The sequence below is a fragment of the Carya illinoinensis genome, chromosome 7 (assembly GCF_018687715.1).
Source record: "Carya illinoinensis cultivar Pawnee chromosome 7, C.illinoinensisPawnee_v1, whole genome shotgun sequence".
Lineage (NCBI taxonomy): Eukaryota > Viridiplantae > Streptophyta > Magnoliopsida > Fagales > Juglandaceae > Carya > Carya illinoinensis.
This window is the reverse complement of record NC_056758.1, coordinates 29,690,358-29,762,446: the sequence shown is the minus strand read 5'-3', so window position 1 is coordinate 29,762,446 and position 72,089 is coordinate 29,690,358. Positions and strand designations below refer to the sequence as shown.

Sequence of the window (72,089 nt, the reverse complement as noted above, 5' to 3'; positions counted from 1 at the left end):
ACACAACCTCAAATAAATTAAATTAAATTAAAAACCAATTTTAAAACGCAAATAAATTAAAATAAATAACTGATATATTAATTAAAATAAAAATAATTATTTCAGTAAAAATACACTTAAAAGCGGGTCATCACAATTATTCTTTTGAAACATGTATTAAATAGCTTGACAAATCATTTGCTCTCTGTGATGAATATTCCGAAAGGAATAGTTAAGGAGCCAAAGGGGATTTTTGCTAATTTCCTATGAGGTTCGAGTGTGGAGGTAAAAAAGAGAAAATGGGTTTCAAGGAAAAGGATTTGTTTGCCGGTGAAGGAAGGGGGTTTGGGAATTCAAGATATTTCGGATATACAAACTTCCTTGTTCATGAAGTTTGTTTGGAAGTTATAAAAGGGGGGGTTCTTTGTGGGCTGATTTATTTAAGGAAAAATATGTTGGCAACTCACATCTAATGTCGGTGATATCGTCGATGAGGGGATCCAGATTTTGGAAAGGATTTAAAGGTCTTTCCTATTGCGTTGAGTAATTCGAAATGTCTCATCCAAGGGGGGGGGGGGGGGATTCTAGTTTTTGGTTTGATAATTGGTTGGGGGATGTTGTAATGGCTGAATCAGAGGTGGTGGTGGGTGATCTGAGCTTGAGGGTCTGGGATTTACTAGAAGGAAATAGCTGGGATGTGCTTCATGTACAACAGATCATTAGTGCAAAAATGGCTGATAAAATTGTTAATATGCAAGTGAGGCTGCGCGTGGGGCAAGATATCTACATATAAGTAGGCGGATGATGGGGAGCTAACATCTAAACTAGCCTAGGAGTTAGTGAGGCAAAGGGGCCCGATTTGTTTGTGGAGGAAGTGGTTACGGCATAATGAAATTCCAAAAAAAATGTCTCTTATGATATGTCAAGCTTGTCTTTATGCTTTACCAGTGGATGAAAGAATTAGAGGGCTGGGTATTCCAATGGCATCGAAGTGCAACTATTGTGAAGCTGCTCAAATGGAAATATTAGATCATGTTCTATGTGATGGGGAAGGAGTTAGAATGCTGCAGCTGAGAAGATGGCAAGGAGTTATGAATGTTTGGTGATTACAGGCATCCACTTGCTCTCAAGTGGGATGGTTTTGTAGGGTTGCGCCGATAATTATTACATGGTCTATATGGGGCGAGGTGTACAGGGTGTATGGAGGGGGGGGGGATTTTTGATTGGAGACAAATTGTATGATGTGTTAAAGGCTTTATTGTGGAGCTTTCAACCTCTTTAAGAAAACTGAAAAAACTTAATGGCAGGGATGTTTTTATTTTGCAGGAACTGAATTGCCAAGTGATGCCGATAATTAAAAAGGAGGTGAAGAAGATTGCTTGGACTAGGTCGAGGGTGGGACTAGTTAAGTTGAACGTTGATGGAGGGTCCTGTGGAAATCCGAGCTTATCTGGAGGGGGTGGTGTCATTAGAGATCATCATGGGAAGGTTATTACTAGCTTCGCTCATTACTATGGGTATGCTACTAATAATATTGCTGAATGTCATGCTTTCGTTGATGGTCTGAAGTTGTGTAATCAACTTGGATTGAGAGATTTTATGGTAGAGTCAGATTTGATGGTGATTGTGGGGTGGTTTCAGTTGGGTATATGTAAGTTTTGGTATTTATGGGATTTTTTAGAAGAGGCAATTCACTTATTTCATGTGATGAATGTCAGTGTACAACATGTTTATCGTGAAGCAAACATGGTTGCTAATTTTCTTGCGAAGGAGGGGGTGAAGGGTCGAATTTTTTATTTTTTGGGAGAGGAATTTAGAGAGAGGCGTTTTCTTGGACTTGTACATACTGATAAATGGGGTCTCATACATATTAGGAGCCAAAAATGTGGGATTGTTAGTTGGGATGATCTTGGGACCTGATTTGTATTTTTTGGGTTTTGGTTTTTTTGGTGTCCTTGCTTTAATTGTATTCGGTATTCCTCCGCCATAAGTGAGGACTTTTAATAAAATTATGGAGGAGGTCACTCTTAGACATGTGACCTTCGACTATTTTGAAATATATATATTAGTTATAGTGATTAGAATAACTATATATTAGTATTAGTTATAGTGATTAGAATAATTATATATTAGTATTTGTTATAGTGATTTTAATTTATTACAACCATATCATTTATAGTGATAGTATTAGTATTACTATATTATTATTTCATATATAATTATTTAGTATAGTGATTTATATAGTAATTTATATATAAACTTAAAATATATTACTAATAGTAATATAGTATTAGATTATTAGTATTAGGCCATAAAATGTAAATTCTAATTAATATACATTATATCCTAATATATTTTAGTATTACTAATTTACTAATGTACTTATCAAAAAGAATATATTGAGAATTTATTAGGCATAAAATGTTATTAATATATATTATGATTAAAGTATATGATCAAATAAATTTTTATGTTTAAAATTAAAATTGTATTTTATAAATTATAATAACATTATCTTATATATAATTATAATTTATATTATTATATATAATATAAAAAATATTTATATAATATTAAAAAAATTAATTTAAAATATCTAATATAGCGAACCGATCTAGTCTAGTCCTATCCTAAAAAGCACAGAGCCGGAATTGGACCCGTACAGGCCAATTTTGGAACTAAGAGAACTAGTCCCAGACAGGTTCTAACTGTTCAGTGTAGTCCGGTCTGGTTTCCCGAGTAATTTTTACACCCCTACCTACACCACACCCCAACATGTAATTTATCAATTTTTTTCTTCTATTTAAACACACACATATTGATCTGTAAATATGTGTGTTTCAATAGAACGAAAACAAAATGACAAATCACATGTTGGTGTGTGGTATGGAAATGAAGAAGTATTTCTTTCTTTCTATGATCCACCTTTTTACAAAATATTTGTATAAGATTTATACATTTAGAACTTGAATGTCCCAGCATTACTCTTAAAATTTATCAAGTATTGCCTTCAACAACTCAATTCACGTCATTTCTTTCTAAGTTAGGTAATACTTCATAAAAGTACAAGAAGTTGCATTTCATTAGCCTTGACGTGGTGATCTATGCTTTTTTAAATGAGAAATTATATTTGCAATCGTTGAATGTGCAAACGCCGCACAATCCCTTTAGAAACAGTGAGCAAATCTAAAATCCACATAAATAATAATAATTTTTTAATAGTAGACCTCACTCTTTTTCTAAACGATTGTACAACTCTTGCACACTTTATGATTATATGTAGCATTACTCTCAAATAGGGCATTTGCTAGTGCATAACGGTGGCATAGTAGTCTTGAGGCAAGATGTATTACTCAACATCACGAATTTGAAATTTTACATTTACATTTTCGGAGTTCTCAAATTGTATGAATTTTTCTTTAAATTCTTCAAATGTACTTGAAATTTTTTTTTTGATGGGGCATGTACAATTCTGACTTTGTCCTCAATACTAATGTCAATAAAAAAGAGATACGGCACTTGGTCCATGATTTGCGTAGAAATTCCTTGATTTTATTTCTTTTTTGATAATTACATAGAAAGTGATTCCACGTAAGAATTATTAATAGTAAACGCCAGTGTCACATGATTTTCTTTTATTGAGTACTCTTATTAATTGTATACACCATAGTGTATATACCATGTCACACCAAAAGGCGTAACTCTAGTAAAGGGAAGGACTAGATCTTGAAAAGATTCTATGGTCATCTTGAGGCTGCTAGAAGGACTGAAAGTTGGCTCTTGCTCAAAGCTATTAAACCTAGGGTAGAGGTTGATTGGTTGTACGTGGGGGACTTCAATGAGATTTTGAACTATAGTGAGAAGGTTGGGGAAGTGTTAAGACCCTATAAGCAGATGGAAGAGTTCAGATGGGCAGTGGAGGAGTGTGGTTTAAGTGATTTGGGATTTATGGGCAACAAGTTTACTTGGTGCAATAATAGGCATGGTAAAGCATTCACCAAAAAAAGACTAGACAGGGCTTATGGAAACTCTCAATGGCATGATACTTACTCAAACACGTTGTCTCTATCCTTCCAGCTGAAAGCTCAAATCATAGCCCACTTCTCATCTCGATGGATAACAATTAGAGTGTACACAGTAGAAGAGATAAACCTTTCCGATATGAAGTATGCTCAGCACAAAGAGAAGATTGCCATTAAATAATTGAGAGTGAATCAAACAAACCCAGGTTGGCAGACAATAAAATCAGGTGCATGTCAAAAGTGCTGAAGATATGTCAAGGAAAGCTGATGTTATGGAGCAAACAAATTTATGGCAGTACGAAGAAAGCAATCAGCTCCAAACTTAGCCAGATTGCAAGAATTCAACAGCAGAAGAAATGAGACTTCAATGACAAAATAAAAGCTCTGCAGAAGGTGGATAAATTACTAGATGAGGAGAACCTTAAATCGAAAAAGAGCAAAACAAAGGTGGTTGAAGGAAGGAGACAAAAATACTAAATATCTTTCCCAATGTGCTAGCCATAGAAGGAAGGTAAACACCATCAAAAGCATTACAGATGATGATGGGAGTGAGGCAGTCACACCTGAAGATATCAATAACCAGCTCCAAGAAATTTTTCTAGAGCTTTTCACCTCATCTGGACCAGAAGGGGTGGAAGAGTGCTTGGCTGCTGTGGAACCCAAAGTCGATGTAGAGATGAATAGAGAAATTCTCAATCCTTTCACTCCACAGGAAGTGGATGAAGCAATATTTCCGATGAATACTCTTAGCTCTCCTGGCCCAGATGGCTTCCTAACAGCATTTTATCAGCACCATTGGAGCACAGTAGGCAAAGAGGTTAGTGATGCTGTTTTATATGTTTTAAACTCAACTAGCTTGGTGAATCAAGTTAATAATACCTATATTTCTCTTGTTCCAGAAAAGAAGTTTCCTATCAAAGTCTCTGACTTTAGACCAATCTCTCTTTGTAATGCAATTATAAACTAATTTCAAAGACTTGGCAAATAGATTGAAGAAAGTGTTGCCCAGTATTATTTTCCAAACTCAGTCAACTTTTGTACCAAGCAGACTTATATCAAATAACATCATTGTAGCCTTTGAAGCTATGCATACTATGAAGTGTAAAATTTCAGGTAAAGCTAGTTATATGGTCTTGAAACTAGACATGAGTAAGGCCTATGATCGAATTGAATGGAGTTTTCTCAGAGCTATGATGTAGAAACTGGGCTTTAAGCAAAGATGGATTGACCTGTTTATAAAGTGTGTAGAACCTGTCTCTTATGCTATCCAAATAAATGGTATTCCACAATGCCCTTTCAAGCCATCTAGGGGTATTAGGCAAGGTGATCCTCAATCACCTTACCTCTTTATCATATGTGCTGAAGTTTTGAGCTCATTACTCAGGAAGACAGAAAAAGATGGAATCATTACTGGAGTGTATATTGCTAGAGGCAAGATTCTCATTAATCACCTCTTTTTTGTTGATGACAGCCTAATGTTTTGCAAAGCTAAATCGATTGAATGGAGCAAATTGATAAGTATCCTTAGCATCTATGAAAATACTTATGGGCAAAGATTGAATATGGAAAAAACTCCAATGTAGTTCAGTAAGAATACTACCCGAGAAGTGCAAGAAAATATATTGAGCACAGCTGGAATCAGATCACACTACCTTATGAAACATAACTTGTTTTTCCTGCTTTGGTTGACAAATCTCGAGCAAAATCTTTCAAGAGTATACAAGACAAAGTCAGGCTAAGGCTTAGCAATAACAAAGTAAAAACTTTCTCCCAAGCTAGAAAGGAAATATATCTCAAGGCTATTGTGCAAGCTCTCCTTACTTACAACATGAGTGTATTCAAGCTCCTAAGTAGTCTTCTTAGCAGTATCAACAAATTTATGTAAAAATTTTAGTGGGGACAACAAGATAATGAAAAGAAGATACACTGGGTTGCATGGAAAAAAATGGGAAAAGCCAAATCAGTAGGAGGTATGGGATTCAAAGACTTGGAGAGCTTCAACCTTGATATGCTTACTAAACAAGGTTGGAGATTAATTCACAACCCTTCCTCTTTAGCAACTCAAGTACTTTAAGGAGGTCTCTTTCTTTCAAGCGAAATTTGGAAGTAAACCTTCATTTATTTAGAGAAGTATTATTGCAACTAGGCCTTTAATAGAAGAAGGTGCTATATGGAGGATAGGAACAGGAGACCAAGCAAGCATCTGGCACAATAAATGGAGTCCCAAGTCAACAACCTCTAAAATCCAAACCCCTATTCAAATACTTGAGAGTAGTGCCAAGGTTGAAGAGCTTATTGATTCTGACACTAGAACTTAGAAAATTGGCTTGATTAAAGGCATTTTAATCAAGCCAATTTTCGAAGAAGAAAGCTGACTTGATAATGCAAATCCCTCTAAGTCTTTCTCACAGTTTTGATAAGGTTATTTGTAAAGCCTCCTCAAATGGTCAGTTTATAATCAAGATTGATTACCACTTGCAAAAGGATTTACATATGCCTAGTTATAGAAACCAGAAAGCATGACAACAGATTTGGAAGTTGCAAGTCCTAGCAGCAGATAAAGTATTTCTATGGAGAGCTTGTCTTGAAACTCTTCCTACTCATGCTAACCTATTCAAGAAGAAAGTAGTGGAGCAATCCAAATGTCCTATCTGAATGGAGGAACCTGAAACAGTGACTCATGCAATATGGAATTGTGTAGCAGCAATAGATATTTGGGGACAATGGTCAAAGAAGATTTAGAAGAGTCACTTCCTTGTTGGCATGTTTGTAGAGATAATGGAGGAAATGTTTTCAGTATTTGGGTGTGAAGAGATTAAGGAAGTGGTAGTTGTAGCAAGAAAAATCTAGCAGAGGAGGAATGTGTTTATTTTTAATGCAAAGTTTTCTCATTCCAACTCTGTGGTGAAGTCATCTCAGGACATGTTGCAGAGCTTAAACGAGTTAAAAGACAAGCTTCCTAGAGGCAATGTCTCAGTTAGTAGCACAATGAATAGCCGGATCCTCCCCCTATGAATGTTTATAAAATAAACTGGGATGCTGCAATGAATAAGGCTCAATGCAAGATTGGTATAGGCATCATTGCTTGAGACTAGGAAAGCAAGTTGATTGCTACTTTGAGGATGAACAAGCAATTTTTCCCATACCCTTTACTAACTGAATCTTTTGGAGCTCTTCAAGCAACAGTTTTTGGTCTTGAGTTGGGATTAAGAGATGTGGTACTAAAGGGTGACTCTCTTCAAGTTGTAAAGGCTCTAACTACTACTGAGGATTCTTAGAACAATGCTGGGATGTTTGTGAATGGAGCCAAGGAGAAACTCAAGTGCTATCACGAATGGAAAGTATACCATGTTAGCAGAGATACATTGTAGTGGCCCATGTTTGGGCGAAGAATTCGTTAAGTGTTTCGTATGTGATTATTGTTATGGAGACATTTCCATCATGTATTTCTTCCTTGCTTTAAAGGAATGGTCAATAAAATTACATTTCCTTTCCAAATAAAAAAAAAAAAATACGTGCATCTACACGCTTTAACTTTATTTTTGACATTATCTTATTTAAATTTGATTTTTTTTATTTTTACTTTATTTGAGCTTTTTATAATTTCTTTTAACTAATATTTGTTAGTTTTTTCTCCCTCTCTCTGATCTTAACAAGGGTATGTATGTCGCACATAGATTTACACATACGATACACATGAGTGTCCATTACTATTTCGAACATGATTTCCTTCTAAAAAACCGAAAACTTAAGGAATAAAATGTAATTTTCTTTTAAAATGCAGTGACAAGTTTTAAGAAGGTAAAAGTCCATGATTTGGGTTTTCAATTTCTCTTAATTGCGTTTGATCTATGTGAGATGAACTAAACTTAGGCTTAGGATTTGGGTCTAAAACTGGGTTTCCGACTGGTTAGTGGTTCGGGTTAAGGTTGACATGGTGCGGGTTAGATTTGCTCCAAATTGACGCTACAACTAAAATCAAAGTTCCGTTCCAGTCTGGCCAAAAGTTCCTATATGCTAAAACATTAATCGGCACGGTTTAATTAAATATTCTATTTCGCAAATTTTTGTCATTCCAGAATGTTTTGATCAATTTGGGCCGAATTTCAATTTTTTGGCTGGAATATGGGTTTGATTTGGAATTAACATGAACGGCAATTTGGTAAGTTTTTTGAAATGGTTGGACAAAACTGTAATTTTGAGTTTCTTTTTTCCTACCCCCACGCTACGACATTTTTTCTCTATTTTCACTCCTATCCAATGCCAAACGCTTTCCAATCTCCAGCCTTCCACCTCAACCAGTAGCTCATTGACTATTAAGATTCATTTCTTCTACATACAGCCGCGGTGGGGACCTGTTGTGTAATCGGTTAATACCACGAGGATATGTTAAAAAGAATAATCCTATATATAATCGTAAAATTATAAACGTTACATAATTATTTTGAAAAAGAGTGAAATTCACGATTAAAAAGTTAATTTTTTTTCATGTGAGTCTTATATTAATTTATTTTTTTTTAAATAACTACACATCGCTTGCACAACCACGACTATAAATATCATTTCTCTATTAAAAAAATGTAAAAGAAAAAAAAGAACGAAAGGATATAAATGATAAAAGAGAAACCAACGGATGTCCAAACTTTGTTAGGAGAAAAAGAAGAGTAGCGGGGTCATCTTCCACAACTCTGATATGTGGTTGTCTTCGTGGGTAGGAGGATTCGGTCTCAGATCTGTGCTTCTTCGCGGGTAAGAGAAAAAGCTGAGATTGCTTGTTCATCTTCAGTCTCAGATCTGCCAGATCAAAAAATAAAGAGTGATGCTTCCAAATCAAAGTGGACTAACAAAATAAAGAGATTTCGTCCTGTCTACCTCTTGGCTGTGCTTTAGTACCTCATTGTTGAAGTTTGTTTCCTTGCATTTTGGTCTTTGCTTTTGTCTCCACCTATGCCCATACCTATGCCTCAAGTAAATAAATAAGCTTTCGAAATGATGGGTCAATTGTGGATTTGGGTAAAGTCTGGTTTGATTTTGAATGATGGACTTGTTTGATTGTGTCTTCATGTGTAAGAGAAAAAGCAAATAGAGTCGTCGTCGGCGTGGGTAGGATAAAAGAAGCAGAGAGAGGTCTGTGCGAGTCATCATGGGTAGGAGAAATTTGGGCAGCTGCATATTTGCTTTCCGGGATGCATCCTATCTAGATTTGTGAAATAAATGCCTCATTCAGTTTTTTGGGTTGGTGATGTCTTTGATATTTTTATAGAGGAAGTCGTTAATGGGTTCGATTCATCCTTTCCAACAATTTTCTACAAATTTAAGGTTCACCAAAAAGGGGTCGATCTGATCACATCAGTTTGCAAGGAATTTGGCAGAAGGGTTTGTTAATTCAGTTTGGAGTATGTTGTCGACAAGATTGCACCATGTTGTACCATGAAATCCCATGAATTTTTTAACTATTTTTCAGGATCAGTTGATTTTTGTAGGATTTTAGAATACAGATTTGTAAGTTGATGGCCTTTTTTAATGGTTGTCTGACAAAGAAAATATGCTCATGCTCTTCGAGGTTTTTATCTTTCCTAAATAATGACTTGCTATGGTGGGCTTTCCATGCTTTTCCACCTTTCCTTTCATTAAGGGAAACTTGGGTGATGTTACTACAAAGAAGAATAGGATGGAGAAGGAGAAATGAGGTAATGGGAAGACGAAGATGAAACGAGACGAGACGTTTTGACAAATTGAAGAAAACGATGCCGCTTCATTAATGCCACGATGCAACTCCCCTGCACGTCTCCCAACTGATTACATCCAGCATTTTTCATTAAGAATCCACATAGATTAACAAGAAGGAAGATGAACTGATAAACTGGGTATAAATCTGTAATTCAAATTTCATTAAAATGAAAGATAGAGGTTGTTTAAGACAATTCGACCTCCAAGTACGTTCCAAAAATTTTAGCTACTCAAAGATAAATGTTGTTTCTTCTTTCTGTCCTTTTTCCCTCGTATATGCAGACCCCCCTAACATAATCTCTCCCCCTATTCACATAACAAAATACAGAAATACTAAGGCATGGTTTGGATAGAAATATGCACCCAACTCATCTCATCTCTTCTCATCTTATCTCATCACATTATATCTAATCTCAACATCCAAACACTACAAATACAAATACTTTTCAATTTCAAATTTTTAACTTTTTTGTTTAATCATTATCTAATTATTACAATTTTTCCAAACTTCCAAACAAAATAAAAATAAAAAAATTAATTTTTTCAAATCTAAAAAAAAAGTAATATTAAAAAATTATTCTAACAATATTTTAACTTTATAATATTCTTATTTAACATTTTTTCTCTCATTTTTCAAAATTTTATAAAATATTTTAACTCAAACAATTTTACTACTATTTACCAAATATCTTACTATTATTTACAGACCATATCAACTCATCTCATCTTAACTCACTATCCAAACCAGACCTTAGTTGAAAGATAAAACTAAAAGAAAGCTCACAGTAAATAAAACACGTCATTTTGTTTGACCCAAAACCCAGCGTATTAGCACAACCATAATAAAACTCCAAACACTACAAAAATGCAGCATTCCTTTAATCAAAATGTAGTACTTCATCCTCTAGAAAGAAATAGCACCGATTCGAGTTCTTCTTCAACTTAACTTCTTCGCAGACTTCCCTTCTCAGTTCTTCACTTCACTTCATGTCTATTTCTCTTCTAGGGTTTCTAACATTGACTCGGTCCACTCTGTCGCAGCTCCTTTTGCTCCACCACAGTTGGTGTTCGATCATCCATTCCACCACTTCTTCTTCTTCTTCTTCTTCTTCTTCTTCTTCTCTCTCTCTCTCTCTCTCTCTCTCTCTCATAGCTTCATAAATTATTGGTTCATAATTGCATACTTCATTTCTTTTGGATTTGTACAAATGTATGAAGTGAACTATATGAGTGGCAAATCATGTCAATGGATCGTATTCATGTCGTATCAAAGCATATATATTATACTTAATGGATCAATACGAACATGACCCATTAGTAAATACAAATTAAATTGACATGATATGACACGACGGGACAGGATACAACCCGAGCCGACCCATTTCAACCTGTTTACGTTAATGGGTTGAACAGACCCGTTAGTGACCCATTTGACGTAATTGATAAAGAAACTACAAATTTAAGATTGCAATCCAAATAATAAAAATACCAACATTAAAATCTCAACAGTAGCACAGTACTAAATATGATAAACACACAAATATGATACACATACATTATAATAATATTAAAATTACATCCCAAATATAATAAACAAAACACACATTGTAAACATATTAATGTTACAATCCCATATATTATAAAAACACAAATTTAGAACTTGAAGAAAGAAGTGGAGTGTCCTCTTTGCCATTGTTGATCTCCAACTCCATTACATCTTCGGTAAACTCATCCAATTTAATTTCTTGTGTTTCTATTAAAAAAAAAAAAAGACATTAGTAAATTTTTATATCTAATAATATTATTGTATTGAAAAATTACAGTCATTTATTCAATAAAATAAAAATAATATTATCTTGCTCATCGCCATATAACCAATCTCTTGTGCAGACTAATGCTTCAACAATATCTGCTTCAGCATATTCCTCATTTTGAAAACCTTCTGAGTCAAACAAGTCTAAATCAACAAAATCGTCATTTTCACCTGCTGCCTCACTCATCTGACAACAAACAACAAGAACAAATATTGTAGAATCTGTCATGAAAATGATGCTTTTATTTAAAATGCATGCAATAGCTAGCAAGTATTATCTCGTTGTTGTCACCTTTTTGTATATATGTGGATGTAGCAACAACAAGTTGGGAGGCCAAACTACTAAAAGAAAAGAAAAACTACGATATTGTTCATTTACAGTTAGAATCTTTTCAGTATCAATTTTTCTAGTTAAATTGAATTCTATAATCCTAAATTAACCTCTCGGATCAAACTATATTATACAATATATACTAACTGTTGTTATGATTATTAGATTGCACAATATATGCTATATATATTGTCTATATATACCAAGGTGTACTTAGGCCAATATAATTAAGGCTGTGAAAGCTATGCAAGCAACAACATTCATATTTCTTACCCAGCAGCAAAACCTGGTCCTTCAACCTCTTACAAACAGATATAACTGCAAGTCTGCAGTTGTTAGAAATACTAGATTAAAGTATACAACGGAAGCGATATTACCTCATCAGAAATATTTTGGATCTAGTGCGGTTGTTCCACGGATTCTCTAGTGTCGATCATTCATTCGAAACTTTTATGTATCAATGGTGGAGTGTGCTACGTGATAATACCAAGAGCAACAATCACATATTCCACAACCTCGATACCAGGACTAGATAGAACCATTTTCTAAGAGAGAGACTCATACTATTGTGTCACACGTTCAACATGGAGATAAGGTGTTTATTATAAAGCCACCTTCATGTAACATACGGCTGGACTTAAATATTTAAGTCCAGTCAAGTGGCCCTTATGCCACTTTATTGGCCAAGGCATAACTCCTTACATTATGTCAGGGTTGTCCACAACCTAAATACCAGGACTAGATAGAACCATTTTCTAAGAGAGAGACTCATACTATTGTGTCACACGTTCAACATGGAGATGAGGTGTTTATTATAAAGCCACCTTCATGTAACATACGGCTGGACTTAAATGTCTAGTCAAGTGGCCCTTATGCCACTTTATTGGCCAAGGCATAACTCTTTACATTATGTCAGGCGTTACATGCCTTGGCATGTAAAGGGGAAAGGGTTGCCCACTTTGCGCCCCCCCCCCCCCCCCCTCTTTATTACATCTCCCACTCAAACATAGTGGGCAAGACCCCAGGTCTACATCTCTTAATATGTTCTCAATCTTGTTCATATTGGCAATAGACTGTGTGACCATCAAGCACAGCTGTAAAAGGAAACAGGAGCACTATGCCAAATCTCTCCAAGAGAAATCTCTCCAAGAGAAGACCAGCATAGCAACATCTCTAAAAGTGTCTTGTTATGCACTGACTCATTTAGTCACATCAGACTAAGCATCTGTAATCCCTCTCGATTCAAAATGACTCAAAGCAATGCTCAATCTTCATAAAACATAATGTACTCACAGCTATGCCATAACTCCCAAGAAGCAACATAACTTGTCAGCAATGAGTACACACCATTATCGATGTGTTATCAAATAGTTTTCGCTTTGTCCTCATGTCATTTAGTTTTAGTCCAATCACTTTCCCAGCAATGTCTCTTCAAACCGCATCATTCATGGTTATAAATAACATGCCAAAGTAGCAGATACTAAAACATCAATCTCGTGACATAGTCAAAGGTCTTCTAAGGGCATAAATAAATTAAGGCATCAATTATGACCTACAGGACTCACACAGTGAGGAAGCAGGGATTCATTCACTCACCTTTACTGTTGGTCGTAAAAATACATATAGTATGAAATACATGTTACGATGGAGTTCTTTTTCAAAAAATAAAGAGCGTATATCAAATCTCAATACACCGTATAGATCTTAGTCTAGTCTCTATCTCAGTGCCTAACCCGAGTCCCTTCATTTGCTCTCCATCCAAAGCGCTAAATAAAATCTCGTAAATGGCTAAACCCCAAGCTACATGGATTGTGGGTAACAATGCACAGTCCTTTTAAATATAATGGACCTCATCTTAGTTCCCACTAAGGCGACATATATTTTGTGTCTTACAACTTATCCTTGTCTAGATAAGTACCGAGTGAGGTATTGTCTTATCTTTGCTCACCACCCTTGTGTAGCGCCAAATGTGATTGCTTGTGTAAGTGAGCCAATCTAAGCCTATTGACATACATTTTTCACCATAACTACCAAATCTATGGTGAATGTGTGTGCTAACCAAGAAATGCTTCTAGCCACGCCACATGATCATAAAACACATTAGTGTCATGTGCACGACAAGCAATACCATGACTGAGAGAAATCATACGATCAACTAAAAAATAAAATCACAGCACTCAAGTGAAGTTTTAGGACCATTTCCCTCTGTGTGCATTCTCATGTATAGTAACTTTCCAAAATATGCGCCTTCCAAGAGACTCTACCTTTATATACAAAAGTCCTTTGCACAACCATGAAGTCAACAAAGACTTATCGCGAATCTCAATGAGGCCAAACTCACAATTTTAAACCTTAGATTCTAGTCAGCAAGTCCTAGATATAACTTTTAAGAATCTAAAAGGTGACCTCAAATGTCATTCAGCACACTAAATTTGCTACTTTAGGGTTTTATATGAATCTCTTCTACTCAACAAAAGCATGTGAGATAACCATCATTTATTTTCTTTATAAAACTATTAGGACCTTTACCCACAAAGACAATAACAATAGTCTATTCATTACTATTAATGACAATCGTATCAACTCACTTAATCAAGTAAGCCATATTTAACAAGATCTCTACCTCTAACTCTCATGAATAAACTATAATGAAAACACCAAATTATATAGAAGACAAAACTAGATTCTCTTACTATTTTCCATCTCATTAATTGTTTATGGATTTTGAACAATAGCTCCTAGAAACTATTTTTCTCATACTGTCTCACAAGACGTAAAGTCTAAGCTATTTTTCACAAACCCATGTCAATCACCTTGTAGTATAGAAAACCTCTCATTAGGCAAAACAATATTTGTAATCGCATTTATATGATGAAACAATATTCTTCCATGTCCTTATTGTGCATCTTTAGGAACTTCCATACATAAAATACTCATATTTGTCTTTTCTCTTTGATTTTTCTAAATAAAGGAGAGGGACCTCATTAGCGAGAAAATCTTCAATTTCTTAAGCTTCACACCCATCATCTTATGCCTCCACAAAATATTTTAGCATATCATTTCTCCACCCAAGAAATAATATAACCGAGTCAATGATTGACCATCCAACATCTAAACCTCTAGGGATTCTCACTAAAAGCACTATTTTCAATAAGTCTAAAATCAAAATAGGTCTAGACTTCTCCAATATTGCATTAAAAATGCTAATAAACATTGTTTTGTGCAACAAATGCAAGATGTGATGTTTTAGCCACTAACTAGCGATATATCATCATTTCTTGCTTACTCAATATTTTCATATTCTCCAATCCACTATAGGAGAGAAAATAAAACTTTGCAAGAAATTATCTTTGCCTAAAACCTATCTTGCATAAGTGCAATCACGGGCAAGATTTTTAGGTTTAATTAAGTCATACCTAATTATTCAGACTTTTGCCAAAGTTACCATGCAAACATCTAAGGTGCTTGGTATTACTCTCAAGGGGTGCTCCTAAGTTCATATTTCTGCAAGAACCTATTAGTTCTCACTAGACAGAAATAAAACTTGAGCATGATTACTAGTGCTATTACCACAGAGAAGTGTATTGATAAAACCTTTAAAATGAATGTGCCAATCAAGAATGTCCTCAACACTCTTACACACTCATATTTTAATGTCCTTACTCGCTAGCAAGTTTTAGAGAGTATATACTTATTTGTGAGTTAATCTAAGTTGATTCAAGATTATATTGTTCAACCTCAAATATAGGAGCAATTAATATTGGCGTTATATAAATAACACATAACTTCTATTATTACCTACAAGTCTTCAAAAAATCGAGAAAAATCGATCAGTGGCTCTGATACCAATGTCAGAAATACTAGTTCAAAGTATACAGCGGAAGTAATATTACCTCATCAAAAATATCTTGTATCTAGTGTGGTTGTTCTACAGATTCTCCGATGTCGTTAGTCATCCATTTAAAATCTTCACATATCAATGGTGGAGTGTGCTACGTAGTAATACCAAGAGCAACAACCACATATTCCACAGCCTAGATACCGGGATTAGAGAGAACCATTTTCTAAGAGAGAGAGTCATACTTTTGTGTCACATGTTCAACACGGAGATGAGGTGTTTATTATAAAGCCACCTCCATGTAACATACGGCTAGACTTAAATGTCCAATCAAGTGGCCCTTATGCCACTTTATTGGCCAAGACCTAACTCCTGACATTATGTCAAGCGTTACATGTCTTGGCATGTTAAGGGGCAAGGGTTTCCCACTTTGGGCGCCCCCCTTTTTATTACAGCAACCCCAACAATTAACTACATCAATGGGTATAAACAGGTTATCTAATTACAGTCATGCCCATCAAACAGTTAAATCTACCAAGAGTATATATATATATATAACATGATCTTTTTCTCACCTAATTAAATCACACCAAAAGATGGAAAGGTTTTGGGGGTTGTGACTACAACAATATCATATTTGCGTAAAGGCAAGCATTACTGTCAAATGAAAGTAATTAAAATCAGAAGAACACTCTTAAAGATTGAGAATCTGAACCTCAAAGTTTTATCTAAGACAAAGATAGATATGGGTGAAGTCAAGATTCTGAGAAAGATCGGAGTGAGATTTTGAGAATTCCAGCCGACAGTCGAGACGTGGGCCGTGAGTTTTGAGCATGGTGCCGCAAGCGTGGCTGAGTGGAACTAGGTCTGGCAACTCTGGCCTCTGGGTTACAACTTACAGACTTGTGAGTCCGTGACTCTATACTGTGGTCCATGGGCCACGAGCACCGTGGTGTTATGGTGTCGTGGCCCTATGAGCGTGGCAACACCGTGGCTGAAGGGTTAAAGACTTCAACTCAGAAAGGGCAGCATGAACACAAAAGTGAGAAGTTGAGAACTGAGAAAGAAAGTGAGAAGTGAGGAAAAAAATTGAAAGGGGGCGGCGTGGTTAGGAAATAGGAACTTAGGATTATAAATTTTAGGGTTTTTTTTTTTAATTTTAGGTCAAGGGTATAAAGGTCAATTTCATTTTCTTAATGGGTCATAACGGGTTGACATGTTAGTGACCTGTTAAGCAATCGTGTCTTAACAGGTCAACCCATTTTGACCCGAATTCATTAAGGCTAAACCATAACCCGCTTTTATCATATCGTATTCATATTGGGTTAATAGGTTATGTCACATATTGCCACCAATGATATGTTGTATTGAAGTCTTAGTTACAATATATTGAACTATTGTACAAGGCTACCTTCTCGACTAAGAAGCGGAATACTATATTGAAGTCTTAGTTACAAATTTACAATGCTTCTAGAATTTTTTTTTTTTATAAGTAATAAGATATTTTATTGATATAAAGATATGCATAGCTTAGGTACACTGGAAGTATACATGTGAATACACCTATTTAAGAACTAGAAACATACAATGCTTCTAGAAATAATATTCAGTACTACAACACCATTGCAGAGTCACAAAGTCAACTACTTATTATTTAAAAAAAAAAATCCCATGATATATATGGAGCCTAGTTGTATGGAAAATCTCTCACACAGATCATCATCATCCAAAAAATAAAAAGAACGTAGTCTACAAACATGAGTAGGAAAAATAGTAACTTCAAACATTAGAAATCTGAACTTTTTAAAATTACTACAGGTAAAAACTCCCAACGATTAACTAGTTGAACAAGACTTGAATTTATATTATTGTTATGATATGATTAGCTGTAACATACCCACGAATCGAATTAGTCATTAAAACTATCCTATTCGGTTTATCAATTCAGTCTAAAGAAAGATTTTCCTTTTTGATTTAATAGCCAGTACAACCATCAAGCTGATCATCTTAATGAACAATTGTTTTTCTATATATAATTGTTTATATAGTTTTTCTTCTAATTTTAGAATATAGTTTTCCTATATAGAATTGTTTATATATATATATACACATATGTATGTATGTATATATATCTTATATATATATATATATATATATATGTGTGACTATCCTAAAACGATACATTGACACATCCTCAACTATCTCTCTCGGTACTTTTATTGAACGGCCAGCAAGTTAGAGTGTTACTTTAGTGGGTTTAAATTCACCTAGACCCATTTACTCATATACCGAGTAGGGTATGAGGTTAACACTAGCACCAAGGTCGAGTAATGCTTTCTCAATTTTAAAATTCTCAATCACACAAGATATTGTTGGACAACCTAGATCTTTATACTTTGGAGGAGAATTATTTTGAAGGATCGCGCTTACTTGTTCTGTGAGAAGAGCTTTCTTTTGCACTTTCATCATACGCTTCACTGTACACAGATCTTTCAAAAATTTAGCGTAAGATGGAATCTATTTAATTGCATCCAACAAAGGAATGTTGATTTTCACTTATTTGAAAATCTCAAGAATATCAGCATTTTGAACCAATTTGTGAGAAGGTTGCAACCTTTGAGGAAAACGGATAGGTATTGGAGCTTTCACAAGCATATCTAGCTCGACATTGTCAAGTTCACCATCACTCTTGGAATTTAAAGAATTGTTAGTCTCATCAACTTTCATTGATATAATCTTATCAATTGTTTTTCCATTGCGTAGAGTGGTGATGGACTTAGCATGTTCAAATTTTGAATCAGAAGAATTTGAATTTCTTACCTCAAATTTCCCTTTAGGATTCGGCTGAGGTTGAGCAGGAAACTTGCCATTTTCTTGAGCGTGCAATGCGGAGGTCAAGTTGCTAATGGAACTTCTCATCTCATTAATGGTTTGCATTATCTGACTATTAATATTAGTTTACCCCTGCATAAAAGTTTGTAATGTCTCCTCAAGGATTTTCTTATGTAGAGGCACATAAGGAGTAGAAGAAGAAGACCCTTAAAGATTTTGATTTGAATTGGACTCGTTCAACCAACTAAAGTTGGGTGATTTCACCATTCAGGATTGTATGTTTCCAAATAAGGGAAAGAAAATGGTCTCATATAAGAATTCATGGCATTTGCTTGTTCGTGCAACACCTCTTTAAAAGAATGGATTGTTGGACAATCTTGAGTTAGGTGTCCACTAGTCTCACATATGCCACAATTCTCTTCTTTTTTTTCAATGGCCTTAGCCGAATTTATTTTCCTAAGTTCCATGGCTTCGACTTTTCTTGTCAAACTTGTTATCTTAGCATTTACATCATCATTTCTTTTAAGGATATACATACCCTCTTGAGGCATGGCATTGAGTTTGGGCTTATTTGACCGATCAGAACAATCTGTGTTGTCCAAGATTGGGCATTTTCAGCCAATTGGTCAAAATAGTCCCAAACATCATCAGGATCTTTATTTAAAAATTCACCATTACATATCATTTCTACAAACTGACGCATTTGAAATGTTAAACCTTCGTAAAAAAAACTAATGGTGCGTCAAATCTCATAGCCATGATTTGGACAAATTAGTTAGTAATAATTTTTTAAAACGCTCTCAATACTGAAAAAATGTTTCATTTTTTTGAGAAAAATTCATAATATTTCTACGAAGTGTGTTGATCCTATGAGTAGGAAAAAACTTTTTCAAAAATTCTCTTTACATTTCTTGTCATGTGTCAATAGATCTTGGTATCAAGGAATTCAACCAATTTTTCGATTTTTCTTTCAAAAAGAATGGAAACAACTTTAATCTAACAACATCATCATTGACAGTTTGGTTTTGTAAAGTTGCACAAACCTTTTCAAATTCTTTTAAATGCAAATAAGGACTTTCAGACTCTAAGCCATGAAATTTGGGAAGTAATTGAATTAATCCCGGTTTTAAATCAAAATTTCCTATATTCTTAGGAAAAATTATGCAAGATGGAGTACTTCTCCTTGTTAGCTGCAAATACTCACACAAAGTTATCATTGGTAGATTATTTTGTGCCTCCTCATTTTCGATTTCGTCATGAACACTATGATTGTCAGCCATGGTATTAGAATGAAAATTTTTAGAATCACTAGATAACCTATCAACTAATTCCTCTAAAACAATTTCCTCTTTTCTCAATCTACCAATTTGATCACGTTGTCACGAGATCATTCATCATAAAGGCTCAAGCACATTCAAGAACTAAATGGTATGGACAGGTCTCGAGATTAATTAATGCATACACCACATAAAGTCTTCTATTCTAAAAACTAAATGCAAAACAAGCAAGAAAGTAAAATAAAAATAAAAATAAAGTGGAATGAGATTACCAAATGATATGAATATGAAGGCAATGTTACTTAATCCATTTCCCTTCAAAATAACAAAAAATGTACCTGCAAAAAAATACGAGAAAGTTAGCAAAAGATTACTAAAAAAAAAATTCTTAAAAAAATATCATCACACGTTGTAATCCCCGGCAAAGGCGCCAAAAACTTGTTGTGCCTAAACTTTGACTCAAACTAGTGAATCAAAAATTTAGTCCAATTTTACCTACAAGTATACAGGTGTTGTAGTATCTAGTAAGGTTGAATCCACAGGGATTGACTTATGTGATAAAGAAAATAACTCAAACAATAAAAATAAATTACTAAAATGAATGTGCAATCGAATAGAAGAGAAAATTACTAAAATGGCTATTTTTAAATTACAGAATAAAACTAAAATGATAAAATAAATTAATATGGAGAAAGACTAAGATTTTGAGGATCCGTCCAATAATTTAGAATGTTGTTTCCGATCGATTTACTTCAATTAAACTAGAATAATGATTCTATTTAATTGAAAGATTTAGCATTTAAGGTTAAGAAAAATAGTCACTAATGATTAAGCATGAACAATTGATGATTATAACCTTCACAAACTCATTTGACTATCACAGGAATTTTTTCAAGCATTCACTGTATTCGAAAATCACAATGAATCAAGATAAATATATAGACAATCAAAATATCCAATAATAAAATCTTTCAATCAATCAAGCTCACAAAATAAACTCCAATGTTATCCGAAAATAATATTTAAATCATTAAACTTCACCCCTAACCTTAGTACGATAGTTTAGCCAACCATGTTCAACACAAGAGTTATGAAAATTAAATAAACATTCTCCATGATAATACTAAAATAAAATACAAGAAAACAACCACAAGAACATAAAAGTGAAGAGAAGCTAGAGTTAAAAACTCCCTCTTCGTTTCGTAAAAACCAGAGCTCCAATCGACGTCCTCAGCTGAAGTCCAAAATGCTCCAAAATGAAGAACTCTGGTCTCAGAAGCAAGCCTCCCTCACCACTCTCCGTTTCTTTTTTTCGTAAAAACAAGCGCCCTGTATCTCCTCCTTTGCTCCCTTACGCCCCAGACCCAACTAGAACCGAGTCCCTCTCTCTCTACACTTTTTCGTCTACTCCCAGAAGTCTACCCAGCTCCAAATGAAAAATTCTCTCCATGCCCCTGGTCCTTCCAAAAACTCACTTCTCTGTTTTTCTCTCTAAAAACAAAGAACCCTTAGAGTACTCCCTTCCTCCGGATGGTTTGCTGATCTGTAAAGAAATAAAGGGGCCGAAAAATGGGAGTCTATTCCCACTAGAAGAGTTGGTAGGTTCTAAGAATGCCCCTCCGTTCAGCAATTGCATTCCAGCGTCTCTCACCAGTTCTGTCCTTCTTTTCTCTCACCAAAGCTCTCTTTTTGTTTTTCATTTCCTGTGATGCCCTCTCCGTGAATCACTCATCTAATCTCTCCAAAACCTGCTACGTGACACGCCGTAAGTCCATCTTTAGCACATGAAAAGGTTAGCCTTTTCTTTTCTTGTTGCAAAGTCCACTGCATGATGCTTGAAATGTAGTTGTCGTGTGTGCTTGTGCTTCCAAAACAACTTTTCTTTTCTTTATTCCATGCATGGGTCCCGCATAAGATTTACCTTTCAATTTCCTGCATGAAAACATATAGAAACAAAAAAGAAAAAGTAAGTGCTATCCATGTGCAAAAAGTATTGCTTTTCTTCTTTGTCTACGTGTGTCCCATTGAAAAGTCAAAGATCAAAAAGTTTAAAAACAACACTTGTCCTCTTTAGCTGAGAGAGTATAATTGATCACAAATCTTGCTAGCTAGCTAATAAGCTAGCGCATGCATAAGTAACCAGGTGCCCCATGCTGTCAAAACATCTGCATAGAAGTCACAGTTAGAAGTATTATTTAAAAGTAATAAAAACAAGAAAGAGAAATAATATAGATATAAAATTAAAAATAAATAAATAGAAAGTAAAAATAAAATATCAAAAATATATTGTACATGTAAGAAAATATTACCCAATTAAATCAAAGGTTATAACTTTAAGTATAAACCATAATATTAACCAATTTAAATTACAACTCAAATTTATACCTATTAACCATTTTTCCATCTAAAACCAATATTAATGTCACAAAGCAATTAAAATACATTAGTTTTAAATATATAAATATGCAATATTTCAACTCAATCACTGAGGACCTAGAAACAGTCACTTGTTTATTTGATTTCCAGCTTACTAATGAGTCCCCAATAAATATACAAAAACCTGTAACTGACCTCCTAGTCTTGGGACAAGCAGCCCAATCAAAATCATTGTAGGCCTTCAAATGTAGAGATGACCTTATTGACAGGAAGATACCCTAACCTATAGATCCTTTGAGATACCTAAGGATTCTATAAGCTGAGTGTAGGTGAGCTTGTGAAGGCTTGTCCATAAACTAGCTCAGAACATTTACAACATAGGTAATGTCTGGCCTGGTTATGGTCAGGTAAATGAGCCTTCCAATGAGTCTTTTATAGGCTATGGGGTCTTGTAGGATCTCATTTGTGGTATGACTCAATTTATGATTCAGCTCAATAGGTGTGGAAGCAGGTTTAGTGCCAAGCATCCCTGAATCTTCCAAGATCACGAGGGTATATTTCCTTTGACAGATGCTTATTCTAACTGATGACCTTGCAACCTCTAGTTCTAGGAAATATTTGAGGAGTCCAAGTTCCTTGATTTTAAAATTGTTATGAAGATAAGCTTTGAGTAGATCAATTTCTTCTTGAGAATTGCCTCCTATGATGATATCATCCACATATACTCGGAGTGCTGTGAAGACTCCTTTTTGACTTTCTTTAGTGAATAAAGAGTAGTCAGACTTGGATTGTTAAAAACCAATGGCAGTGATTGAATTAGAGAATTTTGAAAACCATTGCCTTGATGCTTATTTAAGTCTATAAATGGATTTATTCAACTTGCATAAAAATTTGTCCCCCTCAAGCTACTCTCTGTGAATGTTGTAACCAAGTGGTAAGTTCATGTAAAAAGGCATTATGGACATCCATTTAAGATAAAAACCAATTTTGAATGGATTCCAAGGCAAGAAAGACATGGACTGTGGTGAGTTCGGCCACTGGATTGAAGGTCTCTTGGAAGTCAAAACCCTCTCTTTGAGTGTATCCCTTGGCTACAAGCCTTGCTTTGTGCCTTTCAAAAGAGCCATTAGATTGGAGCTCGACTTTGAAGACATATCTACAACAAATTGTAGTTTTGTTGGGTGGAAGAACTATAATAGTCCAAGTATTATTCCCTTCCAAGGCACTGAGTTTAGTGTTTATGGCATCCTGCCAATGCTTAAACTGAACAGCTTCACTATAGGAGGATGGTTCAGAAGAGAATGAGAGAGAAGTAGAAAAAGACTGATAGGATGGGGAGAGGTGTTTGTAGGTAAAGTGATGGTAGAGTGGGTGAAGAATTGAGGAAGCGGCTGCCTGATAGTGGTATTGATGGAGACAGGCAGATTGATGTCTTTCTCTGGTGGACCTTTGAAGAGGAGGGGTGGTTTGCAGCTCAATAGATTGGTTTGGAAGAGGAGTGGAATCGAGGGAGGTAGTAAAGAAAGAGGTTTCAAGAGGGTGTGTTTCAAATTGTGTCAAAGAGGTGGGTGAAAGAGAGTCATCTGGTAGGGCAGCTTGTGACATGGAAGAGGGTGAAAAAGAGTCATCTGGTAGTGTAAGTGGGAGTACTAGATCGTGAGGAAAGGAAGAGTGGTTTTCCTTAGAGGAATGTTGAAGAAGGAATAGGAGATTGAAAGGGAAAAACAGATTCATGAAAAGCTACATTCATAGAGATAGATTTAAGCTATTAGATTGAAGGGGTGTAGGTACCCAGTTAATGATCTATGTAGCTATTAGAATTGCATCTCCCCAAAATTGAATGGGTAATGTAGCTTGAAACAGAAGGGCTCGGGCCACATTTAAGAGGCGTTGGTGCTTCCTCTTAACAACACCATTCTGTTGGGCGTATATATACAAGACTTTTGTGGATAATGCCATGGTCTTTGTAAAAATTAACCATATCAAATTCAAGGCCATTGTCAGTCCTATTTTTTTTAACTTTCTTATTGAATTGATTGTGGATGAGTTAGAAGAATGATTGCTAAATAGATCTTGTATCTGATTTTAGTTTCATTAAGAAAACCCAAGTCACTCTTGAATAATCATCCACAATGGTTAAAAAGTAATGAAAGTCTTGAAGTGAGGCTTGAAAATATGGTCCCCATATATCACAGTTGATCAAGTCAAAAGGGAATGAACTAGTGGATATACTTGAAGAAAAGAAATATGCCTTTGCTTGGCCAAATGGCAAATTTTACAATGAGATTGATATTTGGATTACGTTAGGTACATGAGAATGAATCAAGTTCATCCTTTGTGAAGATAGATGACCTAATCTAAAATGTCATAGATTAAAAACTTGTTATGAGGCTACTTGATTGAATCGAGTTTGATTGGAAAGAGTTGAAGGAGGATTGATGTTGATGTCATGGGAACGAGGCAGCAAGTAATAGAGGCCAACATGAACCTTAGAAAGTCCAATCATCATCCATGAAGAGAGGGCTGCATGTATCTGGTCTTTGACTGGGTTTACTAAGTGAGATTAAATTGAATGTAAATGAGGGCACACATAGGACATCAGTCAAAATCAGCGATTCTGAAAGTTTGACAGTGCCTATGTGTGTGACTTGGGCCTTTGTACCATTTGGAAGCTGCACAAAGGCTTGGATGCATGAAGGATGTTTGTCAAAAAATGAGGTGGAGCACACCATGTGATCTGTGGCTCCCGTTTCCATGATCCATGGTGTGTTATAAATTTCAAAGTGCTCATGTTGAGAAGATGAGACATGTTTGTAGTGGTTCATAGCATTGAGATGAGAGTGATTATCAGGTAATGAAAGAGTGGAGAGGCAATGATAATTACCTGCCAAGTTTGAGTAAGGTGTGATTGAAGCATTGGCTTCAGGATTATCTAGTTTGGCAGGAGTAGGAGTTGGTAATATTGGCTTGGTTTGTCCCAAGTTCAACTGAGAGAATTGAACATTAACAAGAGCCATAAGATGATGTGCTTATTCCTGAGAGAGATTCAGTTGAGAAACACTTGGTACAAGTGCTTTCTGAGGTGAAGAGATAACCTGTGCAGCAACTTGGTTTGCTGAATATGATGTAGCAGGGTTATTTCCAAACTTGGTTTTGGTAAACTTAAAGTTTGGTGGGAATCTTACTAATTTATAGCACTTATCCTTTGTATGTCCAATCTTACCACAATGATGACAAACCAAGTCTTATTTTTCTCTTTTCTTTGGAAAATCTTGGTAGGCTAGAAGGGCAAAAGTTTCTGAGGTAGGCAAAGTTGTGTTCCTTACTTGCCTTTGTCTTTCCTCTTGTAAGATTAGTGAAAATTTTTTGTGTAATAAAGGCAAGGGACTTAGTAAAATGATCTGTCCCTTTACAAAGTTGTGGCTATCATTCAATCCCATCAAAAACTTAAAAACATAGTCTCCTTGTTGGACCTCACCAACATTTTTTAAAGCATCACAAGTACATTTTCAACAAGAACAACAAGGAAGTGGTCTGTAACTGTGTAACTCTTCCCAAATAGCATTTAGTTGTGTGAAGTAGTCACTTAAAGAGAGATGCCCTTGAACAATGCTACTGAGCTTGTTTAGGTGATAGATTTAAGCTTCATCAGGTTGAGCAAATCTCTTTAAGTTTATCCCAAACCTATTTAGCTAAGGTCATGAAAAATACATTAGATGCAATCTCTTTTGAAACAAGAGTTTAGGATCCAAGCAAGTAAGATATTGTTGCATCTCAGCCATGACACATATGAGAGGTTTGATAACTCAGGTGCAGAAATTGAGCCATCTAGGAAGCCCAACTTATTTTTTATTGAAATGGAAAGCAAAAATGATCTTCTCCAAGATATGTAATTCGAACCCATCAACGGAGGTGAGACAATGACAGTATTGGCATTGACACTATGATGTAGAAAGAAATGATTGTTTTGGTCCTCAGCAAGGGAATTAGGAGAAGAAGAATGAGAGGATGTCATGGCTTAGAAAATGGAGTTTTGTTTGCAAATTTAAGCAACCACGGTAGGACAAGCCTACTCCGATATCATGTTAGAAGTGAAAGCAAGAACATGAAATAAAGCCTCAGTTTAGAGAAGAAATTATTCTCATTACTTTGCTAAAAAATACAAGGTTCCGCTATGCATATATGTAGATTACACAAAAACAAAGAGGAAGAATCCTAAAGTTAACTTTTTATCTTCTACTAATTTATAGGTAATCTACTGCAGTTTGTTGGTTAAGGCATTGCTTTACATGTCTTTCATGACTTTATCTGCAATTGTATGCAATCTGATCAGCTTTCGATGCATGCTTCTGTTGCCTTACTTTTCGATGCCAATACTTTATACCTTTTAGCTGCTGCATCTTACTTTTCATCAACTTGCTTGCTGCATGATATTTTCTGCATGTTGTGGTGTGCTTGTTTAGATTTTCCATGCTTCCTTACATTTCCTGTTTCATGAGATCAAACTTTCATCTAGCCAAAGATTTGTGTTGCTTAATTATAACAAGGACACAAAGCTCATTGGTTTTGGGCACTATTCCATAAGATTATAGCTTGTTGGTGTCTCTCGTAGAATTAGGAAATTTGTGCAGAACCATCGAGTCCCCGATTTAAGGAATCTTCAAGACGTGAGTGACATTGTCACTAAGTAAGGAGTTCTTGTTATTTTAAACTTCTTGAAGGAAATTTCGTTTGCATGTAATATTGAAAATGAGAGCTTATACCATCCATTTTTTATGTTTCCTGGTATCTATGCTTGAGAGAGATACTACAACATTATTAAACAGAATAAAAAAGGTTTTCATATTATTATTGTAAGGGTGTATGAATAAAGTATCAGTTTTCCAACATGGATTTCTGGCCAAGTGTCCTTTTTCTCATCTTTCCTTTTAACTTTTAAGATGTGTATCATTTTATTTTCATGTTCTGCTAAGGACTAAGGGGAGATCAAAAAAGCAAAAAGAAAAGGTAAGGCAATCAAGCTACAATAGATGAAGAAAAAGACACGAACATCCTCTTTAAATTAAAACAGCTTTAGTTGATTGTATTGTATTGAATTTTGTTCTTTTTTGTTTATCGGTAATTATGTTCTGATTTTATACTTGTTTTAATTCCTTCAACGGGAGCAATGGTTTGATGACACATTAGAGGATGGCTTTGAATTTCCAAATTTCTTTCTGAGGTCAACTGTGGTCTTTGTTCATCCTCTTTGATTTGCATCAATACATGAAAAAACCAATTAGAAGATTAAGAAGGAAAACAAAGACTGTTAGCCAGATAAGCCAAAGTTCAAACATCTCAGAAGATAATTCACAACAGGATCAGGAGTTATCTCATATACTAGCAACAACCCAAAGCCTATCCTCTGCAACAACTCTGTCTGTAATACTTCCTAATATATAGGGATTTTTATACTGTATATATCCGCTATTAGAATTCAAAGTACGAAATTCTCTCATTGTAAATCTATATAAACACATCAATACATACGGCTATGGCATGCAAGCCAGCCTATTCTTTTTATATTTACATGGTATTAGAGACCTTTGCTCACACAAATCCCAATCCTTCTTCTTCCCATTCAATGGCTTCTTCAAATTCCGCTGCTGTTTTCATTGCTCCAAACCTCTACCAATTTGTTTCAGCCAAACTAGATGGGTCGAACTATCTAATCTCGTTGTCTCAAATGGTCCCCATTATAAAGAGCAATGATCTGATGGGTTTCGTGGATGATTCCGAGCCGTGCCCATCACAATTTCTCCTTGATGATAAAGGGAAATTTACTACTGAAATCAATCCCTAGTACATTTTTTGGCACAAAAAGGATCAATTTGTGCTAGGATGGATTAATGCCACTCTGTCTAACAAAGTAGCTCCCTCAGTTTTTGGCATCACTTCTGCCAAACCTGCTTGGAATACATTGGAAAGGAAATTTGCCTCCAAATCCCGATCTCGTGTTAGCCATCTCAAATGCATACTACAAGCCTTATCTCAAGGCTCACGTAGTTGTTCTACTTACCTTGATGAAGACAAGGAAATATCAGCTGAGTTAAGTGCTGCTGGTAAAATCATTGATGATGACGATATAATTACCTATGGCACTCATGGCCTAAATCCTATCTATCTACCATTCATGACCTCACTTTCTCTAGCCACCCAAGATCACACCCTATCCTTCGATGATTTCCAAACCGAACTCCTGTCCAATGAACTACTTTTGGACTCACAATACAAATCAATTTCTCCTTATGCAAATAATTTTGCCTTATTTGCACCCAAACCTAATCCACAACCATTTAACCGAAAGCCAAAGTATTCTCCCAGGCCTAACCAATCTTCAGCCTCTGGCCATCAACCCTCACATTTTAATTCCAACCGCAGCAAACCACCATCCAATACAGGTCCATCCCAGCACACATACACATCTCCCAAACCTCCCCAACACCTCTCCTCATTCTCCTTGCCAAATTTGTGGACGATCCAGTCATAGAGCACTTGATTGCTTTCATCGCATGGACTATGCCTATTAAGGGAGACATCTTCCAGCCCAACTAGTAGCAATGGTGGCTCACACCAATTCTGATCATGAGAATGAAACATGGTTTGCAGATAGTGGAGTAAATCAACACATCACCAGCACTCTTGAGCAACTTACTCTCTCACAACCATACACAGGTCAAGAGCATGGCATGTAGCAGTTGGCAATGGTCAAGGTTTAAATATTGCACATATTGGTAATGCAACATTTCATATGCCTACTCATCAGTTTCAACTCAACCGTGTCTTACACTGCCCAAATGCCTTTGCTAACCTTCTTTCCATTAATCAATTTTGCATAGATAACAACTGCTTCTTCATTTTAACCGAATCTCATTTTTTTGTGAAGGACACACTGACAGGGAAGACACTACTCGAAGGCAGGAGTGAAGGTGGTCTATATCCATTTCCTATGCAATTAATATCTCTCAAGAAACTATGTGCCTTAGCTGCTGTGGCAGGAGTGAAAGCACCACTTGCCATTTGGCACTCTAGACTAGGCCATGCATCTATCTCAATTGTATCCCAATTATTGAATAAATATAAGTTACCTGTTCAAGGTTCATCTAGTAAAATGGAGTTTTATGATTCATGTAAACTCAGCAAAGGGAAACAGCTTCCTTTCTCCACATCAAGTTGTGCCTCTCATTTTCCCTTAGAATTAATTCACTCAGACGTATGGACTTGCTCTACTAAATCTCTTAGTGGTTGCAAATACTATGTGATCTTCATTGATGATTACTCTAGATTCACTTGGCTTTATCCTCTGCACAATAAATCAGATGTTTATGCATGCTTTGTTAAATTCAAAGTATTGGTTGAAAATTAATTCTCTTGCAAAATAAAACAATTTCAATCCGATGGTGGAAGGGAATACACCTCACGTCAATTTCAATCCTATCTCATAAACAATGGCATCCTTCGTCGCATCTCTTGTCCCCATACACCCCAACAAAATGGGGTGTCCAAACGTAAACACCACCATATTGTAGAAATGGGATTGTCTCTCTTAGCCGAGTCTCACTTGCCATCAACTTTTTGGGTAGATGCTTTTCTAACGTCAATCTTTCACATCAATCGCCTCCCCACTCCAATTCTAGAACATCAAAGTCCATACCACATACTCTATGGGAAACTACCTGATTATACTCAACTTTGCACATTTGGTTGTGCATGCTTCCCTCTCCTTCGACCTTACAACTCAAACAAATTAATGTTCCGTTCTAAACGTTGCATTTTTTTGGGTCATAGTGCGAATCACCTAGGGTACAGATGCATGGATCCTGTCACTCAAAAATTTTTTATCTCCATTCATGTTGTATTTGATGAGAGCTCACTTCCTACTAATAATGGATTGCAACCACTTGCACCTCTACACGTGGTCTCTTCCCCTGGTATGCTCTTTTCTCCTCCCTCATTTTCCATTACTACACACTCTAATACATCCATTCCTCAAAGCCAACTTTCCACCACCTCAGCTTCTTATCCAGATATGAATTTTCTTGACACATCTCCACCTTCACCCGAACCAATCTCCTCACCCATAACTCCAGATCCTCCTTCCACTCTATCACATCCCTCAGGTCACTCTCCCATTGCACCAAATATTCCTATTCTGATGCCCCTATACCATCCCATCATATGCTCACACAATCCAAAACAAGTTCTTTAAAACCCAGAAATTTCTCCGACTATCGTCTCTATTCTACCAAATACCCACTACATGCATTATCTAGTGTTGCAGTTCCCCTTGAACCCTGTTCTTATCGACAAGCTGCTCTCTTACTTGAATGGTTTGCTGTTATGAAGGAAGAATATGATGCTCTTATGGCTAACCATACATGGACACTCTGTCCCCAGCCCACAAACCACAATGTAGTTGGCAACAAGTGAGTCTATAAGACCAAACAAACCTCAACAGGTGAGGTAGAACGCCTTAAGGCTCGATTAGTTGCACTGGGATATAATCAAGAGGAAGGGGTTGATTTCACAGAAACTTTTAGCCCAGTGATCAAATCTGCCATGGTTCGAGTAGTTCTCTCACTTGCATTACCGTTTGATTGGGCCATTACACAACTCGATGTCTCTAATGCCTTTCTTCATGGCATTCTTGTAGAGGAGGTGTTCATGGAACAACCTAAGGGGTTTATTGATTCCAAATATCCGGACTATGTGTGCAAACTACATAAATCCCTCTATGGGCTTAAACAGGCACCAAGAGCGTGGTTAATGCATTTGTCAACTACTCTTCTTGAGCTTGGATTTATCTCATCTCCCGTAGATTCCTCATTGTTTTTCTATCATGATGGCCACTCTCATATTTTTATTCTCATCTATGTTGACGACATTCTTGTAACTGGCACAGACTCCTCGATGATTCAATCCCTTATTCACAAACTGCAAGCTGATTTCAAGGTGAAGAATCATGGTCCCCTTGGTTATTTTCTCGATATTCAAGCTACACGAGATTCTACTGGACTTCACCTTCGACAGTCCAAGTATATCTCAGATATGCTTCATTGCACAAAGATGGCAGGTGCTAAACCTACCCCATCCCTTTGCACCATGGGGCAAAAACTATCTTCCCATGCAGGTGAGCCACTCACAATGGCTCAAATCACAAAGTATCGCCAAACAGTAGGGTCACTTTAGTATTGTACATTGACCTGGCCTGACATTGCATTTTCTGTGAACCAACTCTGCCAACATATGCATAATCCTAACTCCTCCCATTGGACTGCAGCAAAATGAGTGCTCCGATACTTAAAGGGCACAGTTGATATCGGCTTATGATACACTAAAGGTAACTGTCATCTTCAGGCATTCTGTGACGTGGACTGGGCTGGCAATCCTGATGATCGTCGCTCCACGACGGGCTATGCAATTTTTCTTGGTTCATCTCTTATTTTCTGGTCTACTAAGAAGCAATTGATGGTTGCTAAGTCCAATACCGAAGCTGAATATCGGGCCTTGGCAATGGTTACAGCTAAACTTTATTGGGTCTGCATATTACCATTCCAATTATCCCTACTATCTGGTGTGATAATAGTGGTGCAATTGCACTTGCCTCCAACCCTATTTTCCACGCTCGAACGAAACATATCGAAGTTGACTTTCACTTAATCCATGAGAAAATCGCAAACAAAGATGTCTCCTTACAATTTATTGCTTCATTTAATCAGTTGGCTAATGTGTTCACTAAAGGACTGAGTTCTGTGTGCTTCTGTATGCTACGATCCAAGCTTCTGGTGACAACTCTCCCCATTCACTTGCGGGGGGATGTTAGACAGATAAGCCAAAGTTCAAACATCTCAAAAGATAATTCACAACAAGATCAGGAGTTATCTCATATACCAGCAATAACCCAAAGCCTATCCTCGGCAACAACTCCGTCTGTTATACTTCCTAATATATAGGGATGTTTATATTGTATATATCAGCTAGTAGAATTCAAAGTACAAAATTCTCTCATTATAAATCTATATGAACACATCAATACATACGGCTATGGCATGCAAGCCAGCCTATTCTTTTTATATTTACAAAGAGAAATATAAATATCCATGTAAGACTATGTGGTGGGATCAACTACTCTTGGTTATTTATTTTGGTTTTATATTTATTTTCCTTGTGACTTAGGGCTCAGGTTATGGGTCAGAAAGTGAAGTAGATGATGAAGTAGTGACTATGACTCTGCAAAAAGTGATGTCTAGCTTCGAGAGATTGGACCCAGCATGACGCTTCAACTCATCAAGATTGAGGAGGGATTGTGTTCTGGTGGAATCATCTTCAGCGAATATGGTACGTTTTCTCTCGTATGACATTATTTTCCTTCTCCTTTAGCAAGAAGATCATTTATATGGTTGAAAGAAACATGATAACACAGTTGGAAAACGACGTCTATATAGGATTGACTACACAAATGCCATGGAAAGTCCTTGTGCTTGTCTTCTACAACCTTATCTTGCCATTCCACCACCAATCATTTTCTGCAAAGTTGGTGATATGCTCTCATTCATGTTGGATACAATTATTGTGTAATTTGACTTGTAATTTAATACTTCTCGAGGCTTGCTATCTGTATATTACTGCTCTCATCTCTCTCCAATTTGCATATTGTTTTTCCCTTTAAACCTTATCATCCTATATAATCACCCTGGACTTCAGATACTTGGCACCTTATGATCTTTGTCGGAGGCTCTCCCTTGTTCTGTTTTACCTGTTTCTTCTCCATATTAGTGTTATACTTCTTTGACCATATGAATATGTCATTCTTCCGTTATTTTTTTATCATTTATTATTTTAAGACTTCTGCCATATATCACTTCCTCTGTTCCTTGCCCTTGGCTAAAAATTTATATTCTACTAGATCTCTTGTCAGAAGCTTGCATTTATTCTACCCCTCTTATTCTCAAGAAGTGGTGATGTCAAGAAAAAGCAAGACAATGAAGATGATCCTAAAGACCAGGAAGACAAGGATGAAGAAGATCAGGAAGATATTGTCCAAGATGAAGAGGAAGATGAAGATGTTGAATGGCTACTGGCCAAGTTGGCAACTGAAGTGGAAATTCTTGTTGGCATTTGAAGGGAATTTATGTATCTATATCGATCGGGAAACACTTTAAAGAGTTACTACTCATCTACTCATCGGAGAGAGGGATGTCTCCTTTGTGTTGTTGCCCACTATCTTAAATATCATGTTAATGTTATGTTGTAGTAGAAAGAAAGGAAAAAAAAAAAGAGAGAGAGAGTCTTTTCCATCTCTCTAGATGAGTTCTCCATCTCAATAAAGTGAGCCAAGCCCCTCTTAGTAGTTCTTTCCATCAGTTTCCAAAAAAGTGCTAAAGTTATTATCCAAATCCCACCTCAAAGATTTTCTTTTGAGGAAACAACCAAAACTCCATCAACTACAACCACCCAGTCAACCCATCCATCCAGAACCTGTCCCACACTCTCAAAGATCCAAAGTACGAAACTACCAGAAAATGACTGCAAACCAAGAAGACATTGATAGTCTCATTTCTCAAGCTAAAGCCTTATCCTGGGATGATCTGCAACTGGAACCAGAGCCCAACATAGCAACACTCTACTCAAATCTGACCCTAATTGGTAAGCTATTATCCTCCAAGCCACTCAACATAAACACTTTTCATGCTTTGATAAAAGCTGTCTGGAGCTTTGTCCTAGGCCTTCTGATTGAGGACATAGAAATAAATACTTTTCTATTTAAGTTCCCAACTCAGCAAAACAAAGACAGAATCTTAGCACATAGGCCATGGAATTTCAAGGGATTTCACATGGTTTTAAAGGAATGGCCACCGGGTCTGAGCATCCAAGAAGTAAGTCTAAAAACCTCTATTTTCTAGGTGCAAGTCCACGGACTTCCTCTTGAGATGCTTACGAATCTAAATGCTGAAAGAATTGGTAATGTTCTTGGAAATTTACTGGAAGTTGATAGAGCCTCAATATTTGGAGTAGCTTTGAGAAGATATCTGCGTATAAGAGTAGAGATTAACATAGAGAAGCCTCTTCCTGATGGTTTTGACCTCAACAGACCAAGCCGTATACCAAAAAAAATTCTACTCAAATACGAAAGACTTTCTGACTTTTGCTATTGTTGTGGTCATCTGGGGCACGTAGCTCAAGCATGTCCTTTGCATGCATGCACACCAGAGAACTCAAGCTTCGGGCCTTGGATACGTGCTGAGAGTTCAAACTACAGGAGGGTACCCATGTTGATACCGCAACCAGTGGAAGGAATACCACCCTTGTTGATACCACAACCAGCAATTGTTGAGCCAACGATGGTGCAAGTTGCTGCACACCAGCCTGAGGAGCACAACCCAAATAGTAGAGCAAAACAATGGGAAATTCATAGTTTCAGGGGTAACACTAAAACAACTCATACCAGAGGTGCACTACCACCAGTCCGAATAAGAGAACCTATAGTGAATAGCTTGCAAGCAAGGGCAACCATGGAAAAAAACCTTTTTCAGCAAAGAAAAAGGGAAGATGTTTGTCAACAAAGTCAACTGCTACTCCAAGCTTGAAAATAGCGGAAATGCCATAAATATCTTCACTGGAATCTCAAATACAAATTCCTGGACCCATGTATCTGGAAGCAACAAATTGATGGTTGATGAAAGCAAACAAAAGGCAAAGGAGGAAGAAGGTGAACAATGGGTAAAAAAATCTTCAAACCCATTAATGCCTACCAGCCCAATATTAATTTCGCCTGACAACCAATCTTTCTTGAGCAACCCAATATTAACCCACGGATTTTCTGGCCCTCAGCAATTAAGCAGGAAAAGTCAGTACACTCAGGAGAACACTTCTATCAACAGGTTAAACTTATTCTCTTCAAGTGGCCCACAAACTCTGTTAAGGTCCAATAAGCCTGTACCAAGCTCAGCATATGTGCAGAAGCCGAATGACTCACATACTCAATGGACCTCAGTGTACAATCAAATTCTGAAGTCTTTTGATATTCTCAATGGTCCCAATTTCGGAACACATCCAAACCCAGTCAACAAGTCAACCATCGAGAAACCAGGCCCACTGATTGAATCAATTAACATCCAGCAGAATCCAACAAAAGCAAGTCAAAAGCAAAAACTGAAAGATGACTCTAACATCAACCCGAACACATCACTGAAGACAAATCTAAATTTTCCACTTCCTGAATCGACGAAACCCCTAGAAGAAGTAAAAGCTCCCCTAAAACAAGCATCAATCCTGCAGTCTTCTTCTACTCAAAGCAAAACCGAGAACCAACCCATCCCTATTCCCTATACTACCATTAAAACCTGCCAATCTACCCAACCTACCCTGAAACCAATGCCATCCCCTGTACCGAAAACATCTCTAAACCTCAAAAATAACAAGCACTCATTGGAAACTAATGGCAGAACAAAAAAGAGAGGTCTGGAGCACACTGAAAACAAGATTCCTCCAAAGAAAAGAGCTGCTGCCCAACATTCCATAGTCACAAGTTACAAAGCACATGAAATTACTGGTGATATAGAGGAGGCAGACAAAACACTAGCAGAGATTGTGAAAGAGAGTGGAGTGAAAAAAGAGATTAAAAAGGAAAAGCTGGAGCTGAAACTAAAAGACAACTCCTCACAGCACAACCAGGCGGGTAACTATTTTCTTTCTCACTAGACAGAAAATTTAGAGATAGAAGTGGCTGAGGTGGCGGGCCCTAACTTGCCACCGCCCTTGATATGAGGATCTTGGCATGGAATTGTAGAGGCATTGCCCGGCCTCTGGCAATGCGTGGACTGAGGACACAAATCAAGACTCACCTCCCTGATTTAATTTTCCTTTCGGAAACTCCACTTTCGGATAATAAAATTGTTGGTGTTGTGAATAGCCTAGGCTTTAACTTGTTTTTGCATAGCCCTCCCTCAAGGAAATGGGGTGGTTTATTATGTATGTGGCAAGCTAGAGTCGATGTTGAACCTATTACTGTTAATAATAATGTCATGGCACTTTTAGTGTACTCGAATCCAGTTTATATGCCTTGGTTACTCTTATTAGTTTATTGTCCAGCTCAACTTCAAGAAAAACATAATTTCTGGACTCATGTTAATAACTTAGCTTCTGCTTTTCCAGGACCCATATTAGTTTTAGGGGACTTCAATTCTATAACAAATCAATCAGAGAAATATGGTGGTAGGATCTTTGCCTCTTCCTCAAACCCCTCAGGATTAACTCAATTCATGAATCAACAAGGATTAGGGGACCTAGGATTTGAAGGTTCTAAGTTTACTTGGTCTAACAAAAGATTTGGTAGAGGTCACATAAGGGAGAGATTAGATCGAGAAATTGCAAATTCAAATTGGGCTCTTCTTTTCCCGGACACAAAAGTAAAACACCTGCCTATACATTCTTCGGATCATGCCCCCCTTCTTCTAGATACAACAGCCTCCAAAAAAAAATTCATTCCTTTAAATTTGAGGAATTCTGGGCTCGTGATCCAATCTATTTCAATGTAATCAAAGAAAGCTGGGAAAACACTTTTATAGGCTCCCCCTCATTCATTCTCTCTCAAAAGCTCAAAGCTGTGAAAAAAACACTAAAATCTTGGAACAAACAGAGCTTTGGACACATTCAAACCTCTATAAAGCAAATAACCCAACATTTAACTCAGGTTCAATGTGAAGAACCCTCTGATTTAAATCTGCAACTAGAGGATCATTTGAAAAGTTCTCTTTCGGAACAATTGAAGCGTGAGGAAATTCTCTGGAGACAAAAATCTAGAATTCAATGGCTAACAACCACTGAAATACCAAATTTTTCCACATGTCTTCCACTATGCGTAGAAGAAGAAATAATATTTCTTGTCTTAAGAATTCTTCCAATCAGTGGATTGATGATCACTATGCTGTAAAGAACATGTTTGTAGATCAATTTAGTCATATCTTCCAAACATCCTCTCCTATGTTCCCGCACGACCTTGAAAATTTGTTCCCAGAAAAAATCTCATCGGATGATAATGCCTTCCTTTGTACTATTCCCTCTGAAGAAGAAATTGTGGAAACCATAAAGCAAACTCCCTCTTCTAAATCTCCAGGGCCTGATGGGTTCACTGGTTTCTTCTATAAACACTACTGGGAGATTATCAAGGAGGATTTTATAAGAGCAATAAAATTCTTTTTTGAAAATGGTCAATTTTTGCAAGAAATGAATCACACACATAGTGTATTAATTCCTAAAACTAATTCTCCTATTAATGTTCAACATTATAGGCCAATTAGTCTTTCAAATGTGTGTTATAAAATTATTGCAAAAATTATAGCAAATAGGCTGAAAAAGGTCCTCAATCTTTTCATCTCTCCCTATCAATCTACTTTTATTCCCGGAAAAATCATTCAGGAAAGCACAATAGTGGCACAAGAGCTTTTTCATTCCATGAAAAAAACCAGGAAAAAAAAAAAGGATTGATGGCCTTTAAAATTGACATGGAAAAAGCTTTTGATTTTATGGAGTGGGAGTTCCTTTTAAATATTCTAAAATGCCTAGGTTTTCAGCAAAAGTGGATCAACTGGATAAAAACTTGTATCACTACGGTCTCCTTTTCTGTGCTCATTAATGGTGTGCCCCAAGGTCACATTACTCCTTCTAGAGGCCTCAGACAAGGCGACCCTCTCTCTCCATTCCTTTTCATCATTGGTAGTGAAGTCCTCTCTAGGCTTATAAATAGAGAAGAAAGCTTGGGCAATATTTGTGGGATTAAAATGGGAAGGAATGGTCCTTCTATAACTCATCTGCTCTTTGCGGATGATCTCATTTTATTCGGCTCCGCTTCTGTTAACAATGCTCAATCCTTTTTCGGGTGCCTTGAAAAATATTCAGCTTGGTATGGCCAAAGGATTAACAAAGCTAAATCTTCCATCCACTTCAGCAAATTCACTCCTCTCAATTCTATCAGAAATATTAGATCGATACTTGACTTTAAGTTTGCTCCAAACAACCTCAAGTATCTTGGTCTTCATTTAAATTTGGACAGAACCAACAAAAGCCTTTATGAAGACATTCAAAACAAGATTCAAGGTAGACTAGCAGGTTGGAAAGCAAAACTTTTGTCACAAGCTGGCAGAACAACTTTGATTAAATCAGTAGCTAGTTCTATACCAACTTACATGATGTCTAGTTTCCTCATTCCAAAGAGAGTTGCTTCGAATCTTGATAAAGCCTTTATGAGGTTTTGGTGGGGTTTTGACCCTAAAAAAACCCATAATTTCACTCCAAAATCTTAGAAATCTATTTGTAAACCAAAATCCATGGGTGGACTTGGAATAAGACTCATCTCACATTTCAATAAAGCCCTATTGAGTAAACTTGGTTGGTCTATACTCAGCAATGACTCTTATCTCTGGAAAAATGTTCTTACCCACAAATACTTGAAAAATTCTTCTTGGTTTGATGTCTCCATCAAGTGCAGTGACTCAAAAGTTTCGAAAAGTGTGATTAAACAAAGAGATTTCCTGGCAACAAGCTTCTGTCATCAAATCAACAATGGAACAAATACAAATGTTTGGTATGACCCTTGGATCCCCTCTCTTTCACCGGCCCTTCCTATTCCCTCTTCCAGTGATATTATCATAGACCCCGATCTAAAAGGTTTCTGAATTAATTTTAGAAGAGCCTAGAAGATGGAACACCATCTTGCTACAAGCTCTATTCTCTGCCCACACTGTTAGAGAAATTTCCAAAATTCCTTTAAGTCAATACAATTTTCAAAATCTGAGAGATAATATTAAATGGATCCATCATTCTAGTGGAAATTTCTCTGTTAAATCAGCCTACGCAACCATTATTTCTACTTCCCACAATTTTGAGACAGGTCACTCCTCTCTTACCTGGAAAAAACTTTGGTCTATCCGTATTCAAGACCGTCTCAAACTTTTCCTTTGGAAAGTGTTAAATAATGTGCTACCAAATAGATCTAGGCTAAAACAGTGCTTATCTCTTGAAAATGATCAAACCCTTTGTCCCATTTGTCAATCTGTGGAGGAAACTACTTCCCATTTATTTCTAGAATACCCATACTTTAGAATTCTTTGGAGACAGTCCCCTTGGCCTTTAAATATAGACATTGTTGGACAAGATATTACAAACTGGATCAAAGTTATCTTGGAACCAGATATCCTTCTCAACATTCATTCTCAGGATATACACCATTTCCAATTGTTTGCAATAATAGCCATGGATTGTTTGTGGTTCTATCGAAATCAACTTACTCATGGCTCAGAATCCTTTCACATTGATCAGTTTGTCAAAAATACTTTGAAAATATTTTAGGATCATAAGAATGCATGGGTCAGTAAGGTCACTCAAGATCAAGTCATTTGGGAACCCCCTGATATAGGTCAAATCTCGGTTGCTTTTGATGTAGTGGTCAGAAATTCTGGTAGTGTAGCAACTGCCGTGTGTAGGGATCATTTAGGAAAAATTCTAGGGTGAGTTACAAAATTTTCTCCTATCTGTAATCCAAATGGTGGGGAAGCAATGGCTGCTTATATTGGCATCAAAATGGTAGTAAACAAGAAATGGAAAAATATTAAAATAAAAGGTGACTCCTAGGTAATAATCTCAACTCTTCATAGCTTTCAACATGTTTCAGATTGGTCCATTGAAAATAAGACAAGAGATTCTCACTTCTTACTCAATATTTTTGAAAGGTGGAAAGCTATTAAAATACACCGGGCTCAGAACTAGTGCACGCACAACTTGGCGCAATGGGTTTCTTCAAGTAATTTATTTGGAGATATACCCCTAATCAGGTTACTAGATTGCATGCTGAACTTTCATAGTGGAAAAGATCCACCTTTTTCCTCTATGTAATTATTTGCTAATGGTAGTTGTAGTATTAGTCTGTATATTGATACTTTTCCCTGTATTTCCTGTTTAGTTTTTTATATCAATGAAAGATTCCTTCTTTCCAAGAAAATAAGAAAGAAAGAAAGAAAAACATTAATTTGGATTCAATAAAAGGATTTCGTCCTCTACCCTCGCCTTGGTCCTCGTCCCGCACCATAATCAAACCATAAACCAGAAAAGATATCCGGCAACTTTTCTTATAATATTAAACTTGTGAACTGCGAGAATGTAATTGTACTAATGCTAACTTTTGCAGAAAAGTGAAATCACCATCCAGGAATTTAATATCATGAAAATGTATAATGTGAACTACAAAACATGACCCTTGAGGCCAGAGGTTTTAAGACGATGGTTTACAACTACAAAAGTTCCTCTGCAAGACTGCAACCACCAACAGAAGCTCATTGAGAATTATTGCTTAAACAGTAGCAAAACAGGACCTATGACTGAGTCCCTCAAAGAACACCGTGGAGGAGCACTAAAGAGGAAGTAAGATACATAGTCATCAATAAAAGGCTCACATCTGAGACATATAACAGAACATGGTATTGAACTCCATTAAACCTCCTCCTCTTAGACGGTCTTAAGAATCTCTTCTGAAGGCATCTCAAGTGTCGCTCCTGCATGCTCTTTACTCGGCTTCATTTCTGAAGCAATCAATGTTGGCATGTTAAAAATGGTCAAATTCTTTTTACAAAATAACATGACAACAGATAAAATTCAAGCCGTCACAATACCTAATCGAAAGGATACAAATGGAACAATACACAATCAAACATCAAGATCCAAGTTTATAGATAATAAATCCACCCCTAATGACATTTAGAAAAGCCGGTTCCACATTTTAACATATAAATGTGCAAAATTCTAAACCATAACATTTCAAGATTTTTCTTTTTATCAACAAAAACCTTCCCTAAACATGGAGGAGCGATGATGAAATTAGAGCAGCACAGAACCAAAACCCAACACACGATTCCATGTAACATGGTATTGGTTCCTATTTTTAGGGCCATCCAAATGAATTACTGTGATGTAGGAAATTTTTTGAGCCAGTTTCCTCGCCAAAGAAATGAAATTTTGAATTAGCATGTTTCCCCCAAGTAGCTGAAAATTGATTGTTTTAAGGCTCATCCTTCTCTTTCATCATTGGTCCCTCTCGCAGAAAACACCCAAATCCACTTTTTTCCATTTATTCTCACCAGAGCTCCTTTCCTCTTCCCCCTTCCCCATGTTTATAAGTTGTTTTCAGATTCCTCGTTTGTTTCTTCTCCTCTCTAGCTTGCTCCAGCCTGATCTCGTAGCCTTCTAGTGCCAACACTCACACAACCACACCCCATGCAACTCAACAACCAACAATCTCTCTGTTCCAAGACGTATTGCCACAAAATGATCGGGGTTGTTTAACCCTGCAGCCCCATTTTTACAAGTGGCACATGAGCCTTGCACTTGGGCTTTACGCACCTGCACGTAAATGCACAACTTGGATCTCACATGCCACCACCCCCGCCACATGGATCTCACGCTGACAAAATTGCAAATGAGTGTATCTGCCATTGCCAACTTGGAGCACCTTAAGTTTATGTTACAGTTTTCCCTAACCGAAGACTGAGAAAGATGAAGCAGGTTTCTCCATCAACCAGTCCAAGAAAACAAAATGCAAAAATGTACAACTTGCCATGGTCTCCAACCTTGGAACCACAGCCCCACTAGTTGGACTGTAAAATAACTGTCATTCAAGGTAGTTCTCCCCTTGGACTTCCAAGAATCGTGGGGATGGGTGTTTTTTATAATTATATTTTGATGTGCTTTCTAGTTGTAAAGAGGTGTGTGTTGGGGATTGTCATTCACTTATGTATCTTGCTCTCTTTTATTAATGAAATGCTTGTTTAGTAAGGAAAAAAATTAATTTTCCCAGACAGTTCTAGTTTCTCAACTTCCCCAGTGGGTCCTGTGTTTAACAATTTGTCTTCAACACATGTTTTAAACCAAAGCAATATCCACAATAAGTACAAGAACATTCAGACTTATCGTATATATCCAGCCTGACACTTCGGTGCGACAGATACTTCTGAATCCAGCATTAGGTTTTGATATCAAGAGAAACGTTTTTGTCGCACCTTTTCATGATTTTCAGTATCAGCTGTGAAAACTCAGATAAATTTTGTGGTAAATGTGCAGCTTGATTTTTTTAGTAATTCTGGTTGATTCTAACTTAAAATCTGTGGTTAGGTGATTAAAATTCCAGGCTAAATGAAAACACGCAAGGCAAAAACCAATCACGCGCATACAAAGAATTTTACAAACACAAGGAATGCATACACGAAAAAAAAAAATTAAAAAAAACGTAAAACTTTCCAATTTAAGAATAATTTAAATAATGATAAAAATATTGGATAGAGAAAATTACGGAAACCGCCACGAGAGTTAAGCTTGGCCTGGACGATCATGGTGGATATGAAATGTGAGGCCTCACGTGCCTCGTCGAGGAGTCTCCGGATCTCGACCTCAGAAATCACGTGCCGGTTCTCCTCGAACTTTTTTCGGAGCTCTGCCGCGGACTCGGTAAGCATCAGAGAGTCGCCGGCGAACGTTTTGCGAGTCGCTCTCAGCAGCGCTCTGTACGCGCTCAGTGCTTCTGCTCTCGCCATCCCTCTTGCACTCGCTCCCTTTGGTACGTTAGGGAAATTCAATAAGAAATGAGCAGTGAAAAAGAGACGATGTCGTTTGAATATTTTCCGGCAGAGCGACGTCGTTTCCTTTGCATGGTAAAACAGAATTTAATTTTGAACAACCGTTTTAAAAATTATATTCTCATAAAACGTACTTAGTAGACATAATTTAATTTAAAATATTAATTTTAAAATTTGAATATTTAAATTAAATAAAATATTATTATTTAAATAATATAGAATATATTCTACACACTGATTGAAGATAGAATAACTCTTGTACAGAATATTTTGCTTGGTCAACCTGACAATATATTCAGCACCACCTCATTTTTATTTTTGAAAAATTTTATTTATTATCCCTATACTGCACATCTACTTTTATTTATCTTTTTATTTTTTTAATAAGTGTGTTATGTAAAACTGCTAAATACTATTCATTATTATTTAATATTTTATCATTACTTTTTTATTACTATTTACATATCATCTCAATACCCAAACATACATATTTATACATTGGTATTTATCATCTCTTTTAAAAATATATTAGAATTAAAATTGAAATTGTCTATTAAATTCGAATACAAAAATGAAGAAAAACAGCACCGCGACATTATATAATAAATAAAGGCAGCAAAGCACGTGTGGTATTAACCAGCTTCAAACGGGTGTGGCTCAATCACAAAACAAACTATACAACAAATAAAGCCATGGTTTTTCCGGTTTTTGCTCGTATTTTAACAATCCACATCCATAAAAGGCTTGAGCATGATACAATTGCTGATATATGCTGACAGAGTTCGGATGATATGAACATATGGGTAAAGCTGTATCCAACAGCGCCATGAAGAAGTTATTAATCACTTGCTAATTTGTGCAGCACTGGCTCCAATCTAGGAGCCAACAAACCCTGCTGATGGGAAGCAAATTGGCTCTACACAAAGGAGTTCCGCCGTTACCGCGGTGAATCCACCATTCTGCAATCATGTTTCTTCCGCCGGCATCTGTAATGGGTTTTTTGATCCGAGAATGTATTCTCGCCAACCATCTCCATTCTAGAATGTGCCTCTGCTGCAACAAAAGGGGCATATCACTGTCACAAGCTTGAATGAAACAAACCGAATGCTTTGAACAACAAAATTTCAGCTCATTGAAGCCCAGCTTTAAAGAATAATGGAGCAGCATAATGAAAAGCTACTATACAAGTGAAAATGCCCCAATAGTTCTGTTTCCACTTTCTAAAATTTTCAGTTCCTGATGCACTATTCCCCATTTTAAGAAGATTATAGTGGAAAACCTTTTCCCACTTAACTCATTCAGTGATTTGTTTTTTTTTAATTCGCTAATTAAATTTGTTCAGTAGTTTAATTGCAACAATTTACGACATGACAAGGACAAGAATACTGATGTATGAGACCAACATCCAAAGTCTATAAGGAGCAGGCAAAACACTGGAGCTAGACACAGGTGGAATGTGTCTGAAACCTTTACCGAGTCTAGAAGCTCCACATATGCCCTCTTTTCTCCGTTTAAAACTTACTTGCCTTGAAGTGATCTAATGCTCTTATTTCTCACCACATGCCCTTCCGTTAAGTCTCCAAAAAAGTCATCTTCAGGCAACAATACCATGATCAGAAAGCAACACTTGTTTATCAAAGAAATGGGAGATACAGGTCAACTCTGATTCAGATTACCACAAACTATATACAAACATTGTTTTTTGACAAGTCAAAATATATTAATATCAATAAGGGTAAACAATTACACTGGGACAACTATATACAAACATATCACAACAATGCTAACGGTACCATAATTGCTACATTATGCTTTCTTTATTCATTTCCAACAAAATCCACGTAGATAAGCCTCCGGAAACCCAATTCAAACATTGTCCCCAAACTTCCATGTCAACCTTTTATGGATGAAAGGAGCATATGAAAACTAAGATGTGAATTCACAATGTTCCAAACATTTGAAGGCTTCAATTAAGATAAACAAACGAAAAAAGTTGACCAAATACAAGAACTTCCCATGACACAAAGACAACCACCGTCGATGAAATCCCCAAATGAAAGAGAGAATTTGCAGTGGTTGACTTGCATGGTTTTCATAACATGAATTATGTACGAGTTACAAGATCATTCTTGACAGGCTTTCTGCATTCTTCTTTCATTCACAGGCTTTCATAACATTGTTTCACATTCCTCAAACACGATAGACAGCAAGAGAGCCAGAAATGATTCATGAGTAAGATTCTTCCAGAATCCCTTAAATAAGTTTTTACCAAATCCGCCATCCACTTGTATACATGAAGATACTATAGCCAACAGAACATGCATTCAGTATGCCTGAATTTCAGCAAGCCATAAGACCAAAAGGACTGGTTTTTTAGCTTACTAAACCCACTAGGGCCGCTACAGCATAGTTGGTTCAGAATGTAAGGCCTTCGGATCGATGCTACTTATAAGGAAACTAAAATGTATTTTTTTCTAGGCAGGAACCAACATATTTACCATGTATATCTAATAATGAAAATATGAAGAAAAAGAAAGACCCCAAAAAATAAATAAATAAAGTACCTCCAAATCGCTCACCCCAGAATAACAATTTTGCATCATCCTCCTCCTCATCGAGCTCGTCCCCATACCCAAATTCCGCGTCCCCGCGATATCCGGGTTCGCTACCATACCCAGACTCGTTTCCCTGAGCATCAAAACCACCAACGGGCCCAAACCCATGACCCGCAGTCTCCTTTTCCCCACTCCCTCCTCCATCCTTATCCCTCCTCGAATTCCTCGCTTCGCTCACATCGGACGCCCAATTCGCATCCCCATTCCCAAACAGCTCTCCACTCGAGTCCGTCACCGGAAGATCCGAGCACGTCCCATACGCTGCAGATGCACCCACCGAGCAGCACCGGCGGGTGATGCTCCTGTCGCTGCTCCGACCCGAAACCGATCTCGACCCTCGGCGACGTCGTTTCCTGGCGAACAATCCAAAGCTCACGCGATTGTGTTGGCCGGTGGAGATCGGCCTGTCGTCTTCGATCAGGGTGAGCTTGGACATGTCGATTGCGGCGGCGTCGACAACGGAAAAGGACGTCGCGCGGTCGGAGAGGCAGGGGCGCTTGGTGTGGACCCCATTAGCGGAGTAGTGGTGGTAGGGCTTTGAGTAAGATGGGTTTGTGGTGGTGGTGGTGGCGAGGTGGGAGTCGGAGTAGTCAAGGGCTTTGGGTTGGAACTTGAAAGGTCTCCAAGCATGGAGCTGAAATGTACACGAGTCTATGGAGGGCCGCGAATCTAGGGCTTTGTGTGACATTGGCAGGGTTTTGGGCACTTTCCCTTCTTTTTTTTTTTTTAGGGGGTGTACGTGCAGATTTTACGTCGGGGCAGGAAGACCGAGGAGGAGTTTCTTTCAGAGATATGAACTTTCTCTACGACTTTGTGAGAGGTTGGAATCGGATTGGGACAAGAGAAGGGAGACTAGTTGCGACCAGAGAAGTCTTGCAGCTGATTTTTAAGAGAGAGAGAGAGAGAGAGAGAGGGAGCGGTCACTCGCGAGTGTATGTGCAAGCACACGACACGTGTCCCGGTTGAGAGAGTACCCTGACATGTGATTCTGCTCAGTACGAAATCAGATTGTCGCTTAGTAGTGATCCAGCGAGTCGGAGTCAGCGACCGTGTCACTACTATCCATTTATTTTCTCTCTCTGATATTATTACTTTCCTTTTCTAAATATAATAAATTAATTATTTTTTTTAATTTTATAATAAAAATTATATTAAAAATTTATATTTTAATATAATTTTATTTTATTTATAACTTTTATCTCGTATTATCAATATAAGTAAACAAAACGATGCCTTAATGTTTACACGAGCAACTATAAATATGAGAGGACGCCCTACTCAATCCAAAGAAAGTTAACTGACATCGTTAAAGTCTATCCCCACTAGACAATTTCCGACAAGTTATTGTAGTCAAAAGTTTCTTTCTAGTGACAGATTGGCGATGTGGATCAGGTTTTACACGAGATCGGCAAGGTGCTTCGACAAAATAATATTCCCGCACAGGGTCATGTAAATACAATATTTACTGTTTTTTTAAATAATGTGTTTGGTATACTAAAAATTACGTTATAAAATCCGACAAACACAACCAATAATGTTATAACTACCACACGATTACCCAAACGCAACTTAACTTTACCAGTAACAACATGTACAGATCTTATTCCCAATTCTAAAGCAAGTAGTTTTGTTTTCGCACCGAGTTTCTCTAGCTATCATGCAATCCTTTGTGGAGTGTAGCTGCATAATTACCAAACTGAATGTCGGAAGGTGGGTGCAGGTCAAAAACATAAGAGATGGGCCTCGATACCAACATCGGTTTCTTTGTGTTGATCCGGTCCGACAACTTCCCGAAGCTCGTTTCATCAAATGGAAATGACTCCGTGAGGAAGAAGAAGCAATCACTGCCCAACCTTTCAACCTGAAACACGTAGCAACCATCAAAGTAATATCAGCTGCACCTTCCTCATCCTCATGTTTATTGGCTATCAATGAAACTCTATTATTCTCAAGACTTTCATATCAGCTATCCAGTAATAAGCATTGCATTTTTTATGAATATATCGTACATTAAAATCCACACAAATCCCGGGTAGAACTACATTGTTTATTTATGATGAAGAATTCCACCGATCAGATTGTTGGATAAACTCTAGATAACCTCAGCCTCCACCTACCCCATACCCGGGCATCAATTTGTGAACCGACCCAAAATCCCAGTTGGAAGGTATTGCTTCTGGCCAACCCATTCATAGCTCACCCCGGAGGGAAGGGCAGGGGAGAGGGGGTGGGGGAAGACTACATTGCTAACACAATGATCATCAAATCAAATGACCACCAGTTGTTACTAATTCCTCTTAATAGATCCAATAGCCATAGCATGCGGAGAAAGCAACATGTGAATGATTAATAGCATCAAGTATCACCTGTAGTTGTGAAAATCGGATATTGTTCAGAGTAAGGATAACTTGCACTTCATACAAGGCATCAGCCAATATCCGGATGGCGAGATACTCAAAGAAATTCTGCAAGAGAACTTTTTGTCCATCCAAATTTTCATCATTACCATCAAAGTTTGGAAACCATAGCACACACTTGACATCTTTCCAAGGGATCAAATTCTCCCCTGCTTTGGCAATGAGGGTCTCATATGGGTGCTTAAGGCCCCATAAAATCCTGACACCCGTCAAGGATGTGTTACAGATGAAGGTATCAGACAAACATGTTGTGGAAATTATCTTAGATGGATCATAGTAGCTAGCAAGATTTGAGGAGAAGTGCAAGGCCATGTCATCCAATAGGAGAATGCATCCATTTGAAGATATGGGGAACAATCTTATAAGGGATGCAGCATTTGCATCACCATCTTCTGGAAGGCATAAAGTTGAGCTAGAAGATACTGATGGACCCAGATCATGAGAAAATCCACATGAACCTCCACTTCGACAACCCTGTCATAAATGAAAATACAAATTAAACTGCAAGCAGAGCATCAAAGTAACTAGAGATGACAGTCATTAATCATATTTTTCACACCACAAAAATTCTTATTCTACAGAAGAGTGAGTTCCCAGACACACAGGCCTTCTGCCAGATTAGGCATGAGAAAATATGCACACAACTTCTATGAAAAATCCTGAGCCCATACCACTTCACTACTAGTACATTTCCAAAAATAGATTATTATGATTCAATGTTATTCATAGCAAATTGGGTGTAGACTTTAAACTAGGATCCAGATGCACAGCTCATCATATATAACTTTCTGGAAGGAGATTCTATCCCACACTGTCCTATGAATAAGTTTCTATTTCATGCAAATCCATAAAATAATATATTATTTAAGGATCTTTACTAATTACTATTAGTTTCTTTATTTTGCAGTTTAAGCATTTCAATGTCTAATAAGATAAAGCATATTGGGCATGATGTTAGAATGCTCATAACAAGTTCACTTCCTAATATTGGGTGTAATATTAAAATGATAATAACAAGTGCATTGCCTGGAATCGGGGCTTCATCAAAACAAGTACTCCAATTTAATTGTGCATTAAATATAGATTTGGCCATGTAATTGCTTATCAACTAACTCCTAACTAAAAATATATATGGGATAAATAAATTCTGTAGATGGTTTTACCAAGTTCTTAAGTACTATTTGCATCATTCAGGTAGAAACACGAATACTATCGTCATCTCCAGTTGGTAATTATGATCGAGGCAAATTGTTGGACACAAACTTGCAGATGGCAAAATGCAAAATCTATAATAATGAATATATTACAAGTTCTGGCAATGGAAATTCTTAGCAAGTAATAAGAACAAAAAGAGATCAGTCCAAAGAGTTTCAAGGTAAAATAGGCTTTAGTATAAGCATGTAGTTAGTTTGTGGATCATACCAACAATTAAAAATTAAACAGAAGATGACCTTAACAAGAGCTTTCTCTATATTTATCATCATTATTCCATCAGCCAAATGGCATAGTGAAAAATACAAGTGATATAATCATTCAATACTTTTAGCTGGAAAGCCAGCCTGGTTTGTATATTGGGTGGGTGAGATGGGAAAAGGTTTACATGTTAGGTCATCCCAACAAAGAGCAAAACTATCTACACTATTGTACCACTGACCAACAAGAAAACCATTTAAAAACTTCAAAGGTAATATTCAATATTGCAGCCACCAGTGAGATACCTGTAAAGTAAAGAAGAATTTACATATGGGTCTTCTTGCTTCACGTGAATGAGAAAACAAACATCGACTGCCCTTGTTGCATGATCCGTTAATAAAAAAAACACATATAGGAGCCTCTACATTGACATGAGAACCAACATCAACATTTCTTTGCTGATTACCACATTTGTCTTCTGTATATAGAACTTTTATCTGTTATAGCAGACGAGTAAAGGAAGCATCAGTTTTTCCATCAAGAATAGTTCACACAAGAATGCCAAAAGAAGATACCTCTTTAATAGTAGCTACTAACTTTTTAACCACATCACTGTTCTGAAAGTTATGGGAAGCAACGTATGGTACAGCAAGGCATTTCCTTATTTCATTTGATGGATGAAGGGGCTCATCATCCGCAGGAGGTTCATCGGTATCACCATCTGGATGACATTTGAGAACGCACGTGTGTTCAAATTCATAAGGGTCATAGTACGATGGTATGCCATTCGATGTAGCCAGAAATTTTGGCCGATAACGGTGCACTGAACTTAGTACATCTTCATCTGAAAAGAAAGACACTCAAACTTGAAATATGCTTAATACTATGGTTTTTTCAGTAAAAGAGAAATTGAATATTAGATTTATGCCATAGACATTATTTTGATATGAATGCACAAGGTTAGTTCTTCAAAAAAACAGTTTAAGCTATATAATCACAACATAGATCCATCCATACATATTTCTAAGACATGCCGTAGTGATGACTGTACAAGGTTATGGAAGGAGCACCATTCTTCTTCAACACTGGGTAGCAGTGATGTGGCAGCTTTTATGTCATTGAACTTCAAAAGTTGCTTCAAATGTTCAAGACGATGCTTATCCTTTGCAAAAAAACAAAATGTGTGAATCATATTCAGAATCTACCCAAACACCCTAGCAAAGTATACACTACTTTACCTTGAAAACACGTTGCCAGAACTGAAATGCACATAAGTTTCCCATGAATATCACCTCCCTTCGTCCAGGTAGGACTTTATCATAACTCTCTCCACCAAAGTAGCAGTCAAGGTACTCAGTGAACTGGGGAATAGCATTAATCAAATCAGAAAAGGCAATTGCTCACGTAATGAAGCACATGTTTCGAAATTGCTAAGTTCAATCACTTGATAAACAATAATACCAAATCTTCCTCTCCAAAAGGATGAAGAATGGGTAAAGGCTGTGTATCCATTAGTATACCCAGCACAATGCCTTCGCGCAGCATTCCGATGTCTCCAAACTTGAGTATTAGCACAGCAGCATCAAAAGACAATGAAAAACTGGCAAGCAATCGTCCATAAAATGTAGGCTCATACCGGCCTCTTGGAGATGTCTTCTCCAATGCTTGCATGTGAACAAGCAAACTCAGTGAATCTTCAACAACTTCAATATTTGGTGGATCTAGAGCCTTCTGCAACAAGGCTGGCATCAAATTTGAAACGATTAGCACTGTATTTACTCTCATGGGAGAATGCAATGTGCAACAGACCACATAATTTAGTAATTATGATATAGCAGATATTGTGATGACTCCCTATATCTGCTAAACTATGAAACTGTACCGACTGACTTCACAACATTTTAGTGATAAAAAAAGCTATGGACTTCACAACATTTGAAGATATTTGAGTAAATTGCACTTTCTCCATCCAAACTACCACCCATTCTTAATCTCCCCAAACTTCAAATCATTGCAATCACACCCACCTCCATAATTTGAATAATTAATACACCTTGTTTGCTGCATGTGCTTTCTTGCTATGTAAAATGCTAAAGTACCCATGAGTGTGACTGGAAATATCCAATAGGCCCTTGAGCATCCTTGCCACTGCAGGCCATGCATCAAGTTTGAAGCCAATGACATGGATGCTATTGTGACCATCATAGCTTCTAATATGGCTGGATTTTCCATGAAATGAGCAAAAAATAAATAAACCTCACAAAAGAGCAAATGACATTCAAGTTTTTCTGATACAACTTATTGAGCATTTGATGGGCATGGAAACCACTCCAACCTTAAAATTTTAACAAACCTTCCAATTATAAACCTCTCAATAAAACCCCATGACAACAAAGAATCAACATTCGCAGATAATACCACAACAACCACCAAATACACAACCACCCATTTAACTGCAGTTCACTTCTTTGACTTCAGCTTCGACTTGGACCTTGAAAACCACCTCTCGGAGAAGTTAGACTTCATCTCCTCCTACTTCCCCGCATTTCATTTCTTCGTACTTTTTTCTACCCAGGGTACCAAGAGAGAAGCACACCCCATTCATTGATGAGTTGCACCTCCAAATGGTATAGATAAAAGAAAAAAATCTCCAAAGAATATTCATTATTCTTTGACTATCTGTTCAAACCAGAAATGGGACAAAAAGGGGGGCTCAACACACTGCTGAGGAAAGAAGGGGTGACATAGGTCACATCCATAGCGACCTCACAAGCATCACCGCTCAAGCCCAACTACCTGATCTTAGAAGCAACCACTAGAATGTTGTTGTAACACGCTCCTAATATCAAACTGTTTGGAATGTCAGCCACCAGATCATAGAGATTTTGATAGCAAACTCCAATGATCAAATCACTATAAAAGTTGAAAGGTTCCTTCTTGTAACACCCCGATCCAATATTATTAGGGACAGAATACAGATAATTTTACTAGGCCTAAATTAGGTTTTATAGGCCATATTGGATAAGCCCACAAGCTATTAATTACTGAGGTTGATTAGGGATGTTAATTAGGCTCAAGCACCGAAAAGTTTATTTGGAAGTTTTAGTGGATGACTTTGGAGGGTATTGATGGGCCAATATTTTTAGAAGCCTAATTGAGGTTTATTGGATAATTTTGAATAGGCTATGCGCCCAAAATTTATTATGGTGGATTATGGGATTTTTATTGGGCTCATTTTGAATTTAAGATCAGCCCGTTAGGGTTGTTAACTAACTTAGCCCACCCCTCCCTTCCTGCCTCCATGCACATAAACACCTAGCCGTATCTAGAGTTTTCTTTGTAGTTTGCGGCAGCCCTCTCCTTGGCAGCAAACTGCCGGCAACCCCTACATCCCTCTATATAGTATCACCACACTGCCACCGCACACTCAACCTTCACAGTGTGGTCCACACAGCCAAGCCACTGGCAGCACGTCTGAGAAACATCCTCCACACCAACCGCCTCTCCTCCATTGTCAAACACCCAGACCACTACCTTGAACCACTGTGTAGAGCGCACCAAGCACCTAGACCAGCAAGCCTCCCTTGCCTCAGCCCTTGCCTTGCCACAAACCGTAGTACTGTCAAACACAAGCAAACAAATGGAAACCACCCAAGCCCCTACGTGGCTACATGCAACACCAAGAAGGAGCCGTTCCCATACATCCATACAAAGTGAACTCAGCCCAGCCCGCATGGTGAAGCTCCTCCCCACACAGCACCTCAACCAGTTTCTCTCTCTACCAGACACCACTGCATGTAGCAGTTCCTCTCCCACGTCCGCCACCATCACAAAAGCAACCTCATGATGTTCCCTTGTTTCGGCATCTAGGAACAGAGCACATGTCACCCCCCTCATAAACACCATCGTGAGCCACTGCTTCACATAGAAACTGCCGCAGTTGCTTTCACCTCTAGACCATGCACAACCATGAAACTGCCACGACCAGATGGCCTTCCATGCTGCATCATCGTGAGTCTCTCTCTCTTTCTCACAGCTGCCCCTCTATATATATCTCTATGCGATGTACTCCCCTCTCCCTGTCCAAGATAGCTAAATCACAAAAATACCCTTGCCCAATTAGTGTTGACCATAAGGTTTACTATTTATGATGAATTCCTACAATAAAATCAAGAGAAAACAGATGTTTGGATGTGGAGATATTTTTAAGGTTACGAGAATTTTAGGGTTTAGGGAAATATAGATTATTTTAGTATTTCAGGTTTTAATTACAAAGTACGTAATTAATTAGAAATAGCACAAGTTACGAATCATCTTCGCCCATAAACAATGGATTAACAATACGAGGTAAGTAGCATGATCATATTCTTACACGTATGAATCTGTCTACCTTATAAGTAGCGTGACTTCTTATGGGGGGGTATGGGGGAGGAGTTTAAGTTCCATCTGGTCAAGTGGGAGCAGGTTTGTCGTCCTATCTCGGGTGGAGGGTTGGGGGTTAGAAACCTAAGGGTGTTCAATCGAGCGTTATTAGGAAAATGGCTGTGGAGATTTGCCAAAGAACCAGACTCTTTATGGAAAATGGTGATTGAAAAGAAATACAGTGTTCTATGGGGGGATTGGTGTACTAGAGAAGTAAGGGGGGCTTATGGCGTCGGGCTGTGGAAACACATAAGAAGAGGGAGGGGGGTGTTTAATCGCTATGTTAAGCTACAGTTGGGTGTGGGATCTATGATAAAATTTTGGAGAGATGTTTGGTGTGGTAAGAGGGCCTTACAAGATTTATACCCTTCTCTCTTCCAGTTGGCAAGTGCAAAGGATGTTTCAATGGCAGAAGTTTTGGAGATATCGGGGGGACATATTCACTGGGACATTACTTTTAGTAGGGCGGCACAGGATTGGGAATTAAGTAGCTTTGCTGATTTCTCTAGCCTCATATATTCCATTAGGCCAAACAGGCAGCATGAGGATGTTATGTGGTGGACTCTAGCAGGCAAAGGCACCTTTTCTGCTCGTTCATTCTATAAGGCCCTTACTATAGAGCCCAATGCTCAGTTTCCTTGGAAAAATATTTGGAGACACAAGGCACCACCCAAAGTTTCTTCTTTGTATGGACTGCTTCCCTAGGGAAGATTCTTACCATTGACAGCTTGAGAAAGAGGAGGATTATTATTACAGAGTGGTGTTGCATGTGCAAAGGAGGGAGAGAGTCGGTAGACCATCTCCTTTTGCACTGTGATACAGCCGAAATCCTCTAGAATGAGGTATCTGTTAGACTAGATATGGCGTGGGTTATGCCGAAGACGGTGGAGGCAGCTTTGGCTAGTTGGCCAAACTTAAGCGGTAGGCAACCAATCAGAGCAATTTGGAAGATGATCCCTTTATGCATTATGTGGTGCTTGTGGCAGGAGCGCAATGAGCGGACATCCAAAGACCAGGAAAGATCGTTAGAGTAGCTAAAAGCTTTATTTTTCAGAATTCTTTGTAGTTGGGCCATAGCTGTGGATTTTAATGGCATGGCCCTTCATGATTTTCTTGTCTCTAATGTGCCTAGCTAGTTAGGGCATCGGAGTTGTGTAACTAGCTTTGCCATTCTTTGATCAATATAATTAATTTATTTATCAAAAAACAAAAAGGATTATGCATGTACGCCCTCCATTGGAAGCCCCTTTTTACGTACCCAATTCATGAAGGAAATGATTTTTGACTGCCATGATAGATTTATAAACGTCATGATTTTATGCCTAAGTTTTGATGTTAGTTACATGACACATGCATCAAGATATTTTATGAAAATTCATGATTTTATATGAAGACTTGTACATCAAAATACATATAAAAAGTCATGATTTTATGTGAAGAGTTATACATCAAAATATTTATGAAATGTCATGATTCTATGTGAGGAAACATGTATCACAAAATTTTATGAAAAATTACAATTTCATTTGAAATCTATGATATGATAAGACAAGATATGAGAAGAAAGTATGCATGTATGATTATGATGACATATGACACTTAAGATACGTAATGGCCTATGTTATAATATGAAGATGGTACCACATGTTTAAGGGGCATATTGCATTGCCAAGATGTACAAAATGGTAGTGCACCCAGTGTGTCTTCCTTATGTATGGATTCTCAAACCCGTGGCCATGGGCGGAATCGGAATCTTTAATATTCGCTAACCCTAACTCACGGGAGTCAACAGTGGGTACCATCCAATGACAAGTGAAAGACAAGTTAAGGCATTTCATGCACAGTTTAGGTTCATGTTATTTACATATGTAATTATGAGTAGGCATGATTTTCAAGAAACCCTATATTCATATTATGTATATTGTATGATGTGTTGGTTATTGAATACTTTGACTCTTTTTTTTATGATTTTATGTTTTAACCACCCCAGGTGACGATCTTTATAAGGATAGAGCTACAGGACAAGACTTGGCCCAAGGAGGCAAGGCAAAGGCCTAAACAGTTTATGACATGATCACTGTTACGATTTTCAGTTTAATAAGTTATTTTGTTAACCACATGAGACTTGATTGATTTTAATAAGTGCTTCTGCAAACTCTCTTTTAAATTTTAAGTATTCTAATAAAGAATGAATTTGTTTTGTTTTATGGGGTCTTTTGTACCTAGCGCTTCCTTAATACGAAAATTTTAAAGTCAAGGTTAGTAGCATTTTGGTTCCCCTAGATTTCTAAAAATTACATTTTTCTTTAACCCTAGGGGAGTGGGGTGCTTCAATTTTGAATCCAAGAAAATCCAACAAGAATCCTAGAGTTCAACCCCACATAGTTTGGGTGGGTTTTGAACAAAAAAAAAAGTGAAGGGATTATAAGGATGGAGAGGAAGAAAATGAGGAAATGGATCAAAGTTTCAGGTTTGGAGCATGTTTGTTACTAGGCATGTTAGGAAGGCGCCTCCCCCCCCCCCCCCCCCTGTATGGGCCCGAGAGGACGGGCAGGCCGGATTTTATTAGAGTAGACGCGGGTACGGATGGGTGGTCCTTTGCCCCAAGCCACAAATGGGTACAAGCAAAGAACCATGGCCATGATGGGCCTTGGGTCTCTACGCAGACCCACGGCCACAACTGGTCATGGTTCTCTATCCCAAGCCACGGCTACACAGGGTTTGCTCAAAGACATCCACGACGGGTCGTGGGTCTTTATGCAAACCCACAGCTAGTTGTGGTCATGGTTCTTTGCTCAGACTAATGACCACGATCGTGGTTGTTTGCCTCGAGCCACAGGCCACAGCGTGGCCTTGGGTTTGCTCAGAGAACCACGGCTATGATGGGCCGTGGGTCTCCACATAGGCAGATTTGTGTTGTTTGGCAGATACCAGATGGGTTGCAAGGCCATCCGTCAGCCCAGCCGCCAAGCGAGGTCACCTGCCCATGATTGACAAGGCCGGGTGTCGGGGTCCATATGCGGCCCCCAACCAATGTGGGTGCGGGGGGTGGAGACGCTGGCCGCCCACCACTAGGGGCGGGTAGTAGGCATATCTCCATACTGAGAGATGCAAAATTCTTTTTTTGTCCTTTTTTCCTAACAAATGAGTATTGGATCTCAAAGTGTGAGGCAAAAACCTTTAAGAGTAATATGGTCATTTCATTAAACTCAAACATACATGTAATGCAAGTGATGCAATTTGCATTCTTTTACCGCTTGATTTTAATGAAGAAAGTTAATATTGAAACTTTGAACTAGGGAGACTATTGTAGTGATTTGAAGGTTGTGAGAGATTAAGAATAAGTTCTATTTTGGTGGGTAAAGAGTAGTTTACTCGAGATATTTAGTTGGTGCTACATCTTCTAACTTGACCTTAAACACCAATATCACTTACACAAATCACCAGCAACTATTCATTCAGCTATCACACACAATCAGACATAAAGAGAACATCATTAACTTCACCAACATGATAAATTAAAACATTTCTTACAGGATAGAAAGGTAGGGGATGCCAAAAAGATAATGATAATTAGGCTTCATATTGAGCAAAATACTTAACTCAGCCCGAATGTAACAAAGGAAAGCCCAAGCCATGTATAGACTTATACTTCAAAAGGACTAGGCAGAGTTACCATTGGAGTCTCTTGTAATTATTATAAACCGCAAGAAATTATTCCATGAGATACCATGAGACTAGGCAGACTAGGCAGAGTTACCATGAGATCCTTCCAAGTTAATGTGGGAGGATCTCATTAACCACTCACATACTAAATTTGGGATATTATTATCTCCCGCTTCTCTTCTTAAACCCCTAACATCACCGTCAAGTCATTCTGTTATAGGGCATGGTTTAGATCTCATACTTTTGACTACGATCGAGTCTTATAATATTTGTAATGAACTAAGGAAACTCTAAATCACATATGAGTTTAGACTCCAAAAGAATTCGTCAATGTTACAACTGAAGCCTCTTTAAATTATCATTAACACTGCTCCCTCTTAAGCAATGTGGAATTTAATGAGTGATAAGTACTTGAAAGTGGGAGTGAAAACAACTACCAAATCCTGAACACATGGGATAAACTGATACAGTAGTTGCTTGGTCGTAAGTTAGAACATGCTAGAATTTTAAAGGACTAGAATCACTAGATGGAAAAAATACGTGAGAAATCAAATAATTAAGATGGCAACTCAACCAAATGCATTATTACAGATATTTATAATCCATATACAAGGTGATACAAATAAATATATTACAGGATAATTAATCAGATAAATACTTTAAGTATTACATCATAACTCGTGCAAGCACTCATTTAGAGAGTATCTTTGCTAGATGTTTGCACTCATCTCCAGGCCAACATTAAGTTAAGCAAGAATTATCAGCTCATGCACATAGCAATCAATACATACAATTTTCTTCTCTTTTTTTCATTTTTTTTATTTTCGGTGAGTACAATACATACAAACACTAGGGGAGTACCCATAACAGTTCCACACTTTTTTTTTTTTGATGAATAAGAAATTTTATTGAGACTAGCAAGGCAAAGTACACAGGAAGTATACATAAACTGAACCTAGTTACAAGTCATGAACTAGAAAAAGAAACAAGGAAATCATGGACACTAGTTCCGTTAAATACAATAGCCGAGACCCATTAAAATAAGGTATTAAAGAAAAAACGTCTAAGATCATCCAAACAGTTCCACACTTACTCTCTTTTATATTGGGCTTCGATCAGAAATATTCATGTGAGTAAAATAAACGGGATCTATATCTCCCTTAAAAAAGTAACAAGAGGTCAAGAATTTATGGCAAAAAATGAGATCATAGCACCATACCCTTGGGATCATTAATGGCTTTAGATTCAGCACAGCTGATCAAAAGCACTTGCTGCCTCAGTGATAACCTCAGTATAGATGGGGGCTCAAATTCCTTAAGTTGGCTGAAAAATGAACTTGTAACCAACCGATAAACCTGGCCATCGCAAGTTCGACCAGTTCTTCCTCTGCGCTGCTCACCCTGCAAAACAACGCAAAGATAAGGAACCAAGCAATTAGCAATAAAAATAACCAGTAAATCCCTCATTACCTGAGATTTGGAAACCCAAACAAGCTCTGTAGATTCCTTTTTCCGGTTACTGTCCCAGAAAACTTGTAAAGATCGGCACGAGTCAATAACAAATGCCACCTTAGGTATTGTCACTGAGGACTCCGCAATATTAGTAGCCAATATTATCTGCACAACACAGTGTTTTCAATAATACACCTTAACGACAACTAGATGTATGACTAATGGGAAAAACCATCTGGATGAACAACAAATAAAAGCAACAAAAAAATAAATAAAAACCGCGCAGGCTTGCAGTGGCAAAACAATGTAAGGGAATGAAATTACCAAAGGAAATGCCTCATTTGGTTACACAGATGGGATGAGATGAAGGTTGAATAAAATATTGTTAAGAGTATTATCTTTTAATATTATTTTTGTTTTAGGATTTGAAAATGTTAAATTGTTTATTGTATTTTGTGTGGGAGTTTAAGAAAGTTGTAATGATTAGATGAGATGAAAATTGATGATTTGTGTAACCAAACGAGGCCTTAGACCTACACTGTAAATAATTCAAACTAACCAGATTTGCAGTATGACGAGCACACACAAAATCATGCATTACATAGAAGCAGCATCAGATTACACAAGCGCTTATAATCTCCTTATAATAAGGAGAGCATAATTAAAGGATAATGCAACAACACTAAAAAGAGATCATGTTCAACAAAATATAAAAGATCGTTTCCTTTATGATTAAATATCAAATCCACTTCTACCCATCCATGTCTTCCCTGACCATGACATACAAGTAACAATAATGCAGCTTCAAATAGACAGAACCAATTATGGCTTACCTTACGATGGGACTTCAAGATCTTCATAGCCATAAGAGCTTGTTCAGTGTCAATACTACTATGTAAAATGTGAACTTTGAAAGATGAACTAAGCGGCGTCAGAAGGTTCCATTGTTGCTCCAGTGAATGGTATGTTGGAAGGAAAACCAAAATGCTCTTTTCAATGTCTGGCTCATTCTCATGGATATGCAATATCAGATTATGAATAAGTTTGTGTACAGCAGGCTTAATGTAAGCACTAGCCTTGGAAGGGCTAGGACCAGAAATATATGTTGAGGATAGTAACTGTGAACTTATTCCCAAAAGTTCAGTTATCTGTAAAGAAACAAAAGGTATAATGAACAAATATATTATCTAACCTATAAATGCCTTTCAGAATAAAAGATCATTTGCCATTATAAATCTGAAACTCACTCTCTGAACCCGTTGTTTTTAAGGTTCTATGTTTCATGTGCCATCACGTAGTCTGATATTTCTCAACCAGATCATGTTAATGTATTTTAGGCCACATTATTCCCAATTAGATATGTAGACTAAAAGATTGGACACCAAAGGTCCCATGTCTTGTATTATCTATAATCTACGTATTTGGTTTAACATTTATTTATTGTAGGTTTCAATACTTAACATAAAATATATCTATTTGAAATGACACCCGTTTATCCTTTGATACAACTCTGGCTCTAATTTACAACATGAGATCCTACCTTGAGTAATACAAGTGATATTAAAAAACTCTATACCAAGATTTTAACTTAATACAATTTTTACTAGTCAAGCCTCTTCATATAAGTCCCCATATTTCTCTTCAGAACTGAATCGTAGACTCTTTCAGGACACCTTATGCACCAACTCCAACCTCAGCCTGACAATATTCCTATCTTAATTTACTAGCTAAAGCTTTTTTTTTTCTTTTTTTACTAGCTAAAGCTTACTCAATGATGTCATGTTACTTTTAAGAGAGATACATTTATTCTTTGAATTGATATGAGTACCTCCCATGAACAAGCAATAAAAGACACATGCAGAGAATAAAAATTGCCTGTTCAAGATATGAAACACTTCGCTGAAATATGGTTTTGTGGTTGGACATGGGGATTGCAAGCACTTCAACTCGTTCCCCCCTGCCAAGATCCTTGAAGTAATCCTTGTATCGTGTAATATCTGCTGTGGCAGACATCAATACCACCCTGTAAAATTTTAGTTAGATCCTCTTATAACCTTAGCCCCAACTCTTCCAATCAAAACTATGCATTTACAAAAAGAATAGATATCCACCATTCCTTAGAAGTTTAAAAGATATAGTCAAGCAAACAACTGGATAATGAAGTAGAACAAACTCAATAAAGGCATTTAAATTAATTTGGTTAAAAAAATTCAGTACATGAATTCCACCAAGTACAACATTAGAAAGAAACTGTCAACCTGAGGTCATTGCTTTTTATCAGAAACTGCTTCAGGCAGACAAGAACAAGATCAGATTCTATTGATCTTTCATGTACTTCATCAAGAATAATAACCTTGTACTTGAGTGCATTCATTCCCTTCTCTCGCAGTTCATCCAACAAAACTCCAGCAGTTTTAAAAACTATCCTTGATCTGTGAAACAATACCAGAGGAAAAAGCATAACTGCTATAAATACACTGAGTAAAAAATATGCCCATACGAACAAGTCATTGAGTAAACCTGAGAGAGAGAGAGAGAGAGAGAGAGAGAGAGAGAGAGAGTTGGCATTAAAAAAACACATGCATAAGTCAATTATTACACGATCCATTCTAAGACCGATTGCATGAACTTTTGCAAGTTGCAATCAGCTCAAAGACAACTTCTCCATCAGATCCTACACTGGTAAAATGCTTTGCTGGGGACATTGTAAAATAAGAGAAGATAATGTTAAAGATGTGATGACTGACCTTGTCTAAGCCAAACAGAAAATTGTGCTCAACAATACAGTTGTCTTAAACCAGCTCCTACAGATGTTTCTCTTTTATACATACTATGTACTTGGGCTAATCCTTTATTTTAATCAATAAAACCAGCTCCTATAGAAAAGGTTTCTTTGTTTTATCAGGATCTGAGTCCATCCTAAACATAGAAATTCAGACCATTACATCTGTGCGCATATACAAACTTCAAAATAACATATCCCAATACTAGAACCCCACATATGGTGACAAGGAAAGACAGTGAAAACACTCAAACAAGTAACTGCCACACTAGTCAAGTGATAATATGAAACCTGAACAAATATAATATATGTTCTTTGACTGTCAAATACCTTGGTGATAAGTGCTTCGAATGACCTATGTGATATCCAACTTCCCCTCCCACTTCACAGTTTCGAGACTTTGCAACCATTTTAGCCACAGCTACAACCGCAAATCTCCTAGGTTGTGTACAAAGTATGGGTTCCATGCCTTCCTCCAGGAGAAACTGTGGAACTTGCGAGCTCTTTCCTTGAATTAGACCAAAAGGGTGTTAGCAACATGAACAGGATAATTAAAAAATTTATTTATACTGGGACTCAGATTACACAGTGGACAATAGCAAGTACAAGAATGTACCAGAAAATTGTGCCAATGTTCAGAAGCATATCTGTTAAAACCAACCTATGCTATAATCATTTCAGTTTTAATCACTTTGAGAGAGAGAGCGCGAGGGAAGGTGGGATGGAGGGGAAGGAAGAGGAACAAAAAAAGGTGAACAATTTCCATTTTATTGGTCTTCAAAGAATGAAAATGTAAATGGTGTGACAATACATTTATAATCTCGTTGCTTCTCTAATGTTTCTGTTTTACAAGTGGCTAAGTGGATGATGGACAAGTGTCAGAATCTGGATCCATGAAGGGCTATTTAAATGCAGCTGATAATCATGTGAGGCCTGTGTGAACCGTGAGATGCATCTGATGCTTATCATTTACTCAACCGCAGGTTTAAGACACGTGTTGTCATCTCTATATTGATATATATATGTACTTATCCGTGTGAAGGAAGATGATGCGATTCACTTTTTCATTTTGGTCTGTAATATTGAGTAGGGGTGAAAACCGACCCTTTCGGCGCAGTTTTTGGGCAAAACCACCGCCGACCGATGAGAGTTTGAACGGTGGAGTAACCGACCGTAACTGGTCGACGGGGAGGAGAACAACCGGCCGTATCGACTCCGGCGGTTCACGGTCGGTTCTCGGTTCCCCTTGGCGGTGTCATTCGTCTGAGAGAGTAGAGAGAGAGAGAGTTGCAGAGGAGAGAGAGAGGGTTAGAAATGCATAAATGGGGAAGATGGATGAAGACGACAACTGTGTAATATCTAAACGGCGCCGTCTGGTTTAATACCAAACGACGCCGTTCTACTTTTTTTGTTCACCTTATAGACAAAACGACGCTGTTTGGTTTAATAACAAATGGCGTCGTTTAATTTGTGTGTAAAACACAAATGTCCGAGTGAAACGACGCCGTTCCACTTAAACTTAAGTGGAACGGCGTCGTTTAATATTGATAAAATTTAAAAAAAAAAAAAAGTATTATTATATAGGCCGGTTCAGCGGTTTGAGCCGGCCTCAAACCGTAACCGAACCGACGATAGTCGGTTTTGCTTAAACGTTGCCGCCCGCCGAATAGTTCCTTGGTGTTTCGGCCGGTTCCACAGTTTCTTGTACACCCCTAATATTGAGAAAGGCTTCGAGAGACAGAGAAAAAGGCGATCTAGGGTTTCTACCTAGGGTTTCAGAGAGAAAGAAAATCCGTTCGATTTTCTGGTCTGTAAATGAGGGTTTTGCAAGGTAGATTGTAGTCTTAGGTTTCTCTGTGACGAACAGTTCCTCATCAATGAGATCTAAGGTCATTCCTGCCGTGGACGTAGATCATTAGGGTCGAACCACGTAAATCGGTTGTATTATTTTTCTACTTTCTTTATTTCTTGTTTTTCCGTTTATTGCTGTATATTCTTGTTAATTTCTTGATATTTTGTGATCTGGTATATTTTCTTTAACTCATTGGATCCGTGACTATTTTTGGTATCAAACTTCTAGTTCTTGTGTTCTGTTTACTGAGAGGAACTCGGGGTAGAATCTAACAGAAAAGATCTCCAATATTTGAATAACAGAGTTGAAAAAACAATCACGTTATGAAGTCCAAAGCAAAGAAATAATTCAAATTCAATATAGTAATATCTTTTCTTTCCCTACCCAACGCATCACATACGTAAAGCCAGACAAAAACCACACTCCTCATCACTATTGTGGAGATAAGCTCGCTAAGGACAGACATGCCAATCACAAAATTATCCCACTCTGTTGCTAATGCTAAAAAAGCGGGTAATTTTTATTTTTTTTTTATAGTTTTAATATTAATATTTTCGTAACCCTCGTCGCCTGAGTTCCAAAGGAGAAAAAAAGAGTGGCGTCTATAGGATATTTGGCTGACTCAGAATTTTCACTTTCTTAACAACGAAAAATTGAAACCGAGATAATCTAATTTGAATTTTTCATCAGAAAAACTAAATATTCTTTCTATTGTCAGTAGTTTTCTTCCCTCAGTTTTCACAACACTCTTAACAAAATCAATGTAAGAATTCTAAAGCTCATTTCCTGTTCTTAACTTTCCTCAAAAGCATTCGAAATGACTGAACACGTCCTAATTTTCTTGCTGCCGTGTTTTAACCAAGCAGGGCCAAACCAAAACGAAACAAACGTGGGCATTACAGTTCCCCAACCTCCAACATTCAACGCAGTAGTGAACGTTAACGTAGAGAGAGAGAGAGAGAGTACAGATTAGTACCACAGCCAGTCTCGCCGACGATGAGAGTGACGCGATTTTCGAGGATTTTCTCGACGATTTTCCCCCTGAGCGACATTACCGGAAGAGACGAGAACTTGGAGGACGAAAATGGAGACGAATACGATGAGCTACACGACGAAGTTGGAGACGCCATTGCCAGAATCCCTGTCTCTCTCTCACACACACTCTCTCTCTCTCGCGGTGCTGTAGGAGGGAACAGAGCGAAGGGAGGTGGAAATGGAAACGGCTTTGTTAGCTTTCGCTTTCAGCAAAGTCTTCCTCTTCCAGTCTCTCCCGCCTTGGTGAGGAAGCGACCATATACGTTCGTGTTTACTGAAAGTGGGAGACTCGGCGAGTAATAATTGACGAGGGTCCGAGCGTTCTGGTTCGATTTTGACCATTTTCTAATCTGGCCAATGGCGGTTTACGAGAGTGGACGGGAGAGTACGTGGAACGGTCACACGGTGGAAGGGCTCCTCGATTCTTCGTCCGCGAGTTCGCTGGAAAATTGTGGGCCCCGCCTTTTGGAGAATCTGTTTCGTGGGACCGAGGAGGTACACCTCGTGGAGTCCTGGTCGTTGATTTCGAGGACAAAAGCCATGGTCGTGATGAGTGGTTGATACCAATCAGACTTCTGTTTTAGAAAGGCCATGAAAGCATGTTCAAAGAAACTCTCTTTAACCGGAATGACCCGAACATCCGAATCCACTTCAATAAAAAATTCTCCCCTTTTTATCTTTTCCTCAACAAATAAAATATTTTATAGATAAATTAACAGATATAAGATAGAAGTTCAATGGAATAAAAGTCATCTACAATCTTTTTAAATCCAATACATATTACAATATAAAATAAAAATAAAAAAATAGATAATCAAAACTAAAAGATTAGCTCTCATCCCATTCCCATAAAAAGAGACTGTTTGATGATGATTTTAAAATAGTATAATGAACAGACTATCTTACTATAGGAGGGGTGTGCTGCAATGTATTGGTTTAGACCGGCTAGAAGGAATTATCACAACCACTTTTACTTGATCTTTTATTATGAAAAGCGAGAACATAGGAAAGCATTTTACTTTAATTCGTGCTGCTTGAGAATTCATAAAATAATGATAAACTTGGGACATAAAAGTTAGATAGAAAAAAATATAATTTGAATTTTATAATGAATAATTATACTTATCATTCAGAAACATCACACATCTTATTTTTTTGATTTTTTTATTTTTTCTATAATAAATATGTGGTGTGTTAATGATAAATAAAACAATTCAATTAATTTAATAATAATATATAATATTAAAATATTTAATATGAGATGATGAGTAACATTCATCTTTTATAATATTCTCAACTGAGCATAATAGATAAGAATATAATATATAAAATATTTAGTTGTCTATGACAAATTGTAACATTAACAAATCTTTTTGAAGTACAAATTTAAATGGATAACTTAGCATAAGTCTTATAAAAGTAGAATTTCTAAATTGTTGTGTTTAAATGGGATACATTCGATTTTTTATATAATAAAAAGAGATTTATACAATGTACCACAATAAATCATATTAACTTATAAATTTATTTATATAAGATCTAACTAAAAAATATTGATCATTTAAATGTGATTTTAATTTCTCTTTTTAACCATACCTCAAATTGATATACTAGGGTAGTGAATGGGACTCCAAATTTATTTATTTATTTATTATTGAGACTCCACGTTTATTTAAGGAGAAATGAATTCTTGATATTTTATATTGATTTTTTCTATGTGTCATATTGACTTGAAAATATATCAACTGTAAATATTTCCTTCAAATTTGATTTTTTTTTTTTTTTAAGTTTTCCTCTAATGTGATTATTTGTTAGTCCTACATTAGAAAGATAAGTAAATTTTTAGTAATTTATAAGTGAATGAGTTTTACAATATTTAAAATGGAATAAAAGAGTATACACATAATAGTAGTGTCATTTTTCACATTGACCGTGTTGCCCAGATGACTAACACAAGAGGGTGGGTGAATTGAGTTGTATTAAAAAAAATAACAATTATAAATCAAATATATAATATAAAATATAAACAAAATATGAAATAACAATAAATATAAAGAGTAAGGGTAAGAGAGAAGCAAACTCAGTATGTTAACGAGGTTCGGTCCCACAGCCTACGTCCTCGCCTCAAGCTACCCCTTGAAGATTCCCAAATTCACTATTCAACCTCCTTCAAGTGGAGATAAAAACCTATTACACCTTTGAACAACACCGCTACAAAGGATCCCTGTAGAACACCCTCTACACTTGCAATCACCTTACACGTGGTGATTCAACTATTCCCCGTGTAGAATACTTTCTACACTCACAAGGGTTATACACACACTTTTTCTGATACAAGAGCTGATAGTGGGTAGGTTATCAGAAAACACTCCTCAATGAGTGAAATAAGAACAATACAGCGCAAACTACATCTCTCAAAATGAACAAGGATTAAGGCTCAATGCTTAGAAAAGAGAGAATGAAAGCTTTGAATGAATGTTGTATGCTCTTGGTGTTGTGAATGTAAAACTCTCAAATGATCTATTTATAGGCATATGAGACTTCATATTCAAATTTAAAAAAAATCACATGTCAAAGACAACATCATTCATTTTTTCAAAAAATTCAAATAAAATATTCTTCTTTTCCAATTGTCAAAGACAACATCATTCACTTTTTCAAAAATTTCAAATAAAAGGTTCTTCTTTTTCAATTGTCAAAGACAACATCATTCACTTTTTCAAAAAAATCAAACTTAATCTTTTATTTTTGGCATATGACAAAATGAGCACATTTTCCTTTTCAAAAAATTCAAATCTAATCTTTTACTTTTTGCATATGACAAAATGAGCACACTTTACTTTTCAAATTTTTCAAACAAAATCATCTACCTTTTGTATAAGTCTAAAAAAGCATCAATCACTTTTAAAAATATTCAAATAAAACATGCACATGTGAAAGATGACAATCAATTATTTTTAATATTTTCAAAGTTCAACCCTTTAATCAAGGCATGCACATACAAAAGATGACAATCAATCATCTTTCAAAATTTTCAAATTTAATTTTCAAAAATATTCATGCACATGTGGAAAATGTATTTTAATGCTTTATGATAAAATATTAATTTTGAGCATTAATCCTAATTTCGAATTTTAAGAGATTTACAACATTACTCTATGACTTTAATGTGAACTTGTTTCCTTCTTGCTCATGCTTGGTTCTTTGATGTGCTTGATTCCATTGTGTGAACAACTTGAGCTTGAAACTCCTTTATTCTTTGAATTCATTTGTTATCATCAAAATCTATGTGTAGATTTATAATCACATAAAACTTGAAATCTTGAGTTCAACAATCTTCCCCTTTTTTATGATGACAAATACTTGATAGAACTTGAAACCTGTATTAATACTTAAGCTCCCCCTAAAAATATGCGTTAGTTTTTCAAGTAAAAGTATAGATATAATTCCAAGTATATATAACAAGTTTAGCAATTTAAACAACGTTAATGTTCTAGTCTAAAACTTCTCCCCTTTTTGGCATCATTAAAAATGATCGGCAGCAAGTAAATAGACCTGAAGAAAACGGTGCATTAGTAGACACTGTAGATATTTAAAAATAAATAAATAAATAAATAAATTTCATCCGTCCGTGACCCGACAAGTGCGGCTAGAGATTTAAAAAAAATTGTCTGATGTTGTTGACAAACTAGATTGAAGGCTCCGAGTTTCTAAAAATGTCATTTTCACCAATCAGGAAAAAAATAAATTGCTCTTTGACTTGGATGATAACTTGTCTTATTCTTTATGCTATCTCTATAAAATCAGTCCTGAAGTTCATCCAATCCGCATCAAGTTTTCTTCTCATCTCTATAACTCATCTGCATTCCTTCAACATTCTCGTTTTAAGCCTTCTATTTTTTTTCTCAATGGCTCATTCTTCTAACATTTCTCTAGATCCATCCATGAGGCATTCTACATCTCAACCTCCTGTTCTTTCTGCAGCTACCATTGGTGCCATGTTGCAGCAAGAAAATAATAATCTGACTAATAAGTCAGATTCTGATGCTATTTATGACTTGGTGAGTCTTGGGACTCGCTACTCTTCCTCTATTGTTGCTTTTTCTCAGCGGCTACAAGTCAAAAATCACGAAGTTGAAAAGCTCAAAGAACAAATTGTTGTACTTCAACGAATTGTTCAAGAGTCTCACACAAGGGAATGAATCATTCGGCAAAAGAATAAACAGTTGAAATCTTTATTAGATTCTTCATTCCGCTTGCCGGTTCCCATGGATAAGAATGACAAGATATTGTATGAAGAGAATGAGCGTCTCAAACATGAGGTTAAGAATCTCAAGTTTATGTAAAAGTATTTAAAAAATCTATCTCTATTTTTATTGACTCTAGTCTATCTTTTAAGAGATATTCATAGCATGCATCATACATATTTCTCTTCTGATCATACATAATCTATCTTCTGGTAAAGGTTTTGTGAAAATATCTGCTAATTGATCGTGTGTGTTTGTGAACTCTAATATTATATCGTCTTTTTGCACATGATCTCGAAGAAAATGATACCTTATTTCAATATGCTTAGTTCTAGAATGTTGTATTGGGTTCTTTGAAAGATTTATAGCACTTGTATTATTACATTTGATTGAAATGTGATTATACATGAGTTTAAAATCTTCAAGTTGTTGCTTCATGTAAAGAACTTGAGCACAACAACTACCCGCAGCAACATATTCTGCCTCAGCAGTAGATAGTGCAACAGAATTTTGTTTTTTACTAAACCAGGAAACTAGTGCATGACCTAAGAAATGACATGCTCCACTAGTGCTTTTTCGATCTATTTTACAGTCAGCATAATCTGCATCTGTGTAGCTGATTAGATCGAAAGATGTGTGCTTAGGGTACCATAACCCTAGGTTAATTGTACCACTAAGATATCTAAAAATGCGTTTAACTGCAATTAAATGTGATTCTTTTGGAGATGATTGAAAGCGTGCACATAAGCACACACTAAACATAATATCTGGTCTACTGGCTGTTAAATATAATAAGCTACCAATCATACCTCGATATATCTTCGAGTTAACTGGCTTACCGGATTCATTTTTATCAAGTTTAGTTGATGGGCTCATTGGTGTTCCAATTTCCTTAGCATTTTCCATCCCAAACTTTTTCAGTAATTCCTTAATATATTTTGATTGATTGATGAATGTCCCACTTTTTGCTTGCTTAATTTGTAATCCGAGAAAGAATGTAAGTTCTCCCATCATGCTCATCTCAAATTCTTTCTGCATAGTCTTAGCAAAAACTTGACACATATTTTCATTAGTAGCACCGAATATTATATCATCAACATAAATCTGAATCAAAAGAATATCATCATTTTCATATTTAATGAAAAGAGTTGTATCGATTTTTCCTCTTAAAAAACCTTTTTTAATCAAGAAACCACTGAGTCTCTCGTACCAAACTCTAGGAGCTTGTTTAAGTCCATACAATACTTTTGTGAGTTTGAAAACATGATTTGGAGAAATATGATTTTCAAAACCTGGAGGTTGCTCAACATATACCTCTTCATTTATAAAACCATTTAAGAAAGCACTTTTAACATCCATTTGAAAAAGTTTGAAATCTTTATAACAAGCATATGCAAGTAGTATTCGAATAGCTTCTAATCTTGCAACAGGTGCATATGTCTCATCATAATCGATTCCTTCTTCTTGATTAAAATCTTGGGCTACAAGTCGAGTCTTATTTCTAGTAATGACTCCGGACTCATCTTTCTTGTTTCCAAAAACCCATTTTGTTCCAATAATAGTATGATTTTTGGGTCTAGGAACAAGTGTCCAAACATCATTTCTTTCAAATTGATTCAACTCTTCTTGCATAGCTAGAATCCAAGATTCATCAAGAAGTGAGTCATCAATATTTTTGGGTTCAATTTGAGATAGAAAAGCAGTATGATTGCAAATATTTCTAAGAGATGATCGAGTACTTACACCTTGTGAAGGTTCTCCTAAAATTTGTTCCACTGGATGATCTTTCACAAATTTTCACTGTTTGGTTGCATCTTGTATTAAATTTTGATGATCTTTCCTAATGGCTCCATGTTGAACTTCCTCTATTGTTTTCTCTTTGTTGAGATTGAGACTTTCTGTGTTATTTATACTTTATGTTTCTTCATCAATAGATTTCTTGGAGAGTGGAGAATTAGTGTGACGCCCCCAAATCCCCACGCCCGTACACGGTGAAATCGAGACGTACGAATGGAGATAACCCGGGTCACCATCCTATCGACGGGTGCCGAGTGTGTGCAAGGCAACATATGTGTACAAAGAAACACGCAGCGGATAACGAAAGTCATAACTAAGTACCAGAATTTTTCTTAACGTAATACAAGCTGTTTAAAACGTACATAGATAAAATATTACAAAACACAAATACAGTTTTAAAACCATAAAGAAAAGCATAACATCAGCAACCCGGCGGAGCCGCATCCTCGGGCTCAGCCTCCTCCTCCTCATCCTCATCTCCTGCACCAAAAGCTACGGAACCATAAATGGTACCGCAGGTAAGTAAAACCCAAACACTACCAGATAATAACACATATAGAACTCAAACAATATGCATGAACCATGCCCAATGCACAAAACCCAAAGACACAGTTTTCCACACACGCCAAAATCACATTTTTTATCTGTATGCACCATGACCTCTCCTAGGGGTCATCCGCACACCCTGGCTCCAGTGCCACACCGCAGAGTACCACCACGCATGTGACACCTAACAAGCGATGCCCAGTTCCGTGCACCGCACGTTCGTAGCCAAGCATCCTCTAGCCCTCACCAGCGAAGGGCCACGGAGTCGGTGCGTAGAGCGATGCTCGGTTCCGCACTCAGCGCGTTCGTAGCCAAGCAACCCCTAGCCCCCGCTCCCGTCGTCTAGCGACAACTCAGGGGACATCACTCAGTTTATTCCGCTCCCAAGTGACCAGAGGAGCTCCACCGGGATAATACCTCATCCCGGCTTGGGGTCATGATACACACGCACCCGTAAGACCACTTACGCCAACACACAAGCTTTTCACACATACACAAAAACACACGTGCATGCACCATGTAATGCCATATCAATGCATAATAAAATAACCAACCAACATAAATCAATAAAACAAGTAACTCCGTCCTCCATCCATCCGACCCCCGAACTCCTCGGACTCAGTCCGGAATCAACCAACCAGCAGCAATAAATTATTGAAAGAGCAATATATATTTAAATCTGAAAATAGGGTTTGGAAAATACTAACAGCGCTATACGGTAATTTTAGAAAACAGGCGGCGTTGCAAACGGCGGCGGAAAAGCAACGTCACAGTGAAAATTCACTGTGGCCGTGGGTTTGAAAAAACCCACTTTTGAACGGGGACAAACTAGGACACGAAATTGATAGGGAATGGTCTAGGGATGGTTGTGAAGCTATTAGAAGTGATGAACGGCCGTGGGTGGTGGCGGAATCGCCAGAAATGGCCGGAAAGTGCAAATCGGAAACTAAGCTCGTAGGAGCTGTTCCAGTGGTCGTTGGAGGCAGGAAAT

The 72,089-nt window shown here is 37.0% G+C and overlaps 3 protein-coding genes across 10 annotated transcripts; all 3 read right to left on the bottom strand.

The window, feature by feature from the left end:
- Positions 1 to 40,410: 40,410 nt before the first annotated feature.
- On the bottom strand, positions 40,411 to 42,868 carry LOC122317571 (mitochondrial zinc maintenance protein 1, mitochondrial). The gene is made up of 2 exons (XM_043134721.1): positions 42,573 to 42,868; positions 40,411 to 40,809 (listed from the first exon to the last, which is right to left on the bottom strand). Exons 1-2 carry the CDS (start codon positions 42,811 to 42,813, stop codon positions 40,736 to 40,738), a joined length of 315 nt encoding a protein of 104 aa, XP_042990655.1. The 5' UTR covers positions 42,814 to 42,868; the 3' UTR covers positions 40,411 to 40,735.
- Positions 42,869 to 43,482: 614 nt separating this feature from the next.
- Positions 43,483 to 46,363, bottom strand: LOC122316922. 8 transcript variants are annotated; one of them, XM_043133778.1, is made up of 3 exons: positions 45,435 to 46,363; positions 44,329 to 44,447; positions 43,483 to 43,908 (listed from the first exon to the last, which is right to left on the bottom strand). In XM_043133778.1, the coding sequence occupies exons 1-2, from the start codon at positions 46,156 to 46,158 to the stop codon at positions 44,374 to 44,376; spliced, it is 798 nt and encodes a 265-aa protein (XP_042989712.1). In that variant the 5' UTR covers positions 46,159 to 46,363; the 3' UTR covers positions 43,483 to 43,908; positions 44,329 to 44,373. The 8 variants fall into 8 exon arrangements, with proteins under 8 accessions (XP_042989712.1, XP_042989713.1, XP_042989710.1 ...); XM_043133779.1 differs by having other exon boundaries at positions 43,483 to 43,905; XM_043133776.1 differs by having other exon boundaries at positions 45,420 to 46,361.
- Positions 46,364 to 46,887: 524 nt separating this feature from the next.
- LOC122316526 (DExH-box ATP-dependent RNA helicase DExH8) lies at positions 46,888 to 64,913 on the bottom strand. The gene is made up of 14 exons (XM_043133121.1): positions 64,450 to 64,913; positions 61,952 to 62,129; positions 61,098 to 61,271; positions 60,715 to 60,862; positions 59,673 to 59,987; positions 58,858 to 59,004; positions 58,608 to 58,788; positions 50,762 to 51,042; positions 50,539 to 50,661; positions 50,318 to 50,462; positions 49,876 to 50,144; positions 49,606 to 49,797; positions 47,837 to 48,361; positions 46,888 to 47,331 (listed from the first exon to the last, which is right to left on the bottom strand). The coding sequence occupies exons 1-14, from the start codon at positions 64,601 to 64,603 to the stop codon at positions 47,119 to 47,121; spliced, it is 3,045 nt and encodes a 1,014-aa protein (XP_042989055.1). The 5' UTR covers positions 64,604 to 64,913; the 3' UTR covers positions 46,888 to 47,118.
- Positions 64,914 to 72,089: the final 7,176 nt, after the last annotated feature.

Excerpts from the sequence above, each read along its gene's own strand:
- LOC122317571 (XM_043134721.1), bottom strand. The coding sequence starts at position 42,813 with ATGGCGAGAGCAGAAGCACTGAGCGCGTACAGAGCGCTGCTGAGAGCG. Across the intron at positions 40,810-42,572 it reads TAACTCTCGTGGCGGTTTCC|AAATGAAGCCGAGTAAAGAG; the intron begins GTAATTTTCTCT and ends TGATTGCTTCAG.
- LOC122316922 (XM_043133771.1), bottom strand. The coding sequence starts at position 46,158 with ATGTCACACAAAGCCCTAGATTCGCGGCCCTCCATAGACTCGTGTACA. Across the intron at positions 43,909-45,419 it reads CTGGGGTGAGCGATTTGGAG|CAGAGGCACATTCTAGAATG; the intron begins GTACTTTATTTA and ends CTTTTGTTGCAG.
- LOC122316526 (XM_043133121.1), bottom strand. The coding sequence starts at position 64,603 with ATGGCGTCTCCAACTTCGTCGTGTAGCTCATCGTATTCGTCTCCATTT. Across the intron at positions 60,863-61,097 it reads ATAAAAAGCAATGACCTCAG|GGTGGTATTGATGTCTGCCA; the intron begins GTTGACAGTTTC and ends AAAATTTTACAG. Across the intron at positions 58,789-58,857 it reads TTTGGGTTTCCAAATCTCAG|GGTGAGCAGCGCAGAGGAAG; the intron begins GTAATGAGGGAT and ends GTTGTTTTGCAG.